The sequence below is a fragment of the Oncorhynchus masou genome, chromosome 16 (assembly GCF_036934945.1).
Source record: "Oncorhynchus masou masou isolate Uvic2021 chromosome 16, UVic_Omas_1.1, whole genome shotgun sequence".
Classification (NCBI taxonomy): Eukaryota; Metazoa; Chordata; class Actinopteri; order Salmoniformes; family Salmonidae; genus Oncorhynchus; species Oncorhynchus masou.
Window position 1 is genome coordinate 45390876 of NC_088227.1, and position 72089 is coordinate 45462964.

Consider the following 72089-nt stretch of genomic DNA (forward strand, 5'->3'; position numbering starts at 1 on the left):
AGAGTTAGGATCATAGAGTTAGGATCATCCTGTTATACTATAGAGTTAGGATCATAGAGTTAGGATCTTCCTGTTATACTATAGAGTTAGGATCATCCTGTTATACTATAGAGTTAGGATCATAGAGTTAGGATCATCCTGTTATACTATAGAGTTAGGATCATAGAGTTAGGATCATCCTGTTATACTATAGAGTTAGGATCATCCTGTTATACTATAGAGTTAGGATCATCCTGTTATACTATAGAGTTAGGATCATCCTGTTATACTATAGAGTTAGGATCATCCTGTTATACTATAGAGTTAGGATCATCCTGTTATACTATAGAGTTAGGATCATCCTGTTATACTATAGAGTTAGGATCATAGAGTTAGGATCATCCTGTTATACTATAGAGTTAGGATCATCCTGTTATACTATAGAGTTAGGATCATCCTGTTATACTATAGAGTTAGGATCATCCTGTTATACTATAGAGTTAGGATCATCCTGTTATACTGTAGAGTTAGGATCATCCTGTTATACTATAGAGTTAGGATCATCGTGTTATACTATAGAGTTAGGATCATCCTGTTATACTATAGAGTTAGGATCATCGTGTTATACTATAGAGTTAGGATCATCGTGTTATACTATAGAGTTAGGATCATCGTGTTATACTATAGAGTTAGGATCATAGAGTTAGGATCATCCTGTTATACTATAGAGTTAGGATCATCCTGTTATACTATAGAGTTAGGATCATCGTGTTATACTATAGAGTTAGGATCATGGAGTTAGGATCATCCTGTTATACTATAGAGTTAGGATCATAGAGTTAGGATCATCCTGTTATACTATAGAGTTAGGATCATCCTGTTATATTATAGAGTTAGGATCATCCTGTTATACTATAGAGTTAGGATCATAGAGTTAGGATCATCCTGTTATACTATAGAGTTAGGATCATCCTGTTATACTATAGAGTTAGGATCATCCTGTTATACTATAGAGTTAGGATCATCCTGTTATACTATAGAGTTAGGATCATAGAGTTAGGATCATCCTGTTATACTATAGAGTTAGGATCACCCTGTTATACTATAGAGTTAGGATCATCCTGTTATACTATTTAGTTAGGATCATAGAGTTAGGATCATGCTGTTATACTATAGAGTTAGGATCATCCTGTTATACTATAGAGTTAGGATCATCCTGTTATACTATAGAGTTAGGATCACCCTGTTATACTATAGAGTTAGGATCATCCTGTTATATTATAGAGTTAGGATCACCCTGTTATACTGTAGAGTTAGAATCATCCTGTTATACTATAGAGTTAGGATCATAGAGTTAGGATCATCCTGTTATATTATAGAGTTAGGATCATCCTGTTATACTATAGAGTTAGGATCATCCTGTTATACTATAGAGTTAGGATCATCCTGTTATACTATAGAGTTAGGATCATCCTGTTATACTATAGAGTTAGGATCATCCTGTTATACTATAGATTTAGGATCATCCTGTTATACTATAGAGTTAGGATCATAGAGTTAGGATCATCCAGTTATACTATAGAGTTAGGATCATCCTGTTATTCTATAGAGTTAGGATCATAGAGTTAGGATCATCCTGTTATACTATAGAGTTAGGATCATAGAGTTAGGATCATCCTGTTATACTATAGAGTTAGGATCATAGAGTTAGGATCATCCTGTTATACTATAGAGTTAGGATCATCCTGTTACACTATAGAGTTAGGATCATCCTGTTATACTATAGAGTTAGGATCATCCTGTTATACTATAGAGTTAGGATCATAGAGTTAGGATCATCCTGTTATACTATAGAGTTAGGATCACCCTGTTATACTATAGAGTTAGGATCATCCTGTTATACTATAGAGTTAGGATCATCCTGTTATACTATAGAGTTAGGATCATAGAGTTAGGATCATCCTGTTATACTATAGAGTTAGGATCATCCTGTTATACTATAGAGTTAGGATCATCCTGTTATACTATAGAGTTAGGATCATAGAGTTAGGATCATCCTGTTATACTATAGAGTTAGGATCATAGAGTTAGGATCATCCTGTTATACTATAGAGTTAGGATCATCCTGTAATACTATAGAGTTAGGATCATCCTGTTATACTATAGAGTTAGGATCATAGAGTTAGGATCATCCTGCTATACTATAGAGTTAGGATCATAGAGTTAGGATCATCCTGTTATACTATAGAGTTAGGATCATCCTGTTATACTATAGAGTTAGGATCATCCTGTTATACTATAGAGTTAGGATCATCCTGTTATACTATAGAGTTAGGATCATAGAGTTAGGATCATCCTGTTATATTATAGAGTTAGGATCATCCTGTTATACTATAGAGTTAGGATCATCCTGTTATACTATAGAGTTAGGATCATCCTGTTATACTATAGAGTTAGGATCATAGAGTTAGGATCATCCTGTTATACTATAGAGTTAGGATCATCCTGTTATACTATAGAGTTAGGATCATCCTGTTATACTATAGAGTTAGGATCATAGAGTTAGGATCATCCTGTTATACTATAGAGTTAGGATCACCCTGTTATACTATAGAGTTAGGATCACCCTGTTATACTGTAGAGTTAGAATCATCCTGTTATACTATAGAGTTAGGATCATAGAGTTAGGATCATCCTGTTATACTATAGAGTTAGGATCATCCTGTTATACTATAGAGTTAGGATCACCCTGTTATACTATAGAGTTAGGATCATAGAGTTAGGATCATCCTGTTATACTATAGAGTTAGGATCACCCTGTTATACTATAGAGTTAGGATCACCCTGTTATACTATAGAGTTAGGATCACCCTGTTATACTATAGAGTTAGGATCATAGAGTTAGGATCATCCTTTTATATTATAGAGTTAGGATCATCCTGTTATACTATAGAGTTAGGATCATCCTGTTATACTGTAGAGTTAGGATCATCCTGTTATACTATAGAGTTAGGATCATAGAGTTAGGATCATCCTGTTATACTATAGAGTTAGGATCATCCTGTTATACTATAGAGTTAGGATCACCCTGTTATACTATAGAGTTAGGATCACCCTGTTATACTATAGAGTTAGGATCACCCTGTTATACTATAGAGTTAGGATCATAGAGTTAGGATCATCCTGTTATATTATAGAGTTAGGATCATCCTGTTATACTATAGAGTTAGGATCATCCTGTTATACTATAGAGTTAGGATCATCCTGTTATACTATAGAGTTAGGATCATCCTGTTATACTATAGAGTTAGGATCATCCTGTTATACTATAGATTTAGGATCATCCTGTTATACTATAGAGTTAGGATCATAGAGTTAGGATCATCCAGTTATACTATAGAGTTAGGATCATCCTGTTATTCTATAGAGTTAGGATCATAGAGTTAGGATCATCCTGTTATACTATAGAGTTAGGATCATAGAGTTAGGATCATCCTGTTATACTATAGAGTTAGGATCATAGAGTTAGGATCATCCTGTTATACTATAGAGTTAGGATCATCCTGTTACACTATAGAGTTAGGATCATCCTGTTATACTATAGAGTTAGGATCATCCTGTTATACTATAGAGTTAGGATCATAGAGTTAGGATCATCCTGTTATACTATAGAGTTAGGATCATAGAGTTAGGATCTTCCTGTTATACTATAGAGTTAGGATCATCCTGTTATACTATAGAGTTAGGATCATAGAGTTAGGATCATCCTGTTATACTATAGAGTTAGGATCATAGAGTTAGGATCATCCTGTTATACTATAGAGTTAGGATCATCCTGTTATACTATAGAGTTAGGATCATAGAGTTAGGATCATCCTGTTATACTATAGAGTTAGGATCATCCTGTTATACTATAGAGTTAGGATCATAGAGTTAGGATCATCCTGTTATACTATAGAGTTAGGATCATCCTGTTATACTATAGAGTTAGGATCATAGAGTTATGATCATCCTGTTATACTATAGAGTTAGGATCATCCTGTTATACTATAGAGTTAGGATCATCCTGTTATACTATAGAGTTAGGATCATAGAGTTAGGATCATCCTGTTATACTATAGAGTTAGGATCATAGAGTTAGGATCATCCTGTTATACTGTAGAGTTAGGATCATCCTGTTATACTATAGAGTTAGGATCATCCTGTTATACTATAGAGTTAGGATCATAGAGTTAGGATCATCCTGTTATACTATAGAGTTAGGATCATCCTGTTATACTATAGAGTTAGGATCATCCTGTTATACTATAGAGTTAGGATCATAGAGTTAGGATCATCCTGTTATACTATAGAGTTAGGATCATAGAGTTAGGATCATCCTGTTATACTATAGAGTTAGGATCATCCTGTTATATTATAGAGTTAGGATCATCCTGTTATACTATAGAGTTAGGATCATAGAGTTAGGATCATCCTGTTATACTATAGAGTTAGGATCATCCTGTTATACTATAGAGTTAGGATCATCCTGTTATACTATAGAGTTAGGATCATCCTGTTATACTATAGAGTTAGGATCATAGAGTTAGGATCATCCTGTTATACTATAGAGTTAGGATCACCCTGTTATACTATAGAGTTAGGATCATCCTGTTATACTATTTAGTTAGGATCATAGAGTTAGGATCATGCTGTTATACTATAGAGTTAGGATCATCCTGTTATACTATAGAGTTAGGATCATCCTGTTATACTATAGAGTTAGGATCACCCTGTTATACTATAGAGTTAGGATCATCCTGTTATATTATAGAGTTAGGATCACCCTGTTATACTGTAGAGTTAGAATCATCCTGTTATACTATAGAGTTAGGATCATAGAGTTAGGATCATCCTGTTATATTATAGAGTTAGGATCATCCTGTTATACTATAGAGTTAGGATCATCCTGTTATACTATAGAGTTAGGATCATCCTGTTATACTATAGAGTTAGGATCATCCTGTTATACTATAGAGTTAGGATCATCCTGTTATACTATAGATTTAGGATCATCCTGTTATACTATAGAGTTAGGATCATAGAGTTAGGATCATCCAGTTATACTATAGAGTTAGGATCATCCTGTTATTCTATAGAGTTAGGATCATAGAGTTAGGATCATCCTGTTATACTATAGAGTTAGGATCATAGAGTTAGGATCATCCTGTTATACTATAGAGTTAGGATCATAGAGTTAGGATCATCCTGTTATACTATAGAGTTAGGATCATCCTGTTACACTATAGAGTTAGGATCATCCTGTTATACTATAGAGTTAGGATCATCCTGTTATACTATAGAGTTAGGATCATAGAGTTAGGATCATCCTGTTATACTATAGAGTTAGGATCACCCTGTTATACTATAGAGTTAGGATCATCCTGTTATACTATAGAGTTAGGATCATCCTGTTATACTATAGAGTTAGGATCATAGAGTTAGGATCATCCTGTTATACTATAGAGTTAGGATCATCCTGTTATACTATAGAGTTAGGATCATCCTGTTATACTATAGAGTTAGGATCATAGAGTTAGGATCATCCTGTTATACTATAGAGTTAGGATCATAGAGTTAGGATCATCCTGTTATACTATAGAGTTAGGATCATCCTGTAATACTATAGAGTTAGGATCATCCTGTTATACTATAGAGTTAGGATCATAGAGTTAGGATCATCCTGCTATACTATAGAGTTAGGATCATAGAGTTAGGATCATCCTGTTATACTATAGAGTTAGGATCATCCTGTTATACTATAGAGTTAGGATCATCCTGTTATACTATAGAGTTAGGATCATCCTGTTATACTATAGAGTTAGGATCATAGAGTTAGGATCATCCTGTTATATTATAGAGTTAGGATCATCCTGTTATACTATAGAGTTAGGATCATCCTGTTATACTATAGAGTTAGGATCATCCTGTTATACTATAGAGTTAGGATCATAGAGTTAGGATCATCCTGTTATACTATAGAGTTAGGATCATCCTGTTATACTATAGAGTTAGGATCATCCTGTTATACTATAGAGTTAGGATCATAGAGTTAGGATCATCCTGTTATACTATAGAGTTAGGATCACCCTGTTATACTATAGAGTTAGGATCACCCTGTTATACTGTAGAGTTAGAATCATCCTGTTATACTATAGAGTTAGGATCATAGAGTTAGGATCATCCTGTTATACTATAGAGTTAGGATCATCCTGTTATACTATAGAGTTAGGATCACCCTGTTATACTATAGAGTTAGGATCATAGAGTTAGGATCATCCTGTTATACTATAGAGTTAGGATCACCCTGTTATACTATAGAGTTAGGATCACCCTGTTATACTATAGAGTTAGGATCACCCTGTTATACTATAGAGTTAGGATCATAGAGTTAGGATCATCCTTTTATATTATAGAGTTAGGATCATCCTGTTATACTATAGAGTTAGGATCATCCTGTTATACTGTAGAGTTAGGATCATCCTGTTATACTATAGAGTTAGGATCATAGAGTTAGGATCATCCTGTTATACTATAGAGTTAGGATCATCCTGTTATACTATAGAGTTAGGATCACCCTGTTATACTATAGAGTTAGGATCACCCTGTTATACTATAGAGTTAGGATCACCCTGTTATACTATAGAGTTAGGATCATAGAGTTAGGATCATCCTGTTATATTATAGAGTTAGGATCATCCTGTTATACTATAGAGTTAGGATCATCCTGTTATACTATAGAGTTAGGATCATCCTGTTATACTATAGAGTTAGGATCATCCTGTTATACTATAGAGTTAGGATCATCCTGTTATACTATAGATTTAGGATCATCCTGTTATACTATAGAGTTAGGATCATAGAGTTAGGATCATCCAGTTATACTATAGAGTTAGGATCATCCTGTTATTCTATAGAGTTAGGATCATAGAGTTAGGATCATCCTGTTATACTATAGAGTTAGGATCATAGAGTTAGGATCATCCTGTTATACTATAGAGTTAGGATCATAGAGTTAGGATCATCCTGTTATACTATAGAGTTAGGATCATCCTGTTACACTATAGAGTTAGGATCATCCTGTTATACTATAGAGTTAGGATCATCCTGTTATACTATAGAGTTAGGATCATAGAGTTAGGATCATCCTGTTATACTATAGAGTTAGGATCATAGAGTTAGGATCTTCCTGTTATACTATAGAGTTAGGATCATCCTGTTATACTATAGAGTTAGGATCATAGAGTTAGGATCATCCTGTTATACTATAGAGTTAGGATCATAGAGTTAGGATCATCCTGTTATACTATAGAGTTAGGATCATCCTGTTATACTATAGAGTTAGGATCATAGAGTTAGGATCATCCTGTTATACTATAGAGTTAGGATCATCCTGTTATACTATAGAGTTAGGATCATAGAGTTAGGATCATCCTGTTATACTATAGAGTTAGGATCATCCTGTTATACTATAGAGTTAGGATCATAGAGTTATGATCATCCTGTTATACTATAGAGTTAGGATCATCCTGTTATACTATAGAGTTAGGATCATCCTGTTATACTATAGAGTTAGGATCATAGAGTTAGGATCATCCTGTTATACTATAGAGTTAGGATCATAGAGTTAGGATCATCCTGTTATACTGTAGAGTTAGGATCATCCTGTTATACTATAGAGTTAGGATCATCCTGTTATACTATAGAGTTAGGATCATAGAGTTAGGATCATCCTGTTATACTATAGAGTTAGGATCATCCTGTTATACTATAGAGTTAGGATCATCCTGTTATACTATAGAGTTAGGATCATAGAGTTAGGATCATCCTGTTATACTATAGAGTTAGGATCATAGAGTTAGGATCATCCTGTTATACTATAGAGTTAGGATCATCCTGTTATACTATAGAGTTAGGATCATCCTGTTATACTATAGAGTTAGGATCATAGAGTTAGGATCATCCTGCTATACTATAGAGTTAGGATCATAGAGTTAGGATCATCCTGTTATACTATAGAGTTAGGATCATCCTGTTATACTATAGAGTTAGGATCATCCTGTTATACTATAGAGTTAGGATCATCCTGTTATACTATAGAGTTAGGATCATAGAGTTAGGATCATCCTGTTATATTATAGAGTTAGGATCATCCTGTTATACTATAGAGTTAGGATCATCCTGTTATACTATAGAGTTAGGATCATCCTGTTATACTATAGAGTTAGGATCATAGAGTTAGGATCATCCTGTTATACTATAGAGTTAGGATCATCCTGTTATACTATAGAGTTAGGATCATCCTGTTATACTATAGAGTTAGGATCATAGAGTTAGGATCATCCTGTTATACTATAGAGTTAGGATCACCCTGTTATACTGTAGAGTTAGAATCATCCTGTTATACTATAGAGTTAGGATCATAGAGTTAGGATCATCCTGTTATACTATAGAGTTAGGATCATCCTGTTATACTATAGAGTTAGGATCACCCTGTTATACTATAGAGTTAGGATCATAGAGTTAGGATCATCCTGTTATACTATAGAGTTAGGATCACCCTGTTATACTATAGAGTTAGGATCACCCTGTTATACTATAGAGTTAGGATCACCCTGTTATACTATAGAGTTAGGATCATAGAGTTAGGATCATCCTTTTATATTATAGAGTTAGGATCATCCTGTTATACTATAGAGTTAGGATCATCCTGTTATACTGTAGAGTTAGGATCATCCTGTTATACTATAGAGTTAGGATCATCCTGTTATACTATAGAGTTAGGATCATCCTGTTATACTATAGAGTTAGGATCATCCTGTTATACTATAGAGTTAGGATCATCCTGTTATACTATAGAGTTAGGATCATCCTGTTATACTATAGAGTTAGGATCACCCTGTTATACTATAGAGTTAGGATCATCCTGTTATACTATAGAGTTAGGATCACCCTGTTATACTATAGAGTTAGGATCATAGAGTTAGGATCCTCCTGTTATACTATAGAGTTAGGATCATAGAGTTAGGATCATCCTGTTATACTATAGAGTTAGGATCATCCTGTTATACTATAGAGTTAGGATCATAGAGTTAGGATCATCCTGTTATACTATAGAGTTAGGATCATAGAGTTAGGATCATCCTGTTATACTATAGAGTTAGGATCATAGAGTTAGGATCATCCTGTTATACTATAGAGTTAGGATCATCCTGTTATACTATAGAGTTAGGATCATCCTGTTATACTATAGAGTTAGGATCATAGAGTTAGGATCATCCTGCTATACTATAGAGTTAGGATCATAGAGTTAGGATCATCCTGTTATACTATAGAGTTAGGATCATCCTGTTACACTATAGAGTTAGGATCATCCTGTTATACTATAGAGTTAGGATCATAGAGTTAGGATCATCCTGTTATACTATAGAGTTAGGATCATCCTGTTATACTATAGAGTTAGGATCATAGAGTTAGGATCATCCTGTTATACTATAGAGTTAGGATCATAGAGTTAGGATCATCCTGTTATACTATAGAGTTAGGATCATCCTGTTATACTATAGAGTTAGGATCATCCTGTTATACTATAGAGTTAGGATCATCCTGTTATACTATAGAGTTAGGATCATCCTGTTATACTATAGAGTTAGGATCATCCTGTTATACTATAGAGTTAGGATCATCCTGTTATACTATAGAGTTAGGATCATAGAGTTAGGATCATCCTGTTATACTATAGAGTTAGGATCATCCTGTTATACTATAGAGTTAGGATCATAGAGTTAGGATCATCCTGTTATACTATAGAGTTAGGATCATAGAGTTAGGATCATCCTGTTATACTATAGAGTTAGGATCATATAGTTAGGATCATCCTGTTATACTATAGAGTTAGGATCATCCTGTTATACTATAGAGTTAGGATCATAGAGTTAGGATCATCCTGTTATACTATAGAGTTAGGATCATAGAGTTAGGATCATCCTGTTATACTATAGAGTTAGGATCATCCTGTTATACTATAGAGTTAGGATCATCCTGTTATACTATAGAGTTAGGATCATAGAGTTAGGATCATCCTGTTATACTATAGAGTTAGGATCATAGAGTTAGGATCATCCTGTTATACTATAGAGTTAGGATCATAGAGTTAGGATCATCCTGTTATACTATAGAGTTAGGATCATCCTGTTATACTATAGAGTTAGGATCATCCTGTTATACTATAGAGTTAGGATCATCCTGTTATACTATAGAGTTAGGATCATAGAGTTAGGATCATCCTGTTATACTATAGAGTTAGGATCATCCTGTTATACTATAGAGTTAGGATCATAGAGTTAGGATCATCCTGTTATACTATAGAGTTAGGATCATCCTGTTATACTATAGAGTTAGGATCAACCTGTTATACTATAGAGTTAGGATCACCCTGTTATACTATAGAGTTAGGATCATCCTGTTATACTATAGAGTTAGGATCAACCTGTTATACTATAGAGTTAGGATCATAGAGTTAGGATCATCCTGTTATACTATAGAGTTAGGATCATCCTGTTATACTATAGAGTTAGGATCATAGAGTTAGGATCATCCTGTTATACTATAGAGTTAGGATCATCCTGTTATACTATAGAGTTAGGATCATCCTGTTATACTATAGAGTTAGGATCATCCTGTTATACTATAGAGTTAGGATCATCCTGTTATACTATAGAGTTAGGATCATCCTGTTATACTATAGAGTTAGGATCATCCTGTTATACTATAGAGTTAGGATCATCCTGTTATACTATAGAGTTAGGATCATAGAGTTAGGATCATCCAGTTATACTATAGAGTTAGGATCATCCTGTTATACTATAGAGTTAGGATCATAGAGTTAGGATCATCCTGTTATACTGTAGAGTTAGGATCATCCTGTTATACTATAGAGTTAGGATCATCCTGTTATACTATAGAGTTAGGATCATCCTGTTATACTATAGAGTTAGGATCATCCTGTTATACTATAGAGTTAGGATCATCCTGTTATACTATAGAGTTAGGATCATAGAGTTAGGATCATCCTGTTATACTATAGAGTTAGGATCATCCTGTTATACTATAGAGTTAGGATCATCCTGTTATACTATAGAGTTAGGATCATCCTGTTATACTATAGAGTTAGGATCATAGAGTTAGGATCATCCTGTTATACTATAGAGTTAGGATCATCCTGTTATACTATAGAGTTAGGATCATAGAGTTAGGATCATCCTGTTATACTATAGAGTTAGGATCATAGAGTTAGGATCATCCAGTTATACTATAGAGTTAGGATCATCCTGTTATACTATAGAGTTAGGATCATCCTGTTATACTATAGAGTTAGGATCATAGAGTTAGGATCATCCTGCTATACTATAGAGTTAGGATCATAGAGTTAGGATCATCCTGTTATACTATAGAGTTAGGATCATCCTGTTACACTATAGAGTTAGGATCATCCTGTTATACTATAGAGTTAGGATCATAGAGTTAGGATCATCCTGTTATACTATAGAGTTAGGATCATCCTGTTATACTATAGAGTTAGGATCATAGAGTTAGGATCATCCTGTTATACTATAGAGTTAGGATCATAGAGTTAGGATCATCCTGTTATACTATAGAGTTAGGATCATCCTGTTATACTATAGAGTTAGGATCATCCTGTTATACTATAGAGTTAGGATCATCCTGTTATACTATAGAGTTAGGATCATCCTGTTATACTATAGAGTTAGGATCATCCTGTTATACTATAGAGTTAGGATCATCCTGTTATACTATAGAGTTAGGATCATAGAGTTAGGATCATCCTGTTATACTATAGAGTTAGGATCATCCTGTTATACTATAGAGTTAGGATCATAGAGTTAGGATCATCCTGTTATACTATAGAGTTAGGATCATAGAGTTAGGATCATCCTGTTATACTATAGAGTTAGGATCATATAGTTAGGATCATCCTGTTATACTATAGAGTTAGGATCATCCTGTTATACTATAGAGTTAGGATCATAGAGTTAGGATCATCCTGTTATACTATAGAGTTAGGATCATAGAGTTAGGATCATCCTGTTATACTATAGAGTTAGGATCATCCTGTTATACTATAGAGTTAGGATCATCCTGTTATACTATAGAGTTAGGATCATAGAGTTAGGATCATCCTGTTATACTATAGAGTTAGGATCATAGAGTTAGGATCATCCTGTTATACTATAGAGTTAGGATCATAGAGTTAGGATCATCCTGTTATACTATAGAGTTAGGATCATCCTGTTATACTATAGAGTTAGGATCATCCTGTTATACTATAGAGTTAGGATCATCCTGTTATACTATAGAGTTAGGATCATAGAGTTAGGATCATCCTGTTATACTATAGAGTTAGGATCATCCTGTTATACTATAGAGTTAGGATCATAGAGTTAGGATCATCCTGTTATACTATAGAGTTAGGATCATCCTGTTATACTATAGAGTTAGGATCAACCTGTTATACTATAGAGTTAGGATCACCCTGTTATACTATAGAGTTAGGATCATCCTGTTATACTATAGAGTTAGGATCAACCTGTTATACTATAGAGTTAGGATCATAGAGTTAGGATCATCCTGTTATACTATAGAGTTAGGATCATCCTGTTATACTATAGAGTTAGGATCATAGAGTTAGGATCATCCTGTTATACTATAGAGTTAGGATCATCCTGTTATACTATAGAGTTAGGATCATCCTGTTATACTATAGAGTTAGGATCATCCTGTTATACTATAGAGTTAGGATCATCCTGTTATACTATAGAGTTAGGATCATCCTGTTATACTATAGAGTTAGGATCATCCTGTTATACTATAGAGTTAGGATCATCCTGTTATACTATAGAGTTAGGATCATAGAGTTAGGATCATCCAGTTATACTATAGAGTTAGGATCATCCTGTTATACTATAGAGTTAGGATCATAGAGTTAGGATCATCCTGTTATACTGTAGAGTTAGGATCATCCTGTTATACTATAGAGTTAGGATCACCCTGTTATACTGTAGAGTTAGGATCATCCTGTTATACTATAGAGTTAGGATCATCCTGTTATACTATAGAGTTAGGATCATCCTGTTATACTATAGAGTTAGGATCATAGAGTTAGGATCATCCTGTTATACTATAGAGTTAGGATCATAGAGTTAGGATCATCCAGTTATACTATAGAGTTAGGATCATCCTGTTATACTATAGAGTTAGGATCATCCTGTTATACTATAGAGTTAGGATCATCCTGTTATACTATAGAGTTAGGATCATCCTGTTATACTATAGAGTTAGGATCATAGAGTTAGGATCATCCTGTTATACTATAGAGTTAGGATCATCCTGTTATACTATAGAGTTAGGATCATCCTGTTATACTATAGAGTTAGGATCATCCTGTTATACTATAGAGTTAGGATCATCCTGTTATACTATAGAGTTAGGATCATCCTGTTATACTATAGAGTTAGGATCATAGAGTTAGGATCATCCTGTTATACTATAGAGTTAGGATCATCCTGTTATAGAGTTAGGATCATCCTGTTATACTATAGAGTTAGGATCATAGAGTTAGTTAGGATCTATAGAGTTAGGATCATCCTGCTATACTATAGAGTTAGGATCATCCTGTTATACTATAGAGTTAGGATCATCCTGTTATACTGTAGAGTTAGGATCATAGAGTTAGGATCATCCGGTTATACTATAGAGTTAGGATCATAGAGTTAGGATCATCCGGTTATACTATAGAGTTAGGATCATCCTGTTATACTATAGAGTTAGGATCATCCTGTTATACTGTAGAGTTAGGATCACCCTGTTATACTATAGAGTTAGGATCATAGAGTTAGGATCACCCTGTTATACTATAGAGTTAGGATCATAGAGTTAGGATCATCCGGTTATACTATAGAGTTAGGATCATCCTGTTATACTATAGAGTTAGGATCATCCTGTTATACTATAGAGTTAGGATCATGGAGTTAGGATCATCCTGTTATACTATAGAGTTAGGATCATCCTGTTATATTATAGAGTTAGGATCACCCTGTTATACTGTAGAGTTAGGATCATCCTGTTATACTATAGAGTTAGGATCATCCTGTTATACTATAGAGTTAGGATCATCCTGTTATACTATAGAGTTAGGATCATAGAGTTAGGATCATCCTGTTATACTATAGAGTTAGGATCATCCTGTTATACTATAGCCTAGGCTGTCATTGAAAATAAGAATTTGTTCTTAACTGACTTCAGGTAAAATAAAAAAAAATAAAAAAAAATAAAAACAGAATACAGACTCACAAGAACATTTCACAGTTGTAAATGTTAGGGATTTCTGAATATTTGCTCAGAAATTGTTCTACATTTCTTCGAAATGTAGTTTTATTTGTGAGCTAGGTTGAATGTTAGTTTGTGACTTATGTAAAAAAAAAAATATTGCACAAAAATTCATCATATTGATGGATTATGGTTTATTTTGTGAAATATTTTGCATAATTGTTTTTATTTTGACGGATTATGGTTTTATTTACAAAATATTTAAATATTTTGACAAATCAGAGTTTTATTTATGATTTATTTTGAATATATACACCCGGATCGTGGTAGACATATCGACAGACTAAAGAAATGAATCTCACTCCATATTATAGCCAGCTGTGGATCCTCTCATTGATCAAAACATTTCCTCATCCAACTATCTGCTCCTACACCACCGACCCCTCCTCTATAACCTGTCCTGCAACCTCAACCCCAGCTTTTCTAACCACATGGGCTGGCACAAAACAAAACATTTCCATATGTTATCAATCCACACTGCTCTCTAGGCGACAACGGACAACAAAACACAAACCCTGCCTTTTCAAATGGCACCCTATTCCCTATATAGTGCACTACTGTTGACCAGGGTACCCTATTCCCTATATCGTGCACTACTGTTGACCAGGGCTCTATAGAACCCTATTCCCTATATAGTGTACTACTGTTGACCAGGGCTCTATGGTACCCTATTCCCTATATAGTGTACTACTGTTGACTAGGGCTCTATGGTACCCTATTCCCTATATAGTGTACTACTTTTGACCAGGGCCCTATTCCCTATCTAGTGCACTACTTTAGACCAGAGCCCTATTCCCTATATAGTGTACTACTTTAGACCAGAGCCCTATTCCCTATATAGTGTACTACTTTAGACTAGAGCCCTATTCCCTATATAGTGTACTACTTTTGCCCAGGGCCCTATTCCCTATCTAGTGCACTACTTTAGACCAGAGCCCTATTCCCTATATAGTGTACTACTTTAGACCAGAGCCCTATTCCCTATATAGTGTACTACTTTAGACCAGAGCCCTATTCCCTATATAGTGTACTACTTTTGACCAGGGCCCTATTCCCTATCTAGTGCACTACTTTAGACCGGGGCCCTATTCCCTATATAGTGTACTACTTTAGACCAGGACCCTATTCCCTATATAGTGTACTACTTTAGACCAGGGCCTATTCCCTATATAATGCACTACTTTAGACCAGAGACCAAATGGCACCCTATTCCCTATCTAGTGCACTACTTTAGACCAAGGTCAAATGGAGAATAGGGTACCATTTAGGACACACCCAAAGTAACCAGCAACGTAGCCAATTCCCTCTTCGGGGTGTCAAACACTACTACCATAAAGTGCAGTATTGGCAGGAAGACTCTAAGTAGGGAATCAGCAGGATTTCACGTGTCAACAAAACTCTCCTTGAGTTAGGACAGTGTCAGCGTTTTTTAAACTTCTGTGATCCAAGTTAGGCCTAGTCACCTGGCCATACTTACGGCATCTAGGTCTAGCCCTAAATATGATGGTAAGCAATCATCCTAACACTAATCGTAATAAATCTAAATAGCAACAAAGACGTATTATTTTCTATCTTATCAGTTCTGACAAAAAAATATGTTTTTCACGTGACAGCATCTAGATGAGTCACTTGACAAGGCCTAATAACGAGATAGGCCGACCTAAGTAGAAGTTAACGTAACATCTATTTAAATCACACACACAAAGCCTAGCTACAAGCACAAGGAACCAACTAAAGTGCATAATTGCAGCAGGCCTAACTAGCCCAGGTGTCTCGTTGTATATCATTTAACCAACCACAGACCCGTTGCTGTGTCTGTTTGACAACACTTTTCCCAAGACCAAAGATAAATCCCGTAGATGTTTCCAATGGAAAATGCAAAGTTTGCCCAGGAAACAATTGCATCCAATTGTTTGATGCTACCACACCATTCCAAATCAAAACCAAACATGGATTCCATGTTGTATCTCGTTTAGAAACCTGTCTGTGTTTCACACAAGTGTTGTCTAGCTAATCAGCGTCGCAATTGTGCAAGAAGCTGCAAGCAGATGGGAAGTATGTGGAAAGGAGGGTGTACATGCTAACATTGACATCCATCTATTAGAATGAGGCTTCTTCTTCTGTATCTCCTGTATCTTCTTCAAGATTTTATTTGGCGGATTACATCCAAAAAAAAGGTGTAGTGCTGCCACCTACTGGAGAGGGTAAAAACTGAGATACTTTAATAAACATACTTATATTATTCTCAAAAAACAAAGTCAAATGTACTCCTTCTTTTGGTCTAAACTACTCAGATCCCAACACAGGCTATGGGGCCTGATCCATACAGGCTCTGTGGTCTGATCCATACAGGCTCTGGGGTCTGATCCCTACAGGCTCTGGGGCCTGATCCCAACACAGGCTCTGGGGCCTGATCCATACAGGCTCTGTGGTCTGATCCCTACAGGCTCTGGGGCCTGATACCAACACAGGCTCTGGGGTCTAATCCCTACAGGCTCTGGAGTCTGATCCCTAAAGGCTCTGGGACATGGGGCCGGATTCACAAAACCTTCTTAAGAAGAAATGTCTTCTTAACTGCCATTTTTTCCTTAATAACTATAGACTTATGGAGAAAGTTGCCATTCCTCAGTAAAGTTATTGGAAATGTTCTTCATTTTGTTTTCTATTAAAAAATGTAAGAAGAAATGGGATTCTTGAAAATAATGTTTTTGGATTTCTTCTTGGAAATGTTCTTAACTTTAGGACAGCTTTAGGACAGCTTTTGGACAGCTTTAGGACAGCTGAACCCTTGTCTAGAGACAAATGGATACTTTTATAACCATGAATGTTTTCTTGTGCCACAGACACAGTTGGCTACGGGATATTTAAATACAGCACATGAGCAAATCCTATCATCCCTGTCACATAGGCTTACTTATTGGTTTCAAGTACGTCACTAATGTCAATGCCACATGAGAAGATATTTACGAAGTTCCTAAGAAAACTATGAATTCCTTAGAACATTTTGAGGAATTGCATTTATGAACTATCTTCTGAACTTCTTACTTTTGTCCTTAAGAAACTTCTTACATTTTTTCGTAAAGCAATGTTTTGTGAATCCGGACCCTGATCCCTAAAAGGCTCTGGGGCCTGATCTATACATGCTCTGGGGCCTGATCCATACAAGGCTCTGGGGCCTGATCCATACAAGGCTCTGGGGTCTGATCCATACAAGGCTCTGGGGTCTGATCCCTACAGACTCTGGGGTCTGATCCCTACAGACTCTGGGGCCTTATCCCCACAAGCTCTGGGGCCTGATTCCTACAGACTCTGGGGCCTGATTCCTACCTACTCTGGGGCCTGATTCCTACAGACTCTGGGGCCTGATTCCTACAGACTCTGGGGCCTGATTCCTACAGACTCTGGGGCCTGATTCCTACAGACTCTGGGGCCTGATTCCTACAGACTCTGGGGCCTGATCCCTACAGACTCTGGGGCCTGATCCCTACAGACTCTGGGGCCTGATCCCTACAGACTCTGGGGACTGATTCCTACAGACTCTGGGGCCTGATTCCTACAGACTCTGGGGCCTGATTCCTACAGACTCTGGGGCCTGATCCCTACAGACTCTGGGGCCTGATTCCTACCTACTCTGGGGACTGATTCCTACAGACTCTGGGGCCTGATTCCTACCTACTCTGGGGACTGATTCCTACAGACTCTGGGGCCTGATCCCTACAGACTCTGGGGCCTGATTCCTACCTACTCTGGGGACTGATTCCTACAGACTCTGGGGCCTGATTCCTACAGACTCTGGGGCCTGATTCCTACCTACTCTGGGGACTGATTCCTACAGACTCTGGGGCCTGATTCCTACAGACTCTGGGGCCTGATTCCTACAGACTCTGGGGCCTGATCCCAACAGGCTCTGGGGCCTGAGAGGGGGAAGCATCTTCAGACAATATTCCCTGCATTGTTTCAGCTGTGAAATCCTGGAGATCAAATAACCTTTTTTTTTTTTTTTGCTTTCACAATGATTTCCAGGTTCTTCTATTGTTTGCTAGTTTTTCCAGAAAAACATGTGCACTAAATGCAACAAAATCTACCTTATTCACACTTAGTGTTTCAGGAAGTCTCAACTGACTGGCATCCGCTTCCATAGCTTCATCATCTCTTCTCATCTTCATCATCATCTCGCTGCTTCGTCGAGTTTCACCACCTCTGTAGAGGAGACCTTCTCAGCAGCCCCGGTCCTCCCTGTTTTGACCTCCTTCACCCTAACAGGGCACTAAGGAAACTGTGGAACGTGATTCCCATCACAATTGCAACACTGTCTCAGACTCTTCAACAATGATGTTCCGTTTGCAAACACTTGACACGTGGCCAAACGTTTTACATTGATGACATTGAAGTGGCTTTTGTGCATATGGTTCAACCAATCATACACTGCGTGACCCACAGGATGTGGACACCTGCTCGTCGAACATCTCATTCCAAAATCATGGGAATTAATATAAAGTTGGTCCCTCCATTTGCTGTTATATAACAGCCTCCACTCTTTTGGGAAGGCGTTCCACTAGATGTTGGTCCTGTGTGGCTCAGTCGGTAGAGCATGGTAGAGCATGGCGCTTGCAACGCCAAGCGTCGTGGGTTCGATTCCCTCTGGGGCCACCCATATGTAAAAGTAGTGGCCCCAGCCGACTTGTAAGTCGCTTTGGACAAAAGCGTCTGCTAAATGGGATATATATGTTGGATCATTGCTGCTATAACAGCCTCCACTCTTCTGGGAAGGCTTTCCACTAGATGTTGGATCATTGCTGCTATAACAGCCTCCACTCTTCTGGGAAGGCTTTCCACTAGATGTTGGATCATTGCTGCTATTACAGCCTCCACTCTTCTGGGAAGGCTTTCCACTAGATGTTGGATCATTGCTGCTATTACAGCCTCCACTCTTCTGGGAAGGCTTTCCACTAGATGTTGGATCATTGCTGCTATTACAGCCTCCACTCTTTTAGGAAGGCTTTCCACTAGATGTTGGGACATTGCTGCTATAACAGCCTCCACTCTTCTGGGAAGGCTTTCCACTAGATGTTGGATCATTGCTGCTATTACAGCCTCCACTCTTCTGGGAAGGCTTTCCACTAGATGTTGGATCATTGCTGCTATTACAGCCTCCACTCTTCTGGGAAGGCTTTCTACTAGATGTTCGATCATTGCTGCTATTACAGCCTCCACTCTTCTGGGAAGGCTTTCCACTAGATGTTGGGACATTGCTGCTATAACAGTTCTGTGGGGACTAAGCAAAGTTTACTTCTGCTTTCTTTAAACTACTAACCATATCTCTAGTTACATTCCTGGAACTCTTTTGTTAACAATGTTTATTTGACAATAATTCTCCCAGGAGCTTTTCTATGATGGCTTGGGGGTAGACTGTCCTGCCATTCAGACTGTGCAGGAGATTATTCTGCTCCAATATGGGCAACACGTCTATCGAACATAGTCCTTCAGAAGCACAACTTGTTGTCTGAGTCTTTGGGGTCTGTATTTGAATGGCCTCGTCAGGTACTAGCACTTGTCTAGGCGGTGTGTCAGGCTCTGCCCGGTCAGTGTCTCTGTCACTTGTCTAGGCGGTGTGTCAGGCTCTGCCCGGTCAGTGTCTCTGTCACTTGTCTAGGCGGTGTGTCAGGCTCTGTCCGGTCCGTGTCTCTGTCACTTGTCTAGGCGGTGTGTCAGGCTCTGCCCGGTCAGTGTCTCTGTCACTTGTCTAGGCGGTGTGTCAGGCTCTGCCCGGTCAGTGTCTCTGTCACTTGTCTAGGCGGTGTGTCAGGCTCTGTCCGGTCCGTGTCTCTGTCACTTGTCTAGGCGGTGTGTCAGGCTCTGCCCGGTCAGTGTCTCTGTCACTTGTCTAGGCGGTGTGTCAGGCTCTGTCCGGTCAGTGTCTCTGTCACTTGTAGTAAATTGTCCTGACTCTGTGGTTGGATCCACAGTTTCACAAATGAAACATGTTGCATGTCCCTCTTGATATTCCATTGCAGGACAACAGAGTTCCCCTTCCTGTCTACGACAGTGTATGGCTATGGTTCGAAGTTACTTGACAACTTGTTCGCTTTGGTTTCTGTAGCAGAACCATGTGACCTTGTTGGATTGGTGTTTTCAGTTGCTTCGCTAGATGTGGCGGAGTTCTGTCAGCCCTTCTCCTTCCATTCAGCATCAGCAAAGCCGAACAGCGTTGTCGTTTCAGCTCCTGGCTGCATGGCGGCTAACAGCTCTGGCAGTTTGGTCCCGATTTTGTCGGTTGAACAATAGTTCAGCTGGCCTGTGACTGAGTGTGGCGTACTGTAGGACATGACAAACGTTTGTAGTTCTCTGCGCCAATCCTTCCCTTCTGATTGAGCGGCGCGAATTGCTTTGACAAGCGTCCTGTTCTGAGGCCAGTATGGATGGTGTCGGATCCTGTTTACCTTGCGGTGAGAGAAGCATCGTTATCCGTCTCAAAAGACTCAGGACGCGCACGGTGCGGACGTCACCTTTAGGCCTTTGATTATATTCGCGGTGGTGATGCGGTTTAGGATCAATCCCCTCTCTTGAGTCTGTTGTTACGAAGAGGTGTTCTCCTGTTGGAAACGGCACACACATGTCAATGGCTAGGATCTGCAGGGGTTTAGCTGGTATCTCTGTTCTGATTGTGTGGACCTGCTTTGATGGTGTGCCATTGATTTGACATGCTGAAAAGGACTCTGTGTATTTTGGATACACAGTAGATGTGGTCATCCCTGTAGTGTAGAGATGCTGTTTCTCTATGCAGTAGATGTAGTGTATTGTACATTATAGAACATCTACATACACCATAGAATTGACTACTGACGCCACTGTGGGATTCTGGGAAAAAAAAGCCCAAAAATATCAAACACAGGTCCATAACAGTAGATGGAGATTCCGTCTCTCTTCTGGTGCTGACGGACCACAAAGATATCAACTGTTCAATTCATTTGTATATCAATTGAACAAATTTAACAGCTGTTCATGCCCAAAAAATATACACAACTTCAGCCAATATTATCTCTAATAATAATAATAACTAATAATATATGTTAAATCTTTGAAGTGTATTTGTTATAGGTGAGTGTATGATCTAACATGTGAGAATGCCAATCATGTAACGTTCGTTGTTGGGAGAAAGAGAGGAGGACCAAGGTGCAGCGTGGTAAGTATTCATATTCTCATTTTAATGAAAACGAATACTCGGACAAAACACAACAAAACAAAACACGAGAATGAAACGAAAACAGTCCTGAACAGTGAAATACAAACACAGAACAGAAAATGAACATCCACAAAACACAGGTGGAAAAAGGCTACCTAAGTATGATTCTCAATCAGAGACAACTAACGACACCTGCCACTGATTGAGAACCATACCAGGCCAAACTCAAAACACAACATAGAAAACGGAACATAGACAACCCACCCCAACTCACACCCTGACCAACCTAAAACAAAGACATAACAAAAGAACTAATGTCAGAACGTGACAAATCAGCTGTTCTCATCAATGGTTGCTTATTAGTATTCACACCAAGGATCAGAATCTCATATTCACTTTTGAAATACCCAATTATTTTCTCCAGTGTCCTACTCCACTAGCCAGCACCTCAACCTAAACAGGCGTTCCTTCCGCCTCCAGAAATACCAAATTCTAACATTTAATCCAATCCGATTGTTGAAATCTGAACAACGTGTTCCTGTCGATTACTATCATTCATGCCTGTCTCACTCTTACATAACTGATGCCTGACACCAGACATACACTGAAGAAGGTGGACACACAAATGTTTCTGTTTGTTTTTCCTGCTGAACCCCCCCCCCCCCCCTCCTCCCCCCAAAAATAATAAAGAGGAAGTTGGGAAGTTTGGTTTATATTTAATCTAAATAATAATATTTGTATTTATATTTATTTAATCTTCTGGACTTGTATATCGATTTAACACACCGACATTTAGAGTTTGAGGTTGAGCGCGTTGGAACTCGCTTTCTTAAAAACATGCTTCCCTCATGCGCTGCTTATTCATCTAGTGTAGCATCACTGGTTATAAACTAAGTAAAGAATATTTGCGTTAATCTGCCTACTTCCTATGGCACTTTATTGGCTGCATTATTCCCTCATAGAGAGCCATATGATGTTGTTTGTTAAAAGCTATGTTCTCATTGCGATATGACTTTATTGGCTGCATTATTCCCTCATAGAGAGCCATATGATGTTGTTTGTTAAAAGCTATGTTCTCATTGCGATATGACTTTATTGGCTGCATTATTCCCTCATAGAGAGCCATATGATGTTGTTTGTTAAAAGCTATGTTCTCATTGCGATATGACTTTATTGGCTGCATTATTCCCTCATAGAGAGCCATATGATGTTGTTTGTTAAAAGCTATGTTCTCATTGCGATATGACATTACGTTGCATGTACAAAAACATGAATCTTCCTAATATTGAGGATGCACTTGCAAATCCAACGCTGGCCCCGTGTTGAGTCCAATGCTTCTCACAGTGTCAAGTTGGCTGGATGTTCAAAGTCTTCCAATCAGAAACCTGGGTCTGTATCCACAAAGCATCTCACAGTAGGAGAGATGATCTAGCATCAGTTTGGGACTTTTACATTATAATAAATATTGTTATTATTATTCTCTGTTTATCATATATGCATAGTCACTTTAACTATACATTCATGTACGTACTATCTCAATTGGCCCGACCAACCAGTGTTCCTGCACATTGGCTAACCGGGCTTTCTGCATTGTGTCTCACCACCCCAACACCTCTTTTACGCTACTGCTACTCTCTGTTCTTCATATATGCATAGGCACTTTAACCATATCTACATGTACATAGTACCTCAATCAGCCTGACTAACCAGTGTCTGTATGTAGCCTCACTATTTTTATAGCCTCTCTACTGTATATAGCCTCTCTACTGTATATAGCCTCTACTGTATGAAGCCTTTCTACTGTATATAGCCTCTACTGTATATAGCCTCTACTGTATATAGCCTCTCTACTGTATATAACCTCTCTACTGTATATAGCCTCTCTACTGTATATAGCCTCTCTACTGTATATAGCCTCTCTACTGTATATAGCCTCCCTACTGTATATAACCTCTACTGTATATAGCCTCTCTACTGTATATAGCCTCTCTACTGTATATAGCCCCTCTACTGTATATAGCCTCTCTACTGTATATATCCTGTCTTTTTACTGTTGTTTTATTTCTTTACTTACCTATTGTTCAACTAATACATTTTTTTTGCACTATTGGTTAGAGCCTGTAAGTAAGAATTTCACTGTGAGGTCTACTACACCTGTTGTATTCAGCATTTCACTGTGAGGTCTACTACACCTGTTGTATTCAGCATTTCACTGTGAGGTCTACTACACCTGTTGTATTCAGCATTTCACTGTAAGGTCTACTACACCTGTTGTATTCAGCATTTCACTGTGAGGTCTACTACACCTGTTGTATTCAGCATTTCACTGTGAGGTCTACTACACCTGTTGTATTCAGCATTTCACTGTGAGGTCTACTACACCTCTTCTATTCAGCATTTCACTGTGAGGTCTACTACACCTGTTGTATTCAGCATTTCACTGTAAGGTCTTCTACACCTGTTGTATTCAGCATTTCACTGTAAGGTCTTCTACACCTGTTGTATTCAGCATTTCACTGTAAGGTCTACTACACCTGTTGTATTCAGCATTTCACTGTGAGGTCTACTACACCTGTTGTATTCAGCATTTCACTGTGAGGTCTACTACACCTGTTGTATTCAGCATTTCACTGTAAGGTCTACCTGTTGTATTCAGCATTTCACTGTAAGGTCTACTACACCTGTTGTATTCAGCATTTCACTGTAAGATCTACTACACCTGTTGTATTCAGCATTTCACTGTGAGGTCTACTACACCTCTTGTATTCAGCATTTCACTGTGAGGTCTACTACACCTGTTGTATTCAGCATTTCACTGTAAGGTCTACTACACCTGTTGTATTCAGCATTTCACTGTAAGGTCTACTACACCTGTTGTATTCAGCATTTCACTGTAAGGTCTACTACACCTGTTGTATTCAGCATTTCACTGTAAGGTCTACCTGTTGTATTCAGCATTTCAGTGTAAGGTCTACTACACCTGTTGTATTCAGCATTTCACTGTAAGATCTACTACACCTGTTGTATTCAGCATTTCACTGTGAGGTCTACCTACACCTGTTGTATTCAGCATTTCACTGTAAGGTCTACTACACCTGTTGTATTCGGCGCACGTGACAAATAAACTTTGATTTGTATGGACAGATCCTAGGCCAGCACTCCTGCTCTGAGACACTGTGGATATGGACCCAGATCATACAGGCATATCATTCATTTAATAACTTTATTCTTACAAATGTATGGGTCAATCCCATCAAAGCAGAGTAGCAGTTACTGAAATGATCCCACTGTAACAGAAATAAAGCATGGTAAACATACAAGATATTAAATAATACATTTTATTCACACCGACTGACACAACTGTAACTCCTGTAATTGTCATATCAACAGAGTTAATTAGAATGTGTTTCAGTGCAGCTCATAAAAACAAAAACGGTAGACAGTAAAAAAAAAATAAACAATGACAAAAATAAAACACAAACATCAAAATAATTATAGATTGGATGATCTCAACTGCGAGTGTTGTCCTCAATAAAAAGGACCTGTTGCCAGAAGATAGACTATTGAGACACAGCGACAGTGTGTGTTCTCTCACTGAGGGGTTGAGACCCACCCCCCCTCCGAGGGGCGACGGGAAGCATTGACCGAGATGTAGGCCATCATGGCGGAGAGCTCCAGGGTGATGCTGCAGGTGAGACATGCTCCGTCTTCAACTCATTAATCTAATACACACAGCAGGTCATGACGGAAACTTACGGCTCAGTGGTTTAACAGTGAAGGGCTAGGTTAGAGTAAGGGGTAGCGGTAGGGTGTTGTCAGGGGCTAGGTGAGAGCAGGGGGTAGCGGTAGGGTGTAGTCAGGGGCTAGGTGAGAGCAGGGGGTAGTGGTAGGGTGTAGTCAGGGGCTAGGTGAGAGCAGGGGGCAGTGGTAGGGTGTTGTCAGGGGCTAGGTGAGAGCAGGGGCAGTGGTAGGGTGTTGTCAGGGGCCAGGTGAGTAGGGGGTACTGGTAGGGTGTTGTCAGGGGCCAGGTGAGTAGGGGATAGTGGTAGGGTGTTGTCATGGGCTAGGTGAGAGCAGGCGGTAGTGGTAGGGTGTTGTCAGGGGCTAGATGAGAGTATGGGGTAGTGGTAGGGTGTTGTCAGGGGCTAGGTGAGAGCAGGGGGTAGTGGTAGGGTGTAGTCAGGGGCTAGGTGAGAGCAGGGGGCAGTGGTAGGGTGTTGTCAGGGGCTAGGTGAGAGCAGGGGCAGTAGTAGGGTGTTGTCAGGGGCCAGGTGAGTAGGGGGTAGTGGTAGGGTGTTGTCAGGGGCCAGGTGAGTAGGGGGTAGTAGTAGGGTGTTGTCATGGGCTAGGTGAGAGCAGGGGTAGTGGTAGGGTATAGCAAGGGTGGTTCGTTGCTCCAGAGCCTTTCCATTCACCTTCACACTCCTGGGCCCGACTACACTCAATCATATGACCCACTGAAGAGATGAGTCTTCAGTAAAGTCTTAAAGGTTGAGACCGAGTTTGCGTCTCTCACATGGGTAGGCAGACCATTCCATAAAAATGGAGCTCTATAGGAGAAAGCCCTGCCTCCAGCTGTTTGCTTAGAAATTCTAGGGACAGTTAGGAGGCCTGCGTCTTGTGACCGTAGCGTACATGTAGGTATGTACGGCAGGACCAAATCAGAGAGATAGGTAGGAGCAAGCCCATGTCATGCTTTGTAGGTTAGCAGTAAAACCTTGAAATCAGCCCTTGCCTTAACAGGTAGCTAGTGTAGGGAAGCTAGCATTGGGGTAATATGATCGCATTTTTTGGTTCTAGTCTAGATTCTAGCAGCCATATTTAGTACGAACTAAAGTTTATTTAGTGTTTTATCAAGGTATCCGAAAAGTGGAACATTGCAGTAGTTTAATTTAGAAGTGACAAAAGCATGGATGACCTTTTCTGCATCCTTCCTGGACAGAGTTTCTGATTTTTGCAATGTTACGAAGATGGAAAAAAGCTGTTCCTTGAAACAGTCTTGATATGTTCGTCAAAAGAGAGATCAGGGTCCAGAGTAACGCAGAGGTCCTTTACAGTTTTATTTGAGACGACTGTACAACCATCAAGATGAATTGTTAGATCCAACAGAAGATATCTTTGTTTATTGGGTCATAGAACTAGCATCTCTGAGTCGATGATGGCTCTGAAAGCCATTTGGACTGGGTCTGTAGACTTTTCCATGTGAATATTAAAGTCACCAAAACTTTTAATATTATCTGCCATGACTACAAGGTCCGATAGGAATTCAGGGAACTCAGTGAGGAACACTGTATATGGCCCAGGAGGACTGTAAACAGTAGCTATAAAAAAGTGATTGAGTAGGCTGCATAGATTTCACGACTAGAAGCTCAAAAGATGAAAACACAGTTATTTATTTTTTTGTACGTTGAAATTTGCTATCGAAAATGTTAGCAACAACTCCTTTGCGAGATGCACGGGGGATATGGTCACTAGTGTAAACAGGAGAAGAGGCCTCATTTAACACAGTAAATTCATCAGGCTTTAGCCATGTTTCAGTCAGGCCAATCACATCAAGATTATGATCAGTGATTAGTTCATTGACTATAACTGCCTTGGAAGTGAGGGATCTAACATTAAGTAGCCCTATTTTGAGATGTGAGGTACCACAATCTCTTTCAATACTGGCAGGAATGGAGGAGGTCTTAATTCCAGTGAGATTGCTGAGGCGAACACCACCATGTTTAGTTTTGCCCAACCTAGGTCGAGGCACAGACACGGTCTCAATGGGGATAGCTGAGCTAACTACACTGACTGTGCTACTAATGGTAGACTCCACTAAGCTGGCAGGCTGGCTAACAGCCTGTTGCCTGGCCTGCACCCGATCTCATTGTGTATCATTCTCCACATTTAGCCTCATGTCAGTTTCAGTGAGGACTTTTCACCACTAGAGGGAGTTACATAACTTCCCAGGCATAAAGCACTTCTCTTGTAATGCTCTCGTGCGCCCATAGTCGTTGCCAGTGCTTTGTCTCCATTATTTATTGATGTGTATCAATTATATAGTATTAATATGTTTTATGGGGAAAAAGGGTTTGAAATGTGGGGTGTCTCCATAATGACATATTAAATAGCCTACCTACATCTCAGCTCAAGTGACTCAGCTAATAGCTGTAGTGCTCTCATTTAGTGACATCTAGCGACAGCCAATAGCTACTTTCCTTACTGAGGAGTTGGCAACACTGGACTAGTGCTCTCAAAACGCACACCTTCCGCACCACTCACTCAGCAGCAGGTCACAGTGAAATATATATTTAATTGAAACGCCATGGCGGCCGCGGTGCAACTTAGAAACCCCCCAAAACATTTTCCACCGGACACATCTTTTTTCAAAGTTTCCCAATTGCAAAAAAAACTGCGACATTGGCAACACTGTGAGCGGAAACTCACGGTCTTGGAACTAAACCGGATACGAATTCTCTCATTGGTTGCTCTGATAAAAGTCAATTTGATCAAATGTCGATTTTTTTTTTGCGAATTTACGGTGTAGAGGCAGAGTTTATGATTGACAGAGATCGCTCCTCCTACCTGTGTGACCGTGCTCTCCTCAGTTGAAAAGCTCTGAAGAATTAAAGAGGCGCACTGTAACATGGAAACGCGTTCGCAGACTAGAAGACACATATCTCGAATGTGACACGAGCTTTCATATAAGCATTGCGACGTTGACATTCGGCGTGTGTTTTTATATATGCTATTTGTAATTCAACACAGTCCATTACTTGCACGACATTTTGATTATATACGATGTATCAATTCTATAATATTTTTTTTCCCATACTCTCTCCATTTTCATTATATACGATGTGTCAAATCTATATATTATATATATATATATATATATATATATATATATATATATATATATATATATATATATATATATATATATATATATATATATATATATATATATATATATATATATATATATATAATATTTTGTTTTCCATACTCTCTCCATTTTCATTATATACGATGTGTCAATTCTATAATTTTCTATTGTTATTGTTATTTTTGTTCATACTCTCTCCGGGTGGGACATCCAACAATTGGATTTAATTAACCATCATTGAAATATCAATTGAAGACATCTTTGTCCACAAGAGGGTGATATAACCACAGAGATTCTTATGTCGGAAAAACTGCAGCCCTGCCCCCTCCCTTTTTTAAACCAAACTCTAAACAGGAAGCAGTTAGCCAGAAGGTTATCGGCTGAACACAGAGGCGAGAGCAAATAACGTTACATTTCGCCCGTGATAATGGCGTTTGTTTTTTTATTTTGGTAACAGTTCAGTGACGTATATCTCCACTTAAGAAGAAAATACAGTGTTGGAGAATCCCATCAAACGAGCTAACTAATGTAAAATTAAAAAAATAATAATAAAAAGCAAGTTGCCCCTGAAGAGCTAACAACGTTAGCCATTTTCTTTGTTAATTGGCTGGCTAGCGAGCTGAAACGTGTACCGGGCTACATGTCAATTTCCTCTTTGTTTGCAAGCCTGTGTGTCTAACTAACTATTGATGTAACTAGGTAACAAGCGAACTAACGTTAACGACCAATGAGTTACGAGGTGATTGTGCAGGTCAGGCGTACACAGGTACGTTACTACGCAACGCCGGGTAGCAACTAAACTGACCTAGCTAAGCTACACTCAACTCCTATTCAATATCTTTAGACTTTTTATTTTTGTTGTTGTTGTTGATTTTTAATGATGCAGAAACCTGACAACCAACTTATTTTGTAATAATATAAAAGAGCGGTGTGTCTAGACGCCGTGGTAAGTTAGCCAGTGCTACTCTGGTGATGCTAGCTAGCTAGTTCACTTGACTTACTAATTAGCTTAACGTTATTCCCCCTTTTATCTTACTTAGATAATGTCTCTCTGTACCATTCTGATGTTAATGGTGAAACTTGAATGTAATGTTTTGAATGTAATGTTTTAATATTTGCAGTATATCGTTTTTTCTGACCGGGGTCGTATGAACATCCCTGGTCTGTGTGCTGCAAGGAGCAGCTGTTGAGGAGTTCCCGGATAAATCCTCATTATCATTGACGTCCATCTGTGGAACTAATTGTCTCTATTTTCTACTTGAGACGAGTCTGATAGAAGAACAAACAAGAACATCTACAGACAAACCTGGTATGTTATGGTACACGAAACAACGTCATAAAACAAAGCTGAAGTGGATAGTTAATATACATGGTCAGGTATACAGTACCAGTCAAATGTTTGGACACCTACTCGTTCCAGGGTTTTTATTTTATTTATTTTTTACTATTTTCTACATTGTAGAATAATAGTGAAGACATCAAAACTATGAAATAACACATATGGAATCATGTAGTAACCAAAAAAAAGTGTTAAATCACAATATATTTTATATTTGAGATTATTCAAAGAAGCCACCCTTTGCCTTGATGACCGCTTTGCCCACTCTTGGCATTCTCTCAACCAGCTCCACGAGGTAGTCACCAGGAATGCATTTCAATTAACAGGTGTGCCTGTGGAATTTCTTTCCTTCTCAATGCGTTCCAGCCAATCAGTTGTGTTGTGACAAGGTAGGGGTGGTTTACAGAAGATGGACCAATTTGGTAAAAGACCAAGTCGATTTTATGGCAAGAACAGCTCAAATAAGAAAAGAGAAACAACAGTCCATCACTACTTTAAGACATGGCCAGTCAATCCTGAACATGTATTTGGACATTTCTTCAAGTGCAGTGGCAAAAACCATCAAACACTGTGATGAAACTCTCTCATGAGGACCGCCACAGGACAGGAAGACCCAGAGTTACATCTGCTGCAGAGGATACGTTCATTAGAGTTAACTGGCTCTCATGAGGACCGCCACAGGACAGGAAGACCCAGAGTTACCTGACTCTCATGAGGACCACCACAGGACAGGAAGACCCAGAGTTACCTGACTCTCATGAGGACCACCACAGGACAGGAAGACCCAGAGTTACCTCTGCTGCAGAGGATACATTTATTAGAGTTAACTGTCTCTCATGAGGACCGCCACAGGAAAGGAAGACCCAGAGTTACCTCTGCTGCAGAGGATAAGTTCATTAGAGTTACCAGCCTCAGAAACTGCAGCCCAAATAAATGCTTCAGAGTTCAAGTAACAGACTCATCTCAACATCAACTGTTCAGAGGAGACTACGTGAATCAGGCCTTCGTGGTGGAATTGCTGCAAAGAAACCACTACTAAAGGACACCAATAAGAAGACCGAACTTGTTTGGGCCAAGAAACATGAGCAATGGACATTAGACCGGTGGAAATTTGTCCTTTGGTCCAAATTTGAGATGTTTGGTTACGCATGTGTGGTTCCCACCTTGAAGCATGGAGGAGGTGTGATGGTGTGCTTTGCTGTTGACACTATCAGTGATTTATTTAGAATTAAAGGTACACTTAACCAGCATGGCTACCACAGCATTCTGCAGTGATACACCATCCCATCTGGTTTGCACTTAGTGGGAATATCATTTGTTTTTCAACAGGACAATGACCCAAAACGCCTCCAGGCTGTGTACAGCTATTTTAACCAATAAGGAGAGTGATGGAGTGCTGCATCAGATGACCTGGCCTCCACAATCACCTGACCTCAAACCAATTGCGATGGTTTGGGATGAGATGGACCACAGAGTGAAGGAAAAGCAGCCAACAAGCATTCAGCATATGTGGGAACTCCTTCAAGACGGTTGGAAAAGCATTCCAGGCAAAGCTGGTTGAGAGAATGCCAAGTGTGCAAAGCTGTCAAGGCAAAGGGTGGCTACTTTGTAGAATATAGAATATATTTAGATGGAACACTTTTTTTTGGTTACTACACGATTCCATATCTGTTATTTCATTGTTTTGATGTCTTCACTATTATTCTACAATTTTAGAGAATTGTAAAAATAAAAAAAAAACATGTAATGAGAGGTATGTCCCAACTTTTGACCGAATCTGTACATTTTCTGTATCAATCGAGACTTTGGTCCATATACAGTTGAAGTCGGAAGTTTACATACACTTAGGTTGGAGTCATTAAAACTCGTTTTTCAACCACTCCACAAATTTCTTGTTAACCAACTAGATTTGGCAAGTCGGTTAGGGCATCTACTTTGTGCATGACACAATTTTTCCAACAATTGTTTACAGACAGATTATTTCACTTATAATTCACCATCACAATTCCAGTGGGTCAGAAGTTTACATACACTAAGTTCACTGTGCCTTTAAACAGCTTGGAAAATTCCAGAAAATGATGTCATGTCTTTAGAAGCTTCTGATAGGCTCATTGACATAATTTTAGTCAATAGGTGTACTTGTGGATGTATTTCAAGGCCTACCTTCAATCTCAGTGCCTCTTTGCTTGACATCATGGGAAAATCAAAAGAAATCAGCCAAGAAAAAAATTGTAGTCTTTCACAAGTCTGATTCATCCTTGGGAGGAATTTCTAAATGTTTGAACGTACCACGATCATCTGTACAAACAATAAGACATATAAACACCATGGGACCATGAGGCCGTCATACCGCTCAGGAAGGAGACGCGTTCTGTCTCCTCGAGGTGAACTTACTTTGGTGAGAAACAATCCCAAAAGAACAGCAAAGGACCTTTTTAAAAAATAATTCACCTTTATTTAACCAGGTAAGCTAGTTGAGAACAAGTTCTCATTTACAACTGCGACCTGGCCAAAAGTATCTATATCCACAGTAAAAACTAGTCCTATATCGACATAACCTGAAAGGCAGCTCAGCAAGGAAGAAGCCACTGCTCCAAAACCGCCATAAAAAAGCCAGACTACGATTTGCAACTGCACATGGGGACAAATATTGTACTTTTTGGAGAAATATCCTCTGGTCTGATGAAATCAAAATAGAACTGTTTGGCCAAAATGACCATCTTTATTTTTGGAGCATAAAGGGGGAGGCTAGCATGCCGAAGAACATCATCCCAACCGTGAAGCACGGGGGTGGCAGCATCATGTTGTGGGGGTGCTTTGCTGCAGGAGGGACTGGTGCACTTCACAAAGTAGATAGCATCATGAGGGAAGAAAATGATGTGGATATATTGAAGCAACATCTCAAGACATCAGTTAAAGCTTGGTCTCAAATGGGTCTTCCAAATGGACAATGACCCCAAGCATACTTCCAATGTTGTGGCAAAATGGCTCAAGGACAACAAAGTCAAGGTATTGGAGTGGCCATCACAAAGCCCTGACCTCAATCCTATGGAACATTTGTGGGTAGAACTGAAAAAATGTGTGTGAGCAAGGAGGCCTACAAATATACCAGCTTTGTCAGGAGGAATGGGCTAAAATTCACCCAGCTTATTGTGGGAAGCTTGTGGAAGGCGACCTGAAACGTTTGACCCAAGTGAAACACTTTAAAGGCAATGCTACACTCAATTAGTATTTGGTATGTAAACTTCTGACCCACTGGGAATGTGATGACAGAAATAAAACCTGAAATAAATCATTCTCTACTATTATTCTGATTTTTCACATTTCTTAAAATAAAGTGGTGATCCTAACTGACCTAAAACAGGGGATTTTTACTAGGATTAAATGTCAGGAATTGTGAAACTGAGTTTAAATGTGTTTGGCTCAGGTGTATTTAAACTAATGACTTCAACTGTACATGTATCAAGCCTTTCAGTGTCGAAGGGCTGATCTGGGATCAGTTCCCCTCTCCATGTAATCTGATACGTTGTGATATAAAATGTAAAACTGATCTGAGACCAGCACTCCTACTCTGAGATGCTGCGATATCGAATGGCTATTGGTGAAGGTTTCATTCATCTAGCTAGCGGAATGAGATATCTAATACTAGGGATGTCTGTCTCTGTGATTTCTAGTGTTCGTATCCAGGCGATTGTCATGCACCTGTAATCCACTTCCTGTCAGCCAGACAGCCGGGCCCAGCCACCCAGACCCAGCCACAGCGCTCCGGTCCAGTGGGTCCCCATGGAGCCCAGTAATGATGTAGCGTTGGATATCATTATCACCAATGTGGTGGCTGTATTCAGGACACGCTGCCACCTCAACCTGCGCACCATCGCTCTGGAGGGGGTCAACGTAATCTATAAACCTGAATATGGGGTAAGGACAGACGCACAATGGGTGGACTGGCGGCCATTTTGAGTGTACACATTACCTGTATTATTTTTCTAAGCTCTTAAGACTACAGGATTCTAATATCCCATAACTCTTTTCAGCAATGGAACCAGCTTTGCTTGTTAGCAACGGCGCTAGCACTTGTCATGAATTAGTTTATTTTCAAAACTCTCTCGCATGGAATTATTAGTGTCTGAACCTGTATTTTTTTTAAACATAGTTTAGGAGGAAAGCGGGAAGTAAAATCAGAAAGTGTACCTACCCCTCAATCTTTTCCTGTAATTTGTCGAATCAACTCAACTGACTTTACAATACCTGCAATCGATTGCATGAGCCACATCAGTGAGCATCATTTGAGTGAAAATTCTACGTTACCGTGGAAATTATTGCATCACAATACCAGCCAGCCATTGTGAGTTTACCAGTCAAATTGCCAGGGTTATAGGTTCCAAGCCTGTTCTATGTCTATGGTGAGGACACCACCTGTGACCTGTGATGTTGTTTCACCTTTCAACTCAGTTGGCCAGAGAATTGGCTTTTCCGGAATTCCTCTCAACGTTTTTTTTTTTGTGATCTCAAGGAAACCCGGGGCGTTTTGCTTTGAGGAAACCCGGTGCGTTTTGCTTTGAGGAAACCCGGTGCGTTTTGCTTTGAGGAAACCCGGTGCGTTTTGCTTTGAGGAAACCCGGTGCGTTTTGCTTTGAGGAAACCCGGGGCGTTTTGCTTTGAGGGAACCCGGGGCGTTTTGCTTTGAGGGAACCCGGTGCGTTTTGCTTTGAGGGAACCCGGTGCGTTTTGCTTTGAGGGAACCCGGTGCGTTTTGCTTTGAGGGAACCCGGTGCGTTTTGCTTTGAGGGAACCCGGTGCGTTTTGCTTTGAGGGAACCCGGTGCGTTTTGCTACGAGGGAACCCGTTGCGTTTGAGGGAACCCGTTGCGTTTGAGGGAACCCGTTGCGTTTGAGGGAACCCGTTGCGTTTGAGGGAACCCGTTGCGTTTGAGGGAACCCGGGGCGTTTTGCTTTGAGGGAACCCGGGGCGTTTTGCTTTGAGGGAACCCGGGGCGTTTTGCTTTGAGGGAACCCGGGGCGTTTTGCTTTGAGGGAACCCGGGCGTTTTGCTTTGAGGGAACCCGGAGCGTTTTGCTTTGAGGGAACCCGGAGCGTTTTGCTTTGAGGGAACCCGGAGCGTTTTGCTTTGAGGGAACCCGGAGCGTTTTGCTTTGAGGGAACCCGGTGCGTTTTGCTACGAGGGAACCCGGTGCGTTTGAGGGAACCCGGTGCGTTTTGCTTTGAGGGAACCCGGAGCGTTTTGCTTTGAGGGAACCCGGGGCGTTTTGCTTTGAGGGAACCCGGAGCGTTTTGCTTTGAGGGAACCCGGTGCGTTTTGCTTTGAGGAAACCCGGGGCGTTTTGCTTTGAGGGAACCCGGGGCGTTTTGCTTTGAGGGAACCCGGGGCGTTTTGCTTTGAGGGAACCCGGGGCGTTTTGCTTTGAGGGAACCCGGTGCGTTTTGCTTTGAGGGAACCCGGTGCGTTTTGCTTTGAGGGAACCCGGTGCGTTTTGCTTTGAGGGAACCCGGTGCGTTTTGCTACGAGGGAACCCGGTGCGTTTTGCTACGAGGGAACCCGTTGCGTTTGAGGGAACCCGTTGCGTTTGAGGGAACCCGTTGCGTTTGAGGGAACCCGTTGCGTTTGAGGGAACCCGGGCGTTTTGCTTTGAGGGAACCCGGGCGTTTTGCTTTGAGGGAACCCGGGGCGTTTTGCTTTGAGGGAACCCGGGGCGTTTTGCTTTGAGGGAACCCGGAGCGTTTTGCTTTGAGGGAACCCGGAGCGTTTTGCTTTGAGGGAACCCGGAGCGTTTTGCTTTGAGGGAACCCGGAGCGTTTTGCTTTGAGGGAACCCGGTGCGTTTTGCTACGAGGGAACCCGGTGCGTTTGAGGGAACCCGGTGCGTTTTGCTTTGAGGGAACCCGGGGCGTTTTGCTTTGAGGGAACCCGGGGCGTTTTGCTTTGAGGGAACCCGGAGCGTTTTGCTTTGAGGGAACCCGGTGCGTTTTGCTACGAGGGAACCCGGTGCGTTTGAGGGAACCCGGTGCGTTTTGCTTTGAGGGAACCCGGGGCGTTTTGCTTTGAGGGAACCCGGGGCGTTTTGCTTTGAGGGAACCCGGTGCGTTTGAGGGAACCCGGTGCCCTTATCTTAATTGATCTACATGCTGTGTTACACTGCTTTAGTTCTATGCATTTCTGTGCAGATGAGTTTTTGGACCGGGCCGTATACAACTCTCCGTGGTTCTGTTTGCGTAGAGTATGTAGAGTCCTTTAGGTGCTCTGTGACTAGTAACTATGTGAGGACAGTGTGTATTGTATAGTCCTATCCTGTGTGTGTGTGTAACTTCTAGAAAGTCCTGATGAAACTCCGCAAACCCAGGATCACCGCTTCCATCTGGTCTTCAGGGAAAATCATCTGTACTGGCGCAACCAGGTACACACAACACAACGCACGCACACCACACACACCACACACACCACACGCACCTCAACGCACGCACACCACACACACCTCAACGCACGCACCTCAACGCACGCACGCACCTCAACGCACGCACGCACCGCACGCACCTCAACGCACACACGCACCTCAACGCACGCACGCACCTCAACGCACGCACGCACCTCAACGCACGCACGCACCTCAACGCACGCACGCACCTCAACGCACGCACCTCAACGCACGCACCTCAACGCACGCACCTCAACGCTCGCACGCACCTCAACGCTCGCACGCACCTCAACGCACCGCACGCACCTCACCGCACGCACGCACCTCACCGCACGCACGCACCTCAACGCTCGCACGCACCTCAACGCTCGCACGCACCTCAACGCTCGCACGCACCTCAACGCACCGCACGCACCTCAACGCACCGCACGCACCTCAACGCACCGCACGCACCTCAACGCACGCACCTCAACGCACCGCACGCACCTCAACGCTCGCACGCACCTCAACGCTCGCACGCACCTCAACGCACCGCACGCACCTCAACGCACGCACCTCAACGCACGCACCGCACGCACCTCAACGCTCGCACGCACCTCAACGCACGCACCTCACCGCACGCACCTCAACGCACCGCACGCACCTCAACGCTCGCACGCACCTCAACGCTCGCACGCACCTCAACGCACCGCACGCACCTCAACGCACGCACCTCAACGCACGCACCGCACGCACCTCAACGCTCGCACGCACCTCAACGCACGCACGCACCTCAATACATACACACACACCTCAATACACACACACACCTCAATACACACACACACCTCAATACACACACACACCTCAATACACCACACACACACACACACACCTCAATACCACACACACCTCAATACACCACACACCACACACACCTCAATACAACACACACCACACACACACCTCAATACACACACACCACACACACACCCCAATACACACACACACACCTCAATACACACACACACACACACACCTCAATACACACACACACACCTCAATATACACACACACACACACACACCTCAATACACACACACCCACACACCTCAATACACACACACCCACACACCTCAATACACACACACACACACACACACCTCAATACACACCACACATACACCTCAATACACACCACACACACACACCTCAATACACACACACCTCATTACACACACACCACACACACCTCAATACACACACACCACACACACCTCAATACACACACACCTCAATACACACACACCACACACACCTCAATACACACACACCACACACACCTCAATACACACACACCACACACACCTCAATACACACACACCACACACACCTCAATACACACACACCACACACACCTCAATACACACACACCACACACACCTCAATACACACACACCACACACACCTCAATACACACACACCACACACACCTCAATACACACACACCACACACACCTCAATACACACACACCACACACACCTCAATACACACACACCACACACACCTCAATACACACACACCACACACACCTCAATACACACACACACCTCAATACACACACACACACCTCAATACACACACACACACACCTCAATACACACACACACACACCTCAATACACACACACACACCTCAATACACACACACACATACCTCAATACACACACACCCACACACACACACACACACACACCTCAATATACACACACACACACACCTCAATACACACACACCCACACACCTCAATACACACCACACACACACCTCAATACACACCACACACACACCTCAATACACACCACACACACACCTCAATACACACCACACACACACCTCAATACACACCACACACACACCTCAATACACACACACCACACACACCTCAATACACACACACCACACACACCTCAATACACACACACCACACACACCTCAATACACACACACCACACACACCTCAATACACACACACCACACACACCTCAATACACACACACCACACACACACACCTCAATACACACACACCACACACACACACCTCAATACACACACACCACACACACACACCTCAATACACACACACACACCTCAATACACACACACACACCTCAATACACACACACCACACACACCACACACACCTCAATACACACACACCACACACACCTCAATACACACACACCACACACACCTCAATACACACACACCACACACACCTCAATACACACACACCACACACACCTCAATACACACACACCACACACACCTCAATACACACACACCACACACACCTCAATACACACACACCACACACACCTCAATACACACACACCTCAATACACACACACACCTCAATACACACACACACCACACACACCTCAATACACACACACACCTCAATACACACACACACACCTCAATACACACACACACACACCTCAATACACACACACACACACCTCAATACACACACACACACCTCAATACACACACACACATACCTCAATACACACACCCACACACACACACACACACACCCACACACCTCAATACACACCACACACACACCTCAATACACACCACACACACACCTCAATACACACCACACACACACCTCAATACACACCACACACACACCTCAATACACACCACACACACACCTCAATACACACACACCACACACACCTCAATACACACACACCACACACACCTCAATACACACACACCACACACACCTCAATACACACACACCACACACACCTCAATACACACACACCACACACACCTCAATACACACACACCACACACACACACCTCAATACACACACACCACACACACACACCTCAATACACACACACCACACACACACACCTCAATACACACACACACACCTCAATACACACACACACACCTCAATACACACACACACACACACACCACACACACCTCAATACACACACACCACACACACCTCAATACACACACACCACACACACCTCAATACACACACACCACACACACCTCAATACACACACACCACACACACCTCAATACACACACACCACACACACCTCAATACACACACACCACACACACCTCAATACACACACACCTCAATACACACACACACCTCAATACACACACACACCTCAATACACACACACACACCTCAATACACACACACACACACCTCAATACACACACACACACCTCAATACACACACACACCTCAATACACACACACACACACACACACCTCAATACACACACACACACACCTCAATACACACACACACACACACCTCAATACACACACACACCTCAATACACACACACACACACACACACACACACACCTCAATACACACCACACACACACCTCAATACACACACACACACACACCTCAATACACACACACACACACACCTCAATACACACACACCACACACACCTCAATACACACACACCACACACCTCAATACACACACACCACACACACCTCAATACACACACACCACACACACCTCAATACACACACACCACACACACCTCATTACACACACACCTCATTACACACACACCACACACACCTCAATACACACACCACACACACCTCAATACACACACCACACACACCTCAATACACACACACCACACACACCTCAATACACACACACCTCAATACACCACACACACCTCAATACAGACACACCTCAATACACCACACACACACACACACACACACACACACCTCAATACACCACACACACACCACACACACACACCTCAATACACACACACACCACACACACCTCAATACACACACACACCACACACACCTCAATACACACACACCACACAAACACCTCAATACACACACACACCACACACACCTCAATACACACACACACCACACAAACACCTCAATACACACACACACCACACAAACACCTCAATACACACACACACCACACACACCTCAATACACACACACACCACACACACCTCAATACACACACACACCTCAATACACACACACACCACACACACCTCAATACACACACACACCACACACACCTCAATACACACACACACTGATCTGTGTCACTGTGTCTCTCTGTCTCCCCAGCGAGGATGAGGCTAAGCAGGGAGCCCGGAGGTTAGCCCGCACCCTGCAAAAACTGGGCTTCAAGGTACGAGAACTAACCTGTACATGACCCGTGTGGTTGTTGGTAGGACGTGGTACTAACCTGTACATGACCCGTGTGGTTGTTGGTAGAGCGTGGTACTAACCTGTACATGACCCGTGGGGTTCAGTTGGTAGAGCGTGGTACTAACCTGTTCATGACCCGTGGGGTTCAGTTGGTAGAGCGTGGTACTAACCTGTTCATGACCCGTGGGGTTCAGTTGGTAGAGCGTGGTACTAACCTGTTCATGACCCGTGTGGTTGTTGGCAGAGCGTGGTACTAAACTGTACATGACCTGTGTCGTTGTTGGTAGAGCGTGGTACTAACCTGTTCATGACCCGTGGGGTTGTTGGTAGAGCGTGGTACTAACCTGTACATGACCCGTGTGGTTCAGTTGGTAGAGCGTGGTACTAACCTGTTCATGACCTGTGTGGTTGTTGGTAGAGCGTGGTACTAACCTGTATATGACCTGTGTAGTTGTTGGTAGACCGTGGTACTAACCTGTTCATGACCCATGGGGTTCAGTTGGTAGAGCGTGGTACTAACCTGTACATGACCCGTGGAGTTGTTGGTAGAGCGTGGTACTAACCTGTTCATGACCCGTGGAGTTGTTGGTAGAGCGTGGTACTAACCTGTTCATGACCCGTGTGGTTGTTGGTAGAGCGTGGTACTAACCTGTACATGACCCGTGTAGTTGTTGGTAGAGCGTGGTACTAACCTGTTCATGACCCATGGGGTTCAGTTGGTAGAGCTTGGGACTAACCTGTTCATGACCCGTTGGGTTCAGTTGGTAGAGCGTGGTACTAACCTGTTCATGACCCGTGGGGTTCAGTTGGTAGAGCTTGGTACGAACCTGTTCATGACCCGTGGGGTTCAGTTGGTAGAGCTTGGTACTAACCTGTACATGACCCGTGGGGTTCAGTTGGTAGAGCTTGGTACTAACCTGTACATGACCCGTGGGGTTCAGTTGGTAGAGCGTGGTACTAACCTGTTCATGGCCCGTGTAGTTGTTGGTAGAGCGTGGTACTAACCTGTTCATGACCCGTGTGGTTGTTGGTAGAGCGTGGTACTAACCTGTACATGACCCGTGTAGTTGTTGGTAGAGCGTGGTACTAACCTGTTCATGACCCGTGGTGTTCAGTTGGTAGAGCGTGGTACTAACCTGTACATGACCCGTGTAGTTGTATGTAGAGCCTGGTACTAACCTGTTCATGACCCGTGGGGTTCAGTTGGTAGAGCGTGGTACTAACCTGTACATGACCCGTGTAGTTGTTGGTAGAGCGTGGTACTAACCTGTTCATGACCCGTGTGGTTGTTGGTAGAGCGTGGTACTAACCTGTACATGACCCGTGTAGTTGTTGGTAGAGCGTGGTACTAACCTGTTCATGACCCGTGGTGTTCAGTTGGTAGAGCGTGGTACTAACCTGTACATGACCCGTGTAGTTGTATGTAGAGCCTGGTACTAACCTGTTCATGACCCGTGGGGTTCAGTTGGTAGAGCGTGGTACTAACCTGTTCATGACCCGTGTGGTTGTTGGTAGAGCGTGGTACTAACCTGTACATGACCCGTGTAGTTGTTGGTAGAGCGTGGTACTAACCTGTTCATGACCCGTGTGGTTGTTGGTAGAGCGTGGTACTAACCTGTTCATGACCGTGTGGTTGTTGGTAGAGCGTGGTACTAACCTGTACATGACCCTTGTAGTTGTTGGTAGAGCGTGGTACTAACCTGTTCATGACCAGTGGGGTTCAGTTGGTAGAGCTTGGTACTAACCTGTTCATGACCCGTGGGGTTGTTGTTAGAGCGTGGTACTAACCTGTTCATGATCCGTGGGGTTCAGTTGTTAGAGCGTGGTACTAACCTGTTCATGACCCGTGGGGTTGTTGTTAGAGCGTGGTACTAACCTGTTCATGACCCGTGGGGTTCAGTTGTTAGAGCGTGGTACTAACCTGTTCATGACCCGTGGGGTTCAGTTGGTAGAGCGTGGTACGAACCTGTTCATGACCCGTGTGGTTGTTGGCAGAGCGTGGTACTAACCTGTACATGACCCGTGTAGTTGTTGGTAGAGCGTGCTACTAACCTGTTCATGACCAGTGGGGTTCAGTTGGTAGAGCGTGGGACTAACCTGTTCATAACCCATGGGGTTCAGTTGGTAGAGCGTGGGACTAACCTGTTCATGACCCGTGGGGTTCAGTTGGTAGAGCGTGGTACTAACCTGTTCATGACCCGTGGGGTTCAGTTGGTAGAGCGTGGTACTAACCTGTTCATGACCCGTGGGGTTCAGTTGGTAGAGCGTGGTACTAACCTGTTCATGACCCGTGGGGTTCAGTTTGTAGAGCGTGGTACTAACCTGTTCATGACCCGTAGGGTTCAGTTGGTAGAGCGTGGTACTAACCTGTTCATGACCCGTGGGGTTCAGTTGGTAGATCGTGGTACTAACCTGTTCATGAACCTTGGGGTTCAGTTTGTAGAGCGTGGTACTAACCTGTTCATGACCCGTGGGGTTCAGTTGGTAGAGCTTGGTACTAACCTGTTCATGACCCGTGGGGTTCAGTTGGTAGATCGTGGTACTAACCTGTTCATGACCCGTGGGGTTCAGTTGGTAGAGCGTGGTACTAACCTGTTCATGACCCGTGGGGTTCAGTTGGTAGAGCGTGGTACTAACCCGTTCATGACCCGTGGGGTTCAGTTGGTAGAGCTTGGTACTAACCTGTTCATGACCCGTGGGGTTCAGTTGGTAGATCGTGGTACTAACCTGTTCATGACCCGTGGGGTTCAGTTTGTAGAGCTTGGTACTAACCTGTTCATGACCCGTGGGGTTCAGTTGGTAGAGCTTGGTACTAACCTGTTCATGACCCGTGGGGTTCAGTTGGTAGAGCTTGGTACTAACCTGTTCATGACCCGTGGGGTTCAGTTGGTAGATCGTGGTACTAACCTGTTCATGACCCGTGGGGTTCAGTTGGTAGATCGTGGTACTAACCTGTTCATGAACCTTGGGGTTCAGTTTGTAAAGCGTGGTACTAACCTGTTCATGACCCGTGGGGTTCAGTTGGTAGAGCTTGGTACTAACCTGTTCATGACCCGTGGGGTTCAGTTGGTAGATCGTGGTACTAACCTGTTCATGACCCGTGGGGTTCAGTTGGTAGAGCGTGGTACTAACCTGTTCATGACCCGTGGGGTTCAGTTGGTAGAGCTTGGTACTAACCTGTTCATGACCCGTGGGGTTCAGTTGGTAGATCGTGGTACTAACCTGTTCATGACCCGTGGGGTTCAGTTGGTAGATCGTGGTACTAACCTGTTCATGACCCGTGGGGTTCAGTTGGTAGAGCGTGGTACTAACCTGTTCATGACCCGTGGGGTTCAGTTGGTAGAGCTTGGTACTAACCTGTTCATGACCCGTGGGGTTCAGTTGGTAGATCGTGGTACTAACCTGTTCATGACCCGTGGGGTTCAGTTGGTAGATCGTGGTACTAACCTGTTCATGAACCTTGGGGTTCAGTTTGTAGAGCGTGGTACTAACCTGTTCATGACCCGTGGGGTTCAGTTGGTAGAGCTTGGTACTAACCTGTTCATGACCCGTGGGGTTCAGTTGGTAGATCGTGGTACTAACCTGTTCATGACCCGTGGGGTTCAGTTGGTAGAGCGTGGTACTAACCTGTTCATGACCCGTGGGGTTCAGTTGGTAGAGCTTGGTACTAACCTGTTCATGACCCGTGGGGTTCAGTTGGTAGATCGTGGTACTAACCTGTTCATGACCCGTGGGGTTCAGTTTGTAGAGCGTGGTACTAACCTGTTCATGACCCGTGGGGTTCAGTTTGTAGAGCGTGGTACTAACCTGTTCATGACCCGTGGGGTTCAGTTTGTAGAGCTTGGTACTAACCTGTTCATGACCCGTAGGGTTCAGTTGGTAGAGCGTGCTACATACAATGCCAGGGTTGTGGGTTTAATTCCCACGGGGGACCGTTACGGGGGCAGATAAATGACTCAAATGTAAACTATCTAAATCACAAAACATCATTAAAATGACAGGAATCGATTCCTTACGAAAAGTGTTGATTCCCTAAGAAATTGTAAATCGAGCCCTAACTACAGCACACCACAAACTATCGTGTGTGTGTGTGTGTGTGTGTGTGTGTGTGTGTGTGTGTGTGTGTGTGTGTGTGTGTGTGTGTGTGTGTGTGTGTGTGTGTGTGTGTGTGTGTGTGTGTAGGTGAGGTTCTCAGAGTTCAAGGTGGTGAATGTCCTGGCAGTGTGCTCCATGCCCTTCGCCATCCGACTCATCGACTTCACCAAGAACAACCGGCCCATCGCCAGGTAAAACAGACTACGTAGTCACCCCAGCAATGGATAAAACACACACACACACACACACACACAGTCACCGCACCAACCATTGCCAAACGTTTCCACAGATCTCAACACAGCAGTGTGTGACCGTGTAGATGAGGCCTTTCTATAGTAAAGGGTGTCCCAGCCAGAACAACCCATAGGGCAAGAGTCCATCTCCTGTTTCTGTAGTGAGACAGCTTGATGTACCAGGACACCCCCTGGACAGGACACTAGTCTATTTCCTGTTTCTGTAGTGAGACAGCTTGATGTACAGGACACCCCCTGGACAGGACACTAGTCTATCTCCTGTTTCTGTAGAGGGACAGCTTGATGTACCAGGACACCCCCTGGACAGGACTCTAGTCTATCTCCTGTTTCTGTAGTGAGACAGCTTGATGTACCAGGACACCCCCTGGACAGGACACTAGTCTATCTCCTGTTTCTGTAGTGAGACAGCTTGATGTACCAGGACACCCCCTGGACAGGACACTAGTCTATCTCCTGTTTCTGTAGGGAGACAGCTTGATGTACCAGGACACCCCCTGGACAGGACACTAGTCTATCTCCTGTTTCTGATGTACCAGGACACCCCCTGGACAGGACACTAGTCTATCTCCTGTTTCTGATGTACCAGGACACCCCCTGGACAGGACACTAGTCTATCTCCTGTTTCTGTGGTGTGAGACAGCTTGATGTACCAGGACACCCCCTGGCAGGACACTAGTCTATCTCCTGTTTCTGTAGTGTGAGACAGCTTGATGTACCAGGACACCCCCTGGACAGGACACTAGTCTATCTCCTGTTTCTGTAGTGTGAGACAGCTTGATGTACCAGGACACTAGTCTATCTCCTGTTTCTGTAGTGAGACAGCTTGATGTACCAGGACACCCCCTGGACAGGACACTAGTCTATCTCCTGTTTCTGTAGTGAGACAGCTTGATGTACAGGACACCCCTTGGACAGGACACTAGTCTATCTCCTGTTTCTGTAGTGAGACAGCTTGATGTACCAGGACACCCCCTGGCAGGACACTAGTCTATCTCCTGTTACTGTAGTGAGACAGCTTGATGTACCAGGACACTAGTCTATCTCCTGTTACTGTAGTGAGACAGCTTGATGTACAGGACACCCCCTGGACAGGACACTAGTCTATCTCCTGTTTCTGTAGTGAGACAGCTTGATGTACCAGGACACCCCCTGGACAGGACACTAGTCTATCTCCTGTTTCTGTAGGGAGACAGCTTGATGTACAGGACACCCCCTGGACAGGACACTAGTCTATCTCCTGTTTCTGTAGTTAGACGGCTTGATGTACCAGGACACCCCCTGGACAGGACACTAGTCTATCTCCTGTTTCTGTGGTGTGAGACAGCTTGATGTACCAGGACACCCCCTGGCAGGACACTAGTCTATCTCCTGTTACTGTAGTGAGACAGCTTGATGTACCAGGACACCCCTTGGACAGGACACTAGTCTATCTCCTGTTTCTGTAGTGTGAGACAGCTTAATGTACCAGGACACCCCTTGGACAGGACACTAGTCTGTCTCCTGTTTCTGTAGTGAGACAGCTTGATGTACAGGACACCCCCTGGACAGGACACTAGTCTATCTCCTGTTTCTGTAGTGAGAGGCAGCTTGATGTACCAGGACACCCCCTTGGACAGGACACTCGTTAAGAATCAATGCTATATCTTTAATTGAAATGCTCTTGGATTTTGGTACAATCTGACATTCACTGCTGTTCAAAGTTTTAGGGAAACTGGCCCATAGATTTTAAATTCTCAATGGGAATAGATGACGTGTCCTTACCGTGTCCTTACCGTGTCCTTACCAAACATTTCCACAGACGAGAAGTTCAGATGAGTTGAACTTTTGACGGGCCGACGGATGGCCCACCCCTGTGGATCAATTTCCAAAATATAAAATAAATACATTAAACATTGGACGGTGGGTGTTAACTCAGTCAGGGCCCAACTTAAGAGAGAAACTGCTGATTCACAACCACATTTAGATATTATATTATATAATTATTATGCACCTTTTGAATTCCGCTAATTGTTATGTCAAATCACTGACAATTAGCCCCTGTGCCCACTGGATGGAAACTGACTCACTCAATTAACCCCTGTGCACACATAAACTGGATGGAAACGTGGGTACTGACTCACTCAATTAACCCCTGTGCACACATAAACTGGATGGAAACGTGGGTACTGACTCACTCAATTAGCCCCTGTGCCCACATAAACTGGATGGAAACGTGGGTACTGACTCACTCAATTAGCCCCTGTGCCCACTGGATGGAAACGTGGGTACTGACTCACTCAATTAGCCCCTGTGCCCACTGGATGGAAACGTGGGTACTGACTCACTCAATTAGCCCCTGTGCCCACATAAACTGGATGGAAACGTGGGTACTGACTCACTCAATTAGCCCCTGTGCCCACTGGATGGAAATGTGGGTACTGACTCACTCAATTAGCCCCTGTGCCCACTGGATGGAAACGTGGGTACTGACTCACTCAATTAGCCCCTGTGCCCACTGGATGGAAATGTGGGTACTGACTCACTCAATTAGCCCCTGTGCCCACTGGATGGAAATGTGGGTACTGACTCACTCAATTAGCCCCTGTGCCCACTGGATGGAAACGTGGGTACTGACTCACTCAATTAGCCCCTGTGCCCACTGGATGGAAATGTGGGTACTGACTCACTCAATTAGCCCCTGTGCCCACTGGATGGAAATGTGGGTACTGACTCACTCAATTAGCCCCTGTGCCCACTGGATGGAAATGTGGGTACTGACTCACTCAATTAGCCCCTGTGCCCACTGGATGGAAATGTGGGTACTGACTCACTCAATTAGCCCCTGTGCCCACTGGATGGAAATGTGGGTACTGACTCACTCAATTAGCCCCTGTGCCCACTGGATGGAAATGTGGGTACTGACTCACTCAATTAGCCCCTGTGCCCACTGGATGGAAATGTGGGTACTGACTCACTCAATTAGCCCCTGTGCCCACTGGATGGAAATGTGGGTACTGACTCACTCAATTAGCCCCTGTGCCCACTGGATGGAAATGTGGGTACTGACTCACTCAATTAGCCCCTGTGCACACATAAACTGGATGGAAACGTGGGTACTGACTCACTCAATTAGCCCCTGTGCACACATAAACTGTGGATGGAAACGTGGGTACTGACTCACTCAATAAGACCATGTCAGCTAATATTGTTTCAGATTGGTAAGTTGGTCGAGCCAACTATCTAAACTTGTAGTAATCATGGTGTATTTACTGACCTAGGGGCCCCCATTCATTTTGTTAGTCGTGCTCACTCAGATATCCTATTCAAAACCGCAAACATTTCTCTCCACCCTATGACAAAATCAATAGAATTGCAGGAAATGACTTGTAAAATGTCAAATTGATCTCCGCGCCATGGCAAAATAAGAATTGCGCGGAATGCCTTTTATAAATTTCCTACATCTCCTCTCAGACCCATGGTACCTGCCTACAGAGCAGCAAGAGGAACTACCCCTTCCCTACCTTCAGGCTCTGGTCAAATCTCTCCATCCCGAGCACTCTCTCTGCCACCGCTGGTCTCTTGACCCTCCCACCCCTACAGGAAGGAAGTTCCCACTGGTCTCTTGACCCTCCCACCCCTACAGGAAGGAAGTTCCCGCTGGTCTCTTGACCCTCCCACCCCTACAGGAAGGAAGTTCCCACTGGTCTCTTGACCCTCCCACCCCTACAGGTGGGACGTTCCCGCTGGTCTCTTGACCCTCCCAACCCTACAGGAAGGAAGTTCCCAATCGTCTCCGTCCTGGCAACCCGATGATGGAAGCAGCTTCCCCCTGAAGCTCGGACAGCAGAGTCCCTTCCCGTCTTCTAAAAACCCGCCCTCTTCAAATAGTATCTTAAATAGTCCTACAGCAACCACGCCAAACCCCCCTTACTAGCTCTGATCTTGCTACTTTTTGTTGAGGTAAAAAATTAATTACTACGAATGTGTGATGTAATTGTCCCACCTGGCTTGTCTTAAGAGCTTCTGCTAAATGACTAAAATGTAAAATTTCATGGTAAAATGTGTAGACTTGCAGCAAACTTGCTTTAAAATTGCAACATTTTCTCTACATCCCATGGCAAAATGTGTAGACTTGCAGGACATGAATTAAAAAATGAAATAAAATAAAATGTCCCAGGGTCCTTAGCTCAGTGATGAGCTTTATTGTTGAACCGCTGAGCTGTAGTCAACGAACAGCATTCTCGCATAGGTGTTTGTTTTGTCCAGGTGGGAAAGGGCAGTGTGGAGTGAAATAGAGACCGCATCATCTGTTGGGGAGGTATGCAAATTGAAGTGGGTCTAGGGTCTCTGGGATAATGGTGTTGATGTGAGCCAATTACTGGCCTTTCAAAGCACTTCATGGCTACAGACGTGAGTGCTACGGGTCAGTAGTCATTTAGGCAGGTTACCTTGGTGTTCATGGGCACAGGGACTATGGTGGTCTGCTTGAAACATGTTGGTATTACAGACTCAGACAGGGAGAGGTTGAAAATGTCAGTGAAGACACCTGCCAGTTGGTCAGCACACGTCCTGGTAATCCGTGTGGCCCTGCGGCCTTGTGAATGTTGACCTGTTTAAAGGTCTAACTCACATCGGCTCACCCACACACTACTCTATAATGACAAAGTGAAAACGTGTTTTTTGAATTTTTTGCTAATTTAGTGAAAATTAATTTACATAAGTATTCACACCCCTGAGTCAATACATGTTAGAATCACCTTTGAGTCTTTCTGGGTAAGTCTCTAAGAACTTTGCACACATGGATTGCACACATTACTTTTCATAAAATTCTTCAAGCTCTGTCAAGTTGGTTGTTGACAGTCATTTTTAAGTCTTGCCATAGATTTTCAAGCCTCAGAAACATTCAACTCCAGTGTATATTTGGCCTTGTGTTTTCAGGTTATTGTCCTGTTGAAAGTGAATTTGTCTCCCAGTGATTCTTTTTATCCTAAAAAACTCAAAAGTCCTTGCCGATGACAAGCATACCCATAACATGATGCAGCCATCACCATACTTGGGGTATGAGGTGGTACTCTGTGTTGTTGGATTTGTTCCAAACATAACTCTTCGTATTCAGGACATGAAGTTCATTTCTTTGTCATTTTTTTTGCAGTTTTACTTTAGTGCCTTATTGCAAACAGGATGCATGTTTTGGAATATGTTTGATTCTGTACAGGCTTTCTTCTGTTCACTCTGTCATTTAGGTTAGTATTGTGGAGTAACTACAATGTTGTTGATCCATCCTCAGTTTTCTCCTTTAACAGCCATTAAACTCAAACTGTTTTAGTGTCACCATAATGGTGAAATCCTTGAGCGGTTTCCTTCCTCTCTGGCAACTAATAACTTCACGGCGCTCAAATATATATATATATATATATATATACCGTTATTTTTTTTTATGTTTATCCATCTACCAAGACGTGTCCTTCTCAGTGAGGCGTTGGAAAACCTCCCTGGTCTTTGTGGTTGAATCTGTGTGAGAAATTCAGTGCTCCACTGAGGGACCTGACAGATGTTTGTGTGGGGTACAGAGATGAGCTAGTCATTCACAAATCATGTTACACTTATTATTGCACACACAGTGAGTCCATACAACTTATTTTTACTCCTGAACTTGTTTAGGCTTGTCATAACAAAGGGGGTTGAATACTTATTGACTCAATACATTTCATTTTTTAAATTCATTTCTAAAAAATGTCTAAACAATTCCACTTTGACATTATATGGTTGTGTGTAGATCAGTGACACAATCTCAATTTAATCTGTTTTTTAAATTCAGGCTGTAACGCAACAAAATGTGAAAACGTCAAGGGGTGTGAATACTTTCTGAAAGTGTGTGTGTGTGTGTGTGTGTGTGTGTGTGTGTGTGTGTGTGTGTGTGTGTGTGTGTGTGTGTGTGTGTGTGTGTGTGTGTGTGTGTGTGTGTGTGTGTGTGTGTGTGTGTAGCTATGAGCCAGAGCTCCACCCCGCTGCCACCTACAGGATCAAAACCCTTAAGGCCACCGTCCAGGTCTTCTCTACCGGCAGCCTTACCATCACAGGTACACACACACACACACCGTCCAGCGACAGCCTTACCTTCACAGGTACACACACACACACACACACACACCGTCCAGCGACAGCCTTACCTTCACAGGTACACACACACACACACCGTCCAGCGACAGCCTTACCTTCACAGGTACACACACACACACACCGTCCAGCGACAGCCTTACCTTCACAGGTGTACACACACACACACCGTCCAGCGACAGCCTTACCTTCACAGGTGTACACACACACACACACACCGTCCAGGTCTTCTCTACCAGCAGCCTTACCATCACAGGTACACACACCGTCCAGCGGCAGCCTTACCATCACAGGTACACACACCGTCCAGCAACAGCCTTACCATCACAGGTACACACACACACCGTCCAGCGACAGCCTTACCATCACAGGTACGCACACACACACACCGTCCAGCGACAGCCTTACCATCACGGGTCCACACACACACCGTCCAGCGACAGCCTTACCTTCACAGGTACACACACACACCGTCCAGGTCTTCTCTACCGGCAGCCTTACCATCACAGGTACACACACACACCGTCCAGCGACAGCCTTACCATCACGGGTCCACACACACACCGTCCAGCGACAGCCTTACCATCACGGGTCCACACACACACCGTCCAGCGACAGCCTTACCTTCACAGGTACACACACACACCGTCCAGGTCTTCTCTACCGGCAGCCTTACCATCACAGGTACACACACACACCGTCCAGCGACAGCCTTACCATCACAGGTACGCACACACACACACCGTCCAGCGACAGCCTTACCATCACGGGTCCACACACACACCGTCCAGCGACAGCCTTACCATCACAGGTACGCACACACACACACCGTCCAGCGACAGCCTTACCATCAGGGGTCCACACACACACCGTCCAGCGACAGCCTTACCATCAGGGGTCCACACACACACCGTCCAGCGACAGCCTTACCATCACAGGTACACACACCGTCCAGCGACAGCCTTACCATCACAGGTACACACACACACACCGTCCAGCGACAGCCTTACCTTCACAGGTACGCACACACACCGTCCAGCGACAGCCTTACCTTCACAGGTACGCACACACACCGTCCAGCGACAGCCTTAGCTTCACAGGTACACACACACCGTCCAGGTCTTCTCTACCGGCAGCCTTACCATCACAGGTACACACACACACCGTCCAGCGACAGCCTTACCTTCACAGGTACTCACACACACCGTCCAGGTCTTCTCTACCGGCAGCCTTACCATCACAGGTACACACACACACACCGTCCAGCGACAGCCTTACCTTCACAGGTACGCACACACACCGTCCAGCGACAGCCTTACCTTCACAGGTACGCACACACACCGTCCAGCGACAGCCTTAGCTTCACAGGTACACACACACCGTCCAGGTCTTCTCTACCGGCAGCCTTACCATCACAGGTACACACACACACCGTCCAGCGACAGCCTTACCATCACAGGTACGCACACACACACACCGTCCAGCGACAGCCTTACCTTCACAGGTACGCACACACACCGTCCAGGTCTTCTCTACCGGCAGCCTTACCATCACAGGTACGCACACACACCGTCCAGCGACAGCCTTACCTTCACAGGTACGCACACACACTGTCCAGCGACAGCCTTACCTTCACAGGTACTCACACACACCGTCCAGGTCTTCTCTACCGACAGCCTTACCATCACAGGTACGCACACACACACACACCGTCCAGCGACAGCCTTACCTTCACAGGTACACACACACACACCGTCCAGCGACAGCCTTACCTTCACAGGTACGCACACACACCGTCCAGCGGCAGCCTTACCTTCACAGGTACGCACACACACCGTCCAGCGGCAGCCTTACCTTCACAGGTACGCACACACACCGTCCAGCCGGAGCCTTACCTTCACAGGTACGCACACGCACCGTCCAGCGACAGCCTTACCTTCACAGGTACGCACACGCACCGTCCAGCGACAGCCTTACCTTCACAGGTACGCACACACACCGTCCAGCGACAGCCTTACCTTCACAGGTACACACACACACACCGTCCAGCGACAGCCTTACCTTCACAGGTACGCACACACACCGTCCAGCGGCAGCCTTACCATCACAGGTACGCACACACACCGTCCAGCGGCAGCCTTACCTTCACAGGTACACACACACACCGTCCAGCGGCAGCCTTACCATCACAGGTACGCACACACACCGTCCAGCGGCAGCCTTACCTTCACAGGTACGCACACACACCGTCCAGCGACAGCCTTACCATCACGGGTCCACACACACACCGTCCAGGTCTTCTCTACCGGCAGCCTTACCATCACAGGTACACACACACACCGTCCAGCGACAGCCTTACCATCACAGGTACACACACCGTCCAGCGACAGCCTTACCATCACAGGTACACACACACACACCGTCCAGCGACAGCCTTACCTTCACAGGTACGCACACACACCGTCCAGCGGCAGCCTTACCTTCACAGGTACGCACACACACCGTCCAGCGACAGCCTTACCTTCACAGGTACGCACACACACCGTCCAGGTCTTCTCTACCGGCAGCCTTACCATCACAGGTACACACACACACCGTCCAGCGACAGCCTTACCTTCACAGGTACTCACACACACCGTCCAGGTCTTCTCTACCGACAGCCTTACCATCACAGGTACGCACACACACACACCGTCCAGCGACAGCCTTACCTTCACAGGTACGCACACACACCGTCCAGGTCTTCTCTACCGGCAGCCTTACCATCACAGGTACGCACACACACCGTCCAGCGACAGCCTTACCATCACAGGTACACACACCGTCCAGCGACAGCCTTACCATCACAGGTACGCACACACACCGTCCAGCGACAGCCTTACCTTCACAGGTACTCACACACACCGTCCAGGTCTTCTCTACCGACAGCCTTACCATCACAGGTACGCACACACACACACACCGTCCAGCGACAGCCTTACCTTCACAGGTACACACACACACACCGTCCAGCGACAGCCTTACCTTCACAGGTACGCACACACACCGTCCAGCGGCAGCCTTAACTTCACAGGTACGCACACACACCGTCCAGCGGCAGCCTTACCTTCACAGGTACGCACACACACCGTCCAGCCGGAGCCTTACCTTCACAGGTACGCACACACACCGTCCAGCGACAGCCTTACCTTCACAGGTACGCACACACACCGTCCTGCGACAGCCTTACCTTCACAGGTACGCACACACACCGTCCAGCGACAGCCTTACCTTCACAGGTACGCACACACCGTACACAATCAAAGTCTTGTCATTTTTGTGGAAACCTGAAACCCGTGTCCAACCACACCCAGTGCATTTCATATGACTAACTCTGTCTGTCTGTGTCTCGTCTGTCTGTCTCTCAGGACCAAATGTGCAGGCTGTAGCCACGGCTGTAGAGCACATCTACCCCATGCTGTTAGAGTGTCAGAAACCCCTCCGCAAATAACACACACGGAAAAGCAAGAACGGAATGGAGAGAGAAAGACAGAGGCTAAAAAGCACCTCATCCATTGGATGCATTGTATTATCCTCAACTTGTCTGCCCCGGCAACAATCTGGGCCTTTGTCTTGATTGGCTGGATTTGTCCAGGAAGTCAGAAAGGCAGCTTCCGTCCTCCTACTGTCCAATGACCTGTTGTATTGGTGACAGCTACGCCCTCTGAACTTTGACCCTGGATGACCTCTACAGGATGACCTCTACAGTATGACCTCTAACCTTTCACCTTTAGCAGCCAGCCAGCCAATGATGGCTGCTCCAGTGACTGATTCACACTAGAAGGGGCGGGACTCTCCAAGCCAACCATGATTCCTTATTATTTTAGATTTGATGATGTCACGGGTTGTGTTCTAGATGGCAGCCTATTCCCTACATAGTACACTACTTTAGACCATGGTCCTATTCCCTATATAGTGCACTACTAGACCAGAGCCCTATTCCCTATATAGTGCACCACTTTAGACCAGAGCCCTATTCCCTATATAGTGTACTACTTTCATTGGTCCTGGTCTAAAGTAGTGCACTATGTAGGGAATAGTGCCCTGGTCTAAAGTAGTGCACTATATAGGGAATAGGGCTCTGGTCTAAAGTAGTGCACTGTGTAGGGAATAGGGCTCTGGTCTAAAGTAGTGCACTATGTAGGGAATAGGGCCCTGGTCTAAAGTAGTACACTATATAGGGAATAGGGCCCTGGTCTAAAGTAGTGCACTATATAGGGAATAGGACCCTGGTCTAAAGTAGTGCACTATGTAGGGAATAGGTTGTCATTTGGAACACACAAAGGGTTTTAATGCATGGGCAGACAGGCCAGTCTTCAACATGACCTGTCCCACAGAACGCAACAAGGGTTTTAACAGAACATGACAGACCATTTACATTTAAGTCATTTAGCAGACGCTCTTATCCAGAGCGACTTACAAATTGGTGAATTCACCTTCTGACATCCAGTGGAACAGCCACTTTACAATAGTGCATCTAAATCATTTAAGGGGGGGTGAGAAGGATTACTTTATCCTATCCTAGGTATTCCTTGAAGACCAGTCTTCAACATGACCTGTCCCACAGAACGCAAGGGTTTTAACAGAACGTAACAGACCAGTCTTCAACATGACCTGTCCCACAGAACACAAGGGTTTTAACAGAACGTAACAGACCAGTCTTCAACATGACCTGTCCCACAGAACGCAAGGGTTTTAACAGAACATGACAGACCAGTCTTCAACCCGACCTGTCCTACAGAACAAGGGTTTTAACAGAACATGACAGACCAGTCTTCAACATGACCTGTCCCACAGAACAAGGGTTTTAACAGAACATGACAGACCAGTCTTCAACATGACCTGTCCCACAGAACAAGGGTTTTAACAGAACGTAACAGACCAGTCTTCAACCCGACCTGTCCCACAGAACAAGGGTTTTAACAGAACGTAACAGACCAGTCTTCAACATGACCTGTCCCACAGAACAAGGGTTTTAACAGAACATGACAGACCAGGTTTCAACCCGACCTGTCCCACAGAACAAGGGTTTTAACAGAACATGACAGACCAGTCTTCAACATGACCTGTCCCACAGAACAAGGGTTTTAACAGAACGTAACAGACCAGTCTTCAACCCGACCTGTCCCACAGAACAAGGGTTTTAACAGAACATGACAGACCAGTCTTCAACCCGACCTGTCCTACAGAACAAGGGTTTTAACAGAACATGACAGACCAGTCTTCAACCCGACCTGTCCCACAGAACAAGGGTTTTAACAGAACATGACAGACCAGTCTTCAACCCGACCTGTCCCACAGAACAAGGGTTTTAACAGAACATGACAGACCAGTCTTCAACCCGACCTGTCCCACAGAACAAGGGTTTTAACAGAACATGACAGACCATACATTTCCATAAGAAGCTTTGAAAGTCCCATTTGACCGTGATGTTGAACAGAGCCTTGTTTTTGGACCCTGTAGTCATCTGCTCTATTCAAATCACTGGGATTTACAAAATTCCTGTAACTTTCCACAAATTCCCCCCAGGTTCTCCGAAAATCTTGGTCGGACGATCCCAGATGACCTGTTTGTTCCATCCTTTCCTGGGAAAACGTCCTACTGTGATTTCTTGAAAACCTGTGAATTCTGGGTTGCCTGTGTTACGCAACCCGACACGTCCCCCTTTAACCACAGATCAGATGTTTCCATCCACCTTGGTAGTCTTTTACTTGAGATGCGTCTTCTGGAAGATTCCGTCCGTGAGTGTTGTTCAGGCTGGGGCTTTGAATACTTGACAGACAGGTGGTGGTTGTTGATCTGTGGAGAGAAACACCTGCTGGAATGGGAAATGCAGGCTTGTCCTATTCCTGTCCTGATTGTTGTATGGTTAGACTTTTTTTTTTGTATTTTATAAATAAAATAAAATTTTAAAAGAGGGAGAGAAAAAAAGGAACGTAACAATAAAATAGTAATCAGAGGAATTGAGTTGTTGTAAATGTCGCTGTCACTGTGCCTCTCTCTCGCTGTCTCTCTCTCTTGCTGTGTCTCTCTCTCTTGCTGTGTCTCTCTCTCTCTTGCTGTCTCTCTCTCTCTTGCTGTGTCTCTCTCTTTCTTGCTGTGTCTCTCTCTCTCTTGCTGTGTCTCTCTCTCTCTTGCTGTGTCTCTCTCTCTCTTGCTGTCTCTCTCTCTCTTGCTGTGTCTCTCTCTCTTGCTGTGTCTCTCTCTCTCTTGCTGTGTCTCTCTCTCTCTTGCTGTGTCTCTCTCTCTCTTGCTGTGTCTCTCTCTCTCTTGCTGTGTCTCTCTCTCTCTTGCTGTGTCTCTCTCTCTCTTGCTGTGTCTCTCTCTCTCTCGCTGTGTCTCTCTCTCTCGCTGTGTGTCTCTCTCTCTCGCTGTGTGTCTCTCTCTCTCGCTGTGTGTCTCTCTCTCTCGCTGTGTGTCTCTCTCTCGCTGTGTGTCTCTCTCTCGCTGTGTGTCTCTCTCTCGCTGTGTGTCTCTCTCTCGCTGTGTGTCTCTCTCGCTGTGTGTCTCTCTCTCTCTCTTGCTGTGTCTCTCTCTCTCTCTCTCTTGCTGTGTCTCTCTCTCTCTCTCTTGCTGTGTCTCTCTCACTCTTGCTGTGTGTCTCTCTTGCTGTGTCTCTCTCTCTCGCTGTGTCTCTCTCTCTCGCTGTCTCTCTCGCTCTCTCTCGCTGTGTCTCTCTCTTGCTGTGTCTCTCTCTCGCTGTGTCTCTCTCTCGCTGTGTCTCTCTCTCGCTGTGTCTCTCTCTCGCTGTGTCTCTCTTGCTGTGTCTCTCTCTCTCGCTGTGTCTCTCTCGCTGTGTGTTTCTCTCGCTGTGTGTTTCTCTCGCTGTGTGTCTCTCTCTCGCTGTGTGTCTCTCTCTCGCTGTGTGTCTCTCTCTCGCTGTGTGTCTCTCTCTCGCTGTGTGTCTCTCTCTCTCGCTGTCTCTCTCTCTCTCGCTGTCTCTCTCTCTTGCTGTGTCTCTCTCTCTTGCTGTCTCTCTCTTGCTGTGTCTCTCTCTCTCGCTGTGTCTCTGTGTGTCTCTCTTGCTGTCTCTCTCTCTCGCTGTGTCTCTCTCTCGCTCTCTCTCGCTGTGTCTCGCTGTCTCTCTCTTGCTGTCTCTCTCGCTGTCTCTCTCTCTCGCTCTCTCTCGCTGTGTCTCTGTGTGTGTGAGGAGGGGGTTACAGTTTCTTGGCTTTCTTATGTAAGAAGCAGACGGAAGTGCCCTTTGGCCCCTATCCTGCCTCGTCTCATTCCCCAGGCAGTGGGCCTCCAGCACAGACCACCTCCTTACCCAGCCTGCCCTGTGACACACTCCCTGGCCTTTTTTCAATTCCATTTGCTCACCGTCCGTCCTCACTCGTCTCTTTTTGAAAAAGGTCAAAGTTAATCGTTGAAGAGAGTGAACGTGGAAGGAAATCATTAGCATCATTAGATAAATGGCGTTTACAAGGGTGGATCCCCAAATAAATGACGTTTCCAGGAGAGTGGATCCCCAAATAAATGACGTTTCCATGTGTGGATCCCCAAATAAATAATGTTTCCATGAGTAGATCCCCAAATAAATAACGTTTCCATGAGTGGATCTCCAAATAAATAATGTTTCCATGAGTGGATCCCCAAATAAATAATGTTTCCATGAGTGGATCCCCAAATAAATAATGTTTCCATGAGTGGATCCCCAAATAAATAATGTTTCCATGAGTGGATCCCCAAATAAATAATGTTTCCATGAGTGGATCCCCAAATAAATAATGTTTCCATGAGTGGATCCCCAAATAAATGTTTCCATGAGTAGATCCCCAAATAAATAACGTTTCCATGAGTGGATCCCCAAATAAATAACGTTTCCATGAGTGGATCCCCAAATAAATAACGTTTCCATGAGTGGATCCCCAAATAAATAACGTTTCCATGAGTGGATCCCCAAATAAATAATGTTTCCATGAGTGGATCCCCAAATAAATAATGTTTCCATGAGTGGATCCCCAAATAAATAATGTTTCCATGAGTGGATCCCCAAATAAATAATGTTTCCATGAGTGGATCCCCAAATAAATGTTTCCATGAGTGGATCCCCAAATAAATGACGTTTCCAGGAGAGTGGATCCCCAAATAAATAACGTTTCCATGAGTGGATCCCCAAATAAATAACGTTTCCATGAGTGGATCCCCAAATAAATAACGTTTCCATGAGTGGATCCCCAAATAAATGACGTTTCCAGGAGAGTGGATCCCCAAATAAATGACGTTTCCAGGAGTGGATCCCCAAATAAATAACGTTTCCATGAGTGGATCCCCAAATAAATAACGTTTCCATGAGTGGATCCCCAAATAAATAACGTTTCCATGAGTGGATCCCCAAATAAATAACGTTTCCATGAGTGGATCCCCAAATAAATAACGTTTCCATGAGTGGATCCCCAAATAAATGTTTCCATGAGTGGATCCCCAAATAAATGACGTTTCCAGGAGAGTGGATCCCCAAATAAATGTTTCCATGAGTGGATCCCCAAATAAATGACGTTTCCAGGAGTGGATCCCCAAATAAATGTGTAATGGGATCAAAACTAATGAAGTTAGTTGTGAAATACATTTTTAAATGGTTTTTTTTTAGAACTATGAGCAGGGCATAGTTTTTAAACGTGTGCATGTTTTTCTCTTCTGGTGGAACTGAGTCGGTGTCTCAATGTTGAGAGTTAAAATAGTAGAATATACACACGGTGCCGGTTTGAAATGTGGTTGTGCATCGGCTTCTTCCCGTGTGTCAGTTCGTAGCTAGGTTTCCATCCAATTGGTGACATTTCCATGTAAATATTCTAAAATATGAGAATCTTCTCACCAGTGGTTGTGTTTCCATCAAACCAACGTATTGCGGTTTTAAAAGTCCGTGTGTGATAACAGTGCGCACACACAATGTCAGTTTTCGCCTAAATGTTCAGGTACAGATTTTTTTTTTAAACATCTAAAGTTCAATGTCTTTCCATCCATTTTCAACTTTACCGATTTTAGTTTTGTCACAAACTGTTGCGTTTTAAATAGCGAATGTGCCCACTGGTCCTGCCACGTGCTCTAGTCAACAGCTGGCGGACACAGTACGGATGGGTTTATCTACATGAGATTATGGATAAGAGCAAGAATATTTGTATTTGTCAAACGGCAGTCAAGCATCGATCATCATGTCACCAGAATAAGACCCTTAATAATTATTGGAAAGGAGCATCAAGCTCATCACAGTGCACTTTCACCAGCCTGTGAATTTTATCATCATATATTCAATCTGTAGTCTATTAAACTGCATGCTTTCCCGAGTCGTAGTGGGAGGACCACACACAATATCACCGCCTGACTCCAAATTGACTTTCCATACGATGGTCATTATATCAATATTTGCGCATGAAGGTGTTTCCACCGCCATTTTGCGCATAATTAGGTTTCCCGACGCAACAAGATCCCACCTTGTCAAACGAACAAATTCTGTCGCCACTTTCTGTTTCCATCACAACTGTCGTGATTTCATTATTTTATATATATACGGTATGACTGTACTCACAGAAACTGTGGTTGGAAACTGGTTCCTGACAGTCACTCAATTATCCCATGTCAGCCAACATTTTTTATATTGGTCAATTAGTCTAGCCAGCTATCGAAACTTGTAGTCAAATTACCGACCAGTGGTCCCTATTTTATGTTGTTATTCACTAGAACGCAGATATATTATTTAGAATTGCAAATGTTTCTCTCTACCCTATGGCAAAATTGATAGAATTGCAGACAATTGGCTATGAAATGTGATTTTCTCTCTCCGCTCTCAAGGGATACTAAAATGTTTTGCTCACAAGGTGGTGGGACCCCCCCCCAATAACATGTCAGGTAGGGCCCATAAATGCAAGGGCCTGCTCTGACTGTATGTGTGGGTATTGATGTGGGTAAGCAGACTCACGGCCCCTTATTATGTTCAGATTGTTTTTATGCCCATCCTTGCCCTACACCAAGTTGTTACCCGGTGGTGTGGTGGCGTTACCTGGAGCTATGAACAATCTGCATATTGCAACGCTTATACGGTGAAGGATGAATCATGTCAAGGATGAAAAGTAGACAAAAGCAACACTTTAAACACACAAGGAATAATCAAACCCACACAAACTCTGCTTAGACAAGGAACAAACCAACTAAGCGCAAACACACTATTGTCCATGGCTATATTATTAGCGCAAAGTTTGTCAGAGGCGCAGCATCGCATGACTTCCTGGAATGCTTGCAAACAGATCAAGCACACCGGGTTTTGGGGGTTAGTGAAGTCCTATAGAGTACCACAGTATGAGTCATCATACCCATAAAACCTAGCGGTCAAACATATAAATAGTTCCAATCATTTTTCACCACATTTTTTTTCCCCCAGTAAATAGATATGGAATAAATGGAAGTCACCATGTATGAGAGAGATTTTACAGTTGTAGGCTTATCCTGGTGTGAAGTTTTGACAAGAAACACAATCCTTTTTAAGTGTTTCTAAAATCACCAAAGGGGAAAATGAATTGTGGAAAAACGATTGGAACCATTTCCCTGTTTTACCGGTATAATGACACCTCCACTGTGGAGCTCTATGAGAAGAGAAACTATCTTCCTTAGTTGTTAATTTTCCCGAAATCTAAAGGCACAACCTAGATTCGAGACAATTTGAACATGTTATTAAGCCAACCACGTCAAAGTGACAAACTTGACAACGTTTTCATTTTCGTTAAAAACAACTTCATTTTTTATTTTTGACGGCCTGCACATGCGCATAAACGCCTGAGACGACAGCCTGGACCAGATGACCTTTTTCTGCGCAGGAGTTTAGCTACCCAACCGCGCCATGACGTACCTGTGAAGCTAGCCACAATAAGGATGAGTCATAATCGTGGAATTTGCGGTTTGCCTTCAAAATAAAAGTCCCCCAATGAAGGGGATTTAAACGGTTACAAATAGGGGAATCATGCCATATTTGGATTATATAATGCTAAACAAGGTCGGAATGTTGTTATATATTAAACAGAAGACAATCATTTGTTAATTTGACACCAAAAACAATCTGAAATCGCACTGTGGCTGTGTTAGACTAAATAAATGTGTTAGACTAAATACATGCATTGGGGGCATATTTAAATGCACTGTATGGCCTATGGCTGTTGCACCAATGAAATCCGCCTACTCGGTGACACTCCAAAGAACACAAGGTAAGAGGTTGGCTGAATGTACCTACTGTTGGTGCAGCAAACCGTCAAGAATAGGATTACTGCACCGTTTGTATCAGTTCGCTGTGTGTCACTCTCACCGACATTCAGTCCCAAACTGAGAGAGACCTGTGCATTCTCCTTACCAGAGTTGTTCGGCTGTGATACACCTCGTTTTATTACTGAGTGACAACTGTAATAGCAGGCTAGTGGTGTTATTGCCACACCAGTGACAGAATGTTAACTCATGGTAGAATAACACCAACAGGTTTCCCAGAATGTTAACTCATGGTAGAATAACACCAACAGGTTTCCCAGAATGTTAACTCATGGTAGAATAACACCAACAGGTTTCCCAGAATGTTAACTCATGGTAGAATAACACCAACAGGTTTCCCAGAATGTTAACTCATGGTAGAATAACACCAACAGGTTTCCCAGAATGTTAACTCATGGTAGAATAACACCAACAGGTTTCCCAGAATGTTAACTCATGGTAGAATAACACCAACAGGTTTCCCAGAATGTTAACTCATGGTAGAATAACACCAACAGGTTTCCCAGAATGTTAACTCATGGTAGAATAACACCAACAGGTTTCCCAGAATGTTAACTCATGGTAGAATAACACCAACAGGTTTCCCAGAATGTTAACTCATGGTAGAATAACACCAACAGGTTTCCCAGAGTGTTAACTCATAGTAGAATAACACCAACAGGTTTCCCAGAATGTTAACTCATGGTAGAATAACACCAACAGGTTTCCCAGAATGTTAACTCATGGTAGAATAACACCAACAGCTTTCCCAGAATGTTAACTCATGGTAGAATAACACCAACAGGTTTCCCAGAATGTTAACTCATGGTAGAATAACACCAACAGGTTTCCCAGAATGTTAACTCATGGTAGAATAACACCAACAGGTTTCCCAGAATGTTAACTCATGGTAGAATAACACCAACAGGTTTCCCAGAATGTTAACTCATGGTAGAATAACACCAACAGGTTTCCCAGAGTGTTAACTCATAGTAGAATAACACCAACAGGTTTCCCAGAATGTTAACTCATGGTAGAATAACACCAACAGGTTTCCCAGAATGTTAACTCATGGTAGAATAACACCAACAGCTTTCCCAGAATGTTAACTCATGGTAGAATAACACCAACAGGTTTCCCAGAATGTTAACTCATGGTAGAATAACACCAACAGGTTTCCCAGAATGTTAACTCATGGTAGAATAACACCAACAGGTTTCCCAGAATGTTAACTCATGGTAGAATAACACCAACAGGTTTCCCAGAATGTTAACTCATGGTAGAATAACACCAACAGGTTTCCCAGAGTGTTAACTCATGGTAGAATAACACCAACAGGTTTCCCAGAATGTTAACTCATGGTAGAATAACACCAACAGGTTTCCCAGAATGTTAACTCATGGTGGAATAACACCAACAGGTTTCCCAGAATGTTAACTCATGGTGGAATAACACCAACAGGTTTCCCAGAATGTTAACTCATGGTAGAATAACACCAACTGGTTTCCCAGAATGTTAACTCATGGTAGAATAACACCAACAGGTTTCCCAGAATGTTAACTCATGGTAGAATAACACCAACAGGTTTCCCAGAATGTTAACTCATGGTAGAATAACACCAACAGGTTTCCCAGAATGTTAACTCATGGTAGAATAACACCAACAGGTTTCCCAGAATGTTAACTCATGGTAGAATAACCCCAACAGGTTTCCCAGAATGTTAACTCACGGTAGAATAACACCAACAGGTTTCCCAGAATGTTAACTCATGGTGGAATAACCCCAACAGGTTTCCCAGAATGTTAACTCATGGTAGAATAACACCAACAGGTTTCCCAGAATGTTAACTCATGGTAGAATAACACCAACAGGTTTCCCAGAATGTTAACTCATGGTAGAATAACACCAACAGGTTTCCCAGAATGTTAACTCATGGTAGAATAACACCAACAGGTTTCCCAGAATGTTAACTCATGGTAGAATAACACCAACAGGTTTCCCAGAATGTTAACTCATGGTAGAATAACACCAACAGGTTTCCCAGAGTGTTAACTCATAGTAGAATAACACCAACAGGTTTCCCAGAATGTTAACTCATGGTAGAATAACACCAACAGGTTTCCCAGAATGTTAACTCATGGTAGAATAACACCAACAGCTTTCCCAGAATGTTAACTCATGGTAGAATAACACCAACAGGTTTCCCAGAATGTTAACTCATGGTAGAATAACACCAACAGGTTTCCCAGAATGTTAACTCATGGTAGAATAACACCAACAGGTTTCCCAGAATGTTAACTCATGGTAGAATAACACCAACAGGTTTCCCAGAATGTTAACTCATGGTAGAATAACACCAACAGGTTTCCCAGAATGTTAACTCATGGTAGAATAACACCAACAGGTTTCCCAGAATGTTAACTCATGGTAGAATAACACCAACAGGTTTCCCAGAATGTTAACTCATGGTAGAAGAACACCAACAGGTTTCCCAGAATGTTAACTCATGGTAGAATAACACCAACAGGTTTCCCAGAATGTTAACTCATGGTAGAATAACACCAACAGGTTTCCCAGAATGTTAACTCATGGTAGAATAACACCAACAGGTTTCCCAGAATGTTAACTCATGGTAGAATAACCCCAACAGGTTTCCCAGAATGTTAACTCATGGTAGAATAACACCAACAGGTTTCCCAGAATGTTAACTCATGGTAGAATAACACCAACAGGTTTCCCAGAATGTTAACTCATGGTAGAATAACACCAACAGGTTTCCCAGAATGTTAACTCATGGTAGAAGAACACCAACAGGTTTCCCAGAATGTTAACTCATGGTAGAATAACACCAACAGGTTTCCCAGAATGTTAACTCATGGTAGAATAACACCAACAGGTTTCCCAGAATGTTAACTCATGGTAGAAGAACACCAACAGGTTTCCCAGAGTGTTAACTCATGGTAGAATAACACCAACAGGTTTCCCAGAATGTTAACTCATGGTAGAATAACCCCAACAGGTTTCCCAGAATGTTAACTCATGGTAGAATAACACCAACAGGTTTCCCAGAATGTTAACTCATGGTAGAATAACACCAACAGGTTTCCCAGAATGTTAACTCATGGTAGAATAACCCCAACAGGTTTCCCAGAATGTTAACTCATGGTAGAATAACACCAACAGGTTTCCCAGAATGTTAACTCATGGTAGAAGAACACCAACAGGTTTCCCAGAATGTTAACTCATGGTAGAATAACCCCAACAGGTTTCCCAGAATGTTAACTCATGGTGGAATAACCCCAACAGGTTTCCCAGAATGTTAACTCATGGTAGAATAACCCCAACAGGTTTCCCAGAATGTTAACTCATGGTAGAATAACCCCAACAGGTTTCCCAGAATGTTAACTCATGGTAGAATAACCCCAACAGGTTTCCCAGAATGTTAACTCATGGTAGAATAACACCAACAGGTTTCCCAGAATGTTAACTCATGGTGGAATAACACCAACAGGTTTCCCAGAATGTTAACTCATGGTAGAATAACACCAACAGGTTTCCCAGAATGTTAACTCATGGTAGAATAACACCAACAGGTTTCCCAGAATGTTAACTCATGGTAGAATAACACCAACAGGTTTCCCAGAATGTTAACTCATGGTAGAATAACACCAACAGGTTTCCCAGAATGTTAACTCATGGTAGAAGAACACCAACAGGTTTCCCAGAATGTTAACTCATGGTAGAATAACCCCAACAGGTTTCCCAGAATGTTAACTCATGGTAGAATAACACCAACAGGTTTCCCAGAATGTTAACTCATGGTAGAATAACACCAACAGGTTTCCCAGAATGTTAACTCATGGTAGAATAACACCAACAGGTTTCCCAGAATGTTAACTCATGGTAGAATAACACCAACAGGTTTCCCAGAATGTTAACTCATGGTAGAATAACCCCAACAGGTTTCCCAGAATGTTAACTCATGGTGGAATAACACCAACAGGTTTCCCAGAATGTTAACTCATGGTAGAATAACACCAACAGGTTTCCCAGAATGTTAACTCATGGTGGAATAACACCAACAGGTTTCCCAGAATGTTAACTCATGGTAGAATAACACCAACAGGTTTCCCAGAATGTTAACTCATGGTAGAATAACACCAACAGGTTTCCCAGAATGTTAACTCATGGTAGAATAACACCAACAGGTTTCCCAGAATGTTAACTCATGGTGGAATAACACCAACAGGTTTCCCAGAATGTTAACTCATGGTAGAATAACACCAACAGGTTTCCCAGAATGTTAACTCATGGTAGAATAACCCCAACAGGTTTCCCAGAATGTTAACTCATGGTGGAATAACACCAACAGGTTTCCCAGAATGTTAACTCATGGTAGAATAACACCAACAGGTTTCCCAGAATGTTAACTCATGGTAGAAGAACACCAACAGGTTTCCCAGAATGTTAACTCATGGTAGAATAACACCAACAGGTTTCCCAGAATGTTAACTCATGGTAGAAGAACACCAACAGGTTTCCCAGAATGTTAACTCATGGTAGAATAACACCAACATGTTTCCCAGAATGTTAACTCATGGTAGAAGAACACCAACAGGTTTCCCAGAATGTTAACTCATGGTAGAATAACCCCAACAGGTTTCCCAGAATGTTAACTCATGGTAGAAGAACACCAACAGGTTTCCCAGAATGTTAACTCATGGTAGAATAACACCAACAGGTTTCCCAGAATGTTAACTCATGGTAGAATAACCCCAACAGGTTTCCCAGAATGTTAACTCATGGTAGAAGAACACCAACAGGTTTCCCAGAATGTTAACTCATGGTAGAATAACACCAACAGGTTTCCCAGAATGTTAACTCATGGTAGAATAACACCAACAGGTTTCCCAGAATGTTAACTCATGGTAGAAGAACACCAACAGGTTTCCCAGAATGTTAACTCATGGTAGAAGAACACCAACAGGTTTCCCAGAATGTTAACTCATGGTAGAAGAACACCAACAGGTTTCCCAGAATGTTAACTCATGGTAGAAGAACACCAACAGGTTTCCCAGAATGTTAACTCATGGTAGAATAACACCAACAGGTTTCCCAGAATGTTAACTCATGGTGGAATAACACCAACAGGTTTCCCAGAATGTTAACTCATGGTGGAATAACCCCAACAGGTTTCCCAGAATGTTAACTCATGGTGGAATAACCCCAACAGGTTTCCCAGAATGTTAACTCATGGTAGAATAACACCAACAGGTTTCCCAGAATGTTAACTCATGGTAGAATAACCCCAACAGGTTTCCCAGAATGTTAACTCATGGTAGAATAACACCAACAGGTTTCCCAGAATGTTAACTCATGGTAGAATAACACCAACAGGTTTCCCAGAATGTTGCCATGCCGAAGCTCCCATTTTTGTTTTTGGATTGTTTTCAGCATGGTGTCGGTGGGCTGTTGCAGGAGGTTGGGCTGTTGCAGGAGGTTGGGCTGTTGCAGGAGGTTGGGCTGTTGCAGGAGGTTGGGCTGTTGCAGGAGGTTGGGCTGTTGCAGGAGGTTGGGCTGTTGCAGGAGGTTGGGCTGTTGCAGGAGGTTGGGCTGTTGCAGGAGGTTGGGCTGTTGCAGGAGGTTGGGCTGTTGCAGGAGGTTGGGCTGTTGCAGGAGGTGGGGCTGTTGCAGGAGGTGGGGCTGTTGCAGGAGGTGGGGCTGTTGCAGGAGGGTGAGCTGTTGCCGGAGGGTGGGCTGTTGCCGGAGGGTGGGCTGTTGCCGGAGGGTGGGCTGTTGCCGGAGGGTGGGCTGTTGCCGGAGGGTGGGCTGTTGCCGGAGGTTGGGCTGTTGCCGGAGGTTGGGCTGTTGCCGGAGGGTGGGCTGTTGCCGGAGGGTGGGCTGTTGCCGGAGGGTGGGCTGTTGCAGGAGGGTGGGCTGTTGCAGGAGGGTGGGCTGTTGCAGGAGGTTGGGCTGTTGCAGGAGGTCAAGTAACAGTTGTTGTTTTTTTTGCATAGCTGATGTTAAAACATAACATCGTAAGAATTTTCATTCCAAAACGCATTCCGTTTCATTCCGAAACTATTTAATTTGGTTATATTCCACTGACTAGCTCTGTGGTGTAAAGTACTTATTTTTTTTAAACCTTTATTTAATAAGTCAGTTAATAATAAATTCTTATTTACAACGACGGCCTGACAAAAGGCCACCTGTGGGGACAGGGGGTTGGGATTTAAAATAAAAACAGGGGGTTGGGATTTAAAATAAAAACAGGGGGTTGGGATTTAAAATAAAAACAGGGGGATGGGATTTAAAATAAAAACAGGGGGATGGGATTTAAAATAAAAACAGGGGGTTGGGATTTAAAATAAAAACACAGGGGGTTGGGATTTAAAATAAAAACACAGGGGGTTGGGATTTAAAATAAAAACACAGGGGGTTGGGATTTAAAATAAAAACACAGGGGGTTGGGATTTAAAATAAAAACAGGGGGATGGGATTTAAAATAAAAACAGGGGGTTGGGATTCCACAATATAAATATAGGACAAAACACACATCACAACAACTTTTTTGGGGGCATCTGTACTTTTATTATTTATATTTTTGGCAACTTTTACCTCACTACAATTCTTAAAGAAAATAATATTTTTTACTCCGTATATTTTATCCCTGACACCCAAAAGTACTTTTTTCAATGCTCAGCAGGACAGGAAAATGGTCCAATTTACACACACACATCAAGAGAACATCCCTGGTCATCCCTATTGCCTCTGATCTGGTGGACTCACTAAACAGAGAACATCCCTGGTCATCCCTACTGCCTCTGATCTGGAGGACTCACTAAACAGAGAACATCCCTGGTCATCCCTACTGCCTCTGATCTGGAGGACTCACTAAACAGAGAACATCCCTGGTCATCCCTACTGTCTCTGATCTGGAGGACTCACTAAACAGACAACATCCCTGGTCATCCCTACTACCTCTGATCTGGAGGACTCGCTAAACAGAGAACATCCCTGGTCATCCCTACTGTCTCTGATCTGGAGGACTCACTAAACAGAGAACATCCCTGGTCATCCCTACTGCCTCTGATCTGGAAGACTCACTAAACAGAGAACATCCCTGGTCATCCCTACTGCCTCTGATCTGGGGGACTCACTAAACAGAGAACATCCCTGGTCATCCCTACTGCCTCTGATCTGGAGGACTCACTAAACAGAGAACATAGCTGGTCATCCCTACTGCCTCTGATCTGGTGGACTCACTAAACAAAGAACATAGCTGGTCATCCCTACTGCCTCTGATCTGGAGGACTCACTAAACAGAGAACATAGCTGGTCATCCCTACTGCCTCTGATCTGGAGGACTCACTAAACACACATGCTTCGTTCGTAAAGGATGCTGGAGAGAACCTGTCGGGCTCAGAGGTTTGTATGTCCATGCAGAATATAGTAATTATTTAATGCAGTATAGTGCATTCTGATTTATGGCTGTTTTTTCAACTTTAACCCTCTACATCAAACATGTATGTTACTGTGTGTTGTACCAGATTTGTCAAATGAATACAGCCCGCAGGCGGACGGGTCAGAAGGTCGTGTGGACTGGGGAAGGCCTGTGTTCAAGGACACAGTGGGAAACAAGGGGAAGGCCTGTGTTCAGGGACACAGTGGGAAACAAGGGGAAGGCCTGTGTTCAAGGACACAGTGGGAAACAAGGGGAAGGCCTGTGTTCAAGGACACAGTGGGAAACAAGGGGAAGGCCTGTGTTCAAGGACACAGTGGGAAACAAGGGGAAGGCCTGTGTTCAAGGACACAGTGGGAAACAAGGGGAAGGCCTGTGTTCAAGGACACAGTGGGAAACAAGGGGAAGGCCTGTGTTCAAGGACACAGTGGGAAACAAGGGGAAGGCCTGTGTTCAAGGACACAGTGGGAAACAAGGGGAAGGCCTGTGTTCAAGGACACAGTGGGAAACAAGGGGAAGGCCTGTGTTCAAGGACACAGTGGGAAACAAGGGGAAGGCCTGTGTTCAAGGACACAGTGGGAAACAAGGCTTCATAATAAATGAGTTTCTCCTGCAATACTTTTCCAGTCATCTGAAGAGTTACATGATTGTATGTCTCTTTCTGCGGGGTTTTTAATTTTATTTGTATTTTATTTATTTAACTTTTTAACTAGGCAAGTCGGTTTAAGAACAAACTCTTATTTTCAATGACGGCCTAGGAACAGTGGGTTAACTGCCTGTTCAGGGGCAGACCGACAGATGTTTTACCTTGTCAGCTCGGGGGTTTGAACTTGCAACCTTTCGGTTACTAGTCCAATGCTCTAACCACTATGCTACCCTTCCACCTCTACACTCTAACCACTAGGCTACCCTGCCGCCTCTACACTCTAACCACTAGGCTACCCTGCCGCCTCTACACTCTAACCACTAGGCTACCCTGCCGCCTCTACACTCTAACCACTAGGCTACCCTGCCTCCTCTACACTCTAACCACTAGGCTACCTGCCGCCTCTACACTCTAACCACTAGGCTACCCTGCCACCTCTACACTCTAACCACTAGGCTACCCTGCCACCTCTACACTCTAACCACTAGAACATCCCAGAGAGCTGGCTGGAGAACATCCCATGAGGTGAGACTGTGAACTGATGTTGAACTGGGCAGTCAGCTGCTCCAATACAGTATGAGGTGAGACGGTGAACTGGGCAGTCAGCTGCTCCAATACAGTATGAGGTGAGACGGTGATGTCAGGACACGGAGAGGACACTATTAGTACTCAGGACAGGGAGAGGACACTATTAGTACTCAGGACAGGGAGAGGACACTATTAGTACTCAGGACAGGGAGAGGACACTATTAGTACTCAGGACAGGGAGAGGACACTATTTGTACTCAGGACAGGGAGAGGACACTAATAGTACTCAGGACAGGGAGAGGACACTATTAGTACTCAGGACAGGGAGAGGACACTATTAGTACTCAGGACAGGGAGAGGACACTATTAGTACTCAGGACAGGGAGAGGACACTATTAGTACTCAGGACAGGGAGAGGACACTATTAGTACTCAGGACAGGGAGAGGACACTATTAGTACTCAGGACAGGGAGAGGACACTATAAGTACTCAGGGCAGGGAGAGGACACTATTAGTACTCAGGACAGGGAGAGGACACTATTAGTACTCAGGACAGGGAGAGGACACTATTTGTACTCAGGACAGGGAGAGGACACTATTTGTACTCAGGACAGGGAGAGGACACTATTAGTACTCAGGACAGGGAGAGGACACTATTAGTACTCAGGACAGGGAGAGGACACTATTTGTACTCAGGACAGGGAGAGGACACTATAAGTACTCAGGACAGGGAGAGGACACTATTAGTACTCAGGACAGGGAGAGGACAATCCGTTCGCCCGTCACTATTTATATGTACATTGTCTTGTTCATTCCTTGACACTTGTGTGTGTATAAGTTAGTTGCTGTGACTTTACTGTCTGTTGAAGAAATGGCAGCCGCTTGATGACCCAAAATATAAGCTTGTTTTTACTCCATTGTTTTGTTATTTTTAAAAAATACAACTGTACAAATACATTCTCAGTTAGTTGCATAAAAAATTATGATTTCTTAATGTTATATGAAATAACAAAACCAAATGTAAATTCACTTCAGGGTGAGTCTGTCCTTTGTTTTGTCACTATTTAGTATGGTCAGGACATGAGTTGGGGTGGGCAGTCTATGTTTGTTTGTTCTATATTTTGGGTATTTCTATGTTTCGGCCGAGTATGGTTCTCAATCAGAGGCAGGTGTCATTAGTTGTCTCTGATTGAGAATCATACTTAGGTAGCCTGGGTTTCACTGTGTGTTTGTGG

General features: G+C 43.4%; 1 protein-coding gene across 1 annotated transcript; it reads left to right on the forward strand.

Annotated features, from left to right (window-relative positions):
- The first annotated feature begins 28818 nt into the window (after positions 1–28818).
- Positions 28819–56907, forward strand: tbpl1 (TBP-like 1). Its single transcript, XM_064991767.1, has 8 exons — positions 28819–29244; positions 29600–29787; positions 33492–33735; positions 36146–36228; positions 40422–40485; positions 44688–44791; positions 50819–50913; positions 54358–56907. Exons 3-8 carry the CDS (start codon positions 33601–33603, stop codon positions 54438–54440), a joined length of 564 nt encoding a protein of 187 aa, XP_064847839.1. The 5' UTR covers positions 28819–29244; positions 29600–29787; positions 33492–33600; the 3' UTR covers positions 54441–56907.
- The last annotated feature ends 15182 nt before the right edge of the window (positions 56908–72089 follow it).

What these genes read in the sequence shown, in the direction of transcription:
- tbpl1 (XM_064991767.1), top strand. Translation starts at nt 33,601, where the DNA reads ATGGAGCCCAGTAATGATGTAGCGTTGGATATCATTATCACCAATGTG. An exon ending in AACAACCGGCCCATCGCCAG is followed by an intron (nt 44,792 to 50,818) that starts GTAAAACAGACT and finishes GTGTGTGTGTAG; the next exon opens with CTATGAGCCAGAGCTCCACC. An exon ending in CGGCAGCCTTACCATCACAG is followed by an intron (nt 50,914 to 54,357) that starts GTACACACACAC and finishes TCTGTCTCTCAG; the next exon opens with GACCAAATGTGCAGGCTGTA.